The 61,075-nt window shown below is 48.2% G+C and overlaps 5 protein-coding genes across 5 annotated transcripts; 4 read left to right on the forward strand and 1 right to left on the reverse strand.

Annotated features, from left to right (window-relative positions):
• Nucleotides 1–164: 164 nt before the first annotated feature.
• LOC127033130 (histone H1-like) lies at nt 165–737 on the reverse strand. The gene has a single exon (XM_050920935.1). It carries the CDS (start codon nt 735–737, stop codon nt 165–167), a length of 573 nt encoding a protein of 190 aa, XP_050776892.1.
• Nucleotides 738–1,087: 350 nt separating this feature from the next.
• Nucleotides 1,088–3,619, forward strand: LOC127033131 (histone H1.11R-like). The gene is made up of 2 exons (XM_050920936.1): nt 1,088–1,106; nt 3,123–3,619. The coding sequence occupies exons 1-2, from the start codon at nt 1,088–1,090 to the stop codon at nt 3,617–3,619; spliced, it is 516 nt and encodes a 171-aa protein (XP_050776893.1).
• A 3,559-nt stretch (nt 3,620–7,178) lies between these two features.
• Nucleotides 7,179–7,715, forward strand: LOC127033356 (histone H1-like). Its single transcript, XM_050921393.1, has one exon. The coding sequence runs from the start codon at nt 7,179–7,181 to the stop codon at nt 7,713–7,715; it is 537 nt and encodes a 178-aa protein (XP_050777350.1).
• Nucleotides 7,716–13,476: 5,761 nt separating this feature from the next.
• On the forward strand, nt 13,477–40,707 carry LOC127033300 (zinc finger protein RFP-like). The gene is made up of 8 exons (XM_050921282.1): nt 13,477–13,943; nt 21,340–21,435; nt 22,757–22,987; nt 24,237–24,259; nt 25,919–26,034; nt 28,320–28,352; nt 29,203–29,232; nt 39,194–40,707. Exons 1-8 carry the CDS (start codon nt 13,524–13,526, stop codon nt 39,706–39,708), a joined length of 1,464 nt encoding a protein of 487 aa, XP_050777239.1. The 5' UTR covers nt 13,477–13,523; the 3' UTR covers nt 39,709–40,707.
• Nucleotides 40,708–47,401: 6,694 nt separating this feature from the next.
• On the forward strand, nt 47,402–55,538 carry LOC127033352 (butyrophilin subfamily 1 member A1-like). The gene is made up of 2 exons (XM_050921387.1): nt 47,402–47,485; nt 54,163–55,538. The coding sequence occupies exons 1-2, from the start codon at nt 47,410–47,412 to the stop codon at nt 54,678–54,680; spliced, it is 594 nt and encodes a 197-aa protein (XP_050777344.1). The 5' UTR covers nt 47,402–47,409; the 3' UTR covers nt 54,681–55,538.
• The last annotated feature ends 5,537 nt before the right edge of the window (nt 55,539–61,075 follow it).

Here is a 61,075-nt window from a genome sequence, read left to right on the forward strand (position 1 = left end):
CTGTTTTCAGTTGAAATCAAAGGGAGATTTGCCAGAGCGAGGGCTACAGTGTTTGGTACTAAAAAAGGAGGCATCAGGGCATTCGTGCTTAAAGCTCTCCTGGAAATGGTTTGGGGTGGCTCTTAAAAGAGCCGTTGTTTCGTTGCGGTGAATCAATAGATCTATTAAGATTTCCGCTGGGGAGCTATTGCCCTGCGAGCAGTGGAGGTCGCAAAAGTCTTGCCTGCTCCTTTGCCTTCGGCCACGTTCCTCATCTTCCCGGAGGTCTTTGTCCTCGTCCCCTTCTTGATCTTTTTAGCCTCTTTATTGGCAGGCGGCTTTTTATCTGCCTGCCTCTTCTGCTTTGCAGGCTTCTTGGCCTCCTTGGTCTTGGGCAGCTGCAAAACGAGCTGCGTTTTGCCGACCCCTGGTTCTTTGCAGAGCTTGTAGGAGCCGGGAGCCTCAGTCACTCCAGGGACCTTGTACAGGATGTTGTTGGTGACCAGCTTCTTGAGCGCCGCTTTGATGCGGCTTTTGTTCCTCTGGACGTCGACTCCCGTCGCCGCCAGCTCCTTCTCGATGGCCACCAGGGAGAAGCCCTTGCGGCTCTTGGAGAAATCCACACTCCACAGGATGAGCTGGGCAAAAGCTGGCCGCTGTCTTCGAGGCGGTTTCTTCTTCCTTCTCTTCTTTTTCCTTTGGCTGACTGGAGCTTCAGCTGCGGCTGGAGCTTCAGGGGCCGTTTGCGCTGTACTCATCTCGGCCTAGAGGGGACGCTGCTTCTGCGGCCACCAGCACCGCTCTGCTTCCTATTCCTTAGAAGCCTGTTGGCTCGTTGCTCCAGGAGCTTGCGGCGCTGTCTGTCTCACAGTCGCTGCTCTCGCAGCAGACTGGCAGCCAGGGCTGCTGTCCGCGGCTAATTATAGCCTGGATCCGGACGCAACCGAATCAACCTCCCGCTTCCGCAGCTCTAGGCTCTCCTCCAAAGCGTTTCTGTCCAGCACCGAGAACCTGAGTTTCTAAGAGCCACGAGGCCTCCTTTCATTCCACAGAGGACACCGTGTCCAGATCGGGAGGGTGTTTCATTCCCTGACTTTGGTGTTAAGGCATGAACTTCCTGGTGGGGGGTAAGGGGAGAGAGAAAGTAAAACTAAAACCTCAAAGCCTCGCACACATCTCCAGCTCTATACTCAGACTGGAGCAGTATCTGATATTTTTCTCTTAAGGAATGTTAAAATTCGCAGCCTTGCCTCTGACAAAGAGGAATAGAAAAGAATGAAATATCAACCTATAAAGGAATTCAACAGATGATTCTGTGGAGTGGGGGGGAATTGTTTTTAAATAGAGCAGGTGAATTTATCAGTCAAGATCATCAGGAATCCAATTCCACGCTCTGTGTGGACTGCTGGGACTGGAAGACGGGATAGATCACCAGGTAATTGCCTTGTTCTGTCCATTCCTTCTGAAGCATCTGGCATTGGCCACTTTAGAAGACAGGATATTGGGCTAGATGGACCTTTGGTCTGACCCAGTAAGACCATTTGTATTGATAGTAGAGTATGACAGTTTTAGGAGAGAAAAAGAGAGAGAGCGAGAGAGAAAGAAAAGGTCTCACTGGTTCATTTAGGATCCTCATTGTCATTAGCTCAGGGGAGCTAGACTCCTACTAGCCAATCAGGATGGAGGAACTGCTCAGCTCTAAGGTTATAAGAAAAGTTGCTCAACCATTCTCTTCCGTTGAGAGATGAAAAGGGTCATGTTGATAGGGTGTATAGGGCTGCCTGTGAAGAAAAGAAGTTGGCTAGGTGAAGTCTTGTTCAGTTGGGTGGGGCCACAGTTCCCTGTGGGTAGGCTGCGTGAGATGTAGTAGAAATGTTGCCTTTGGATAATTTGGTTGTTGTGCTGAAGTATCTGAGAATGAGCCCTGGGAACAGTGAGAAGAGCGAAACTGTTCTGCATCATCCATAGTTCGCTGTCTACAAAGATGGAAGAGCTGAACAAGCTCTTGTGGGGGTCTTGCCCAACACTTAAGGTTGTGTTTTTGTGTGAGACAACACCACCGAGCAACAGTAGTAACTAACACTGAATGTAGTATCAAGAACTAAGGCTGTTTTTTTACTTCTTATGATCTTTATAGGATCAGGCATAGCATATTCTCCCTGATACAGATAGGAAGAAACTTCTGGTAATACTTTAGTCCCACTCTTAATTTTAGCCAGCTATTGTTAGATATGGGGGTTTCCTTTAAATTTTACCCACATTCTATTTCCTTCATTGATCTATATGATCTTCATAATAGAAAACACTCAGAAGGGAGCACTGATTACAGGTAATGCATATCCCACCCGTTTACAATGCATATAATTCCGTGGTGTGTGCATACAACAAAATAAGGATTTTTCTCAGTATGTGGCCAGCTAAGTATACAGCTCCACTGGGTGTCTATGTATGTAGGATATGTTCATTTGCACATTTCTGAAAATTTGTTCCTTAAATGAGAAATGTTCAGATACATAAATGGGAGATTTTTAAAGGTATACATGGCAGTTAAACTCAATCAGAGCTGGGAGTCTTCATTAGAATTAGACTTCCCTAATTGTTATTTGTGACTTTGAAATTCTTTCTTTAAAAGTCTACAAGGACAAAAGGATGCAGAGTTACACGAGAATTAAGAGCACAAAGATAAAGGATCTCACTGCTAAAGGGCTTTTTGTAATGTTTTGGCAGGTGAATGTACTGCTTAATGTCAAATGTCAAACACATTTGTCATGCAGTTACACAGCCCAGTTTTGTGACCTATCCCAGACAGCAACTCATGAATACCTCGGACAACGCCAGCTGGGGAACCAGCTCCGTGTCCTGGAGCGGGGAGGGCGAAATGATGGTGCAAATCGGGGCTGGTGCTTTTTTGCGGGCAACTTGAGTGGGGCGGAAGAAACACAGGCTGGGGAGAGGCGCTGGGGCGGGAATAAAGCAGGGGATTGATTCGGTTGCGTCGGGCTCTGCTCTCTATCTGGCCTCCAGCGGCGGCCGCTGGGCTCAGTGTCAGGGCGGCGGCCCCACGTGCGGGTCTCGGTGCCAGCAGCTGGGATTGGTTCGCAGGGACATGCCCGGTTTGCTCCCTCTCCCCGCGGCTTTTGCAGCTTCCCGCGCGGCTCGGGAGAATCCCCGGCGCAAGAGAAGGAGGAAACCGACTCTCAGCCAGGTCATTCTCCGGGCTGCTGATGTCCCCGCCGCCGGCAGAGGCCTCTCTCTCGCCGCCATCAAGAAGATGCTGGAGGGCGAGGGATACGACGTGCGGAAGAACAAGGGCCGCATCAAGGCCGTGCTCCGTTCTCTCCTGAGACAAGGGGCTCTGCGTCTGGTCAGCGGCAGCGGCGCCTCGGGCTCTTTCAGGCTCCAGCGGGGAGGCGGCGCAGTGAAAGCGGAAAAGAGGGAAACAGCCGCGGCCAAGAGGCGCCAGAGCTCGGCGAAGACAGGAACAGCTGCTCCAGGGCCAAATGACCCCGGGTGGGAAATCAAAGCTGCTGCTGCACGGCTCAGGGTCAGCAGAAGCCTGGGCAAAATCAGGGGGACGGTGGCAACGCGCAGGAAGCAAATTTTAGAAGATATTATTAAGGGCGCCTTCCTTCTGGAGTGATGGCCTAGGCCAGGAGCGAGAAACAGAACCCCAACGGTTCTTTTCAGAACCATCCCCCAGGGTTCATCAAAAGAGCGACTGACTTTGCTCTCTGGTGCCGTATTTTGTAACGCGACTTTTTTAGAGATTAGGGAGGGCTGTGTGTGTTGTATGTATTCCTAGAATAGAAAGCAACGGGCTGCGCTATCATTGATGAATGCATTTTATGATAGGCAGGTCAGGAAAACCAACAACAGCAGGACAAGGCAGGGAGCTTTCAAGATTAGGTAGATCCTGCCATTGAAGTAACTGACTTTAAGGGGGGTTGACTTTATTTTGTTGGTTTGTTTTTTTTATTTGGTAAAGATGGTGACTGACTCACGTTTATATAGTTTTCACCTTCCCTAACGCCTAGGATCTGGTCCCATACAAATACAGAAAAAAAGTTGTTTTTTTAAGGAACATATGTGCTAACGCTCTTTTAGAGAAAGTTTTTGGGGTGGCTCTTAAAAGAGCCTTTGGATTTATTTATTTTTTTCGGTAGAATGAATCAGTAGAATTATGCCTTTCAAGACTTCCCCTCCAGAGATGTTTCCCACTGCATAAAGGATACAGAAGCGACAGTTTCTCCAGTTCCCTCTTCCTGACCCACAAGATCTTCTGCTTTCTTCTTGGCTTTTTTTTTCCACTTGATTTTCTCAGCCCCCTGCTTCTTTAGCGATTTGTCCTTCACCAGCTGCGGGGGTAGCTTCGCTTCTGCGATGAGTTTGTAGGAACCTGGACCTTTAAGCAAGATATTCGTGGAGACCAGCTTTCTGAGCCCCGCTTTGATGCGGGCTTTATTTTTCTTAACATCGATCCCCGCCGCCGCCAGCTCTTTCCTGATGACGCCCAGGGAGACCTCCCCGGAGTGCTGGGAGAAATCCACGGTCTGGAGAATGAAGTGGGCAAAACCTTCGCGGTCTTTTCGAGCTATCAGCACCGCCTTCCTCTTCTTCCGCTTCGTTCTCTTGCTGGCTGGCGCCTGGGAAGGGGCAACCGGCTGATCTGTGTTCATCTGGGTAGATGAAAGAGGCTCTGCGTTTTCTATTTTTGATAGTTGTTCTCTACTTGCTGCGGCGCAGCCTGAAAAATCCAGCCCGTCGCCTTCCTGCACCTCACGTTGCAGCAGACTGAAAGCTCGAGGGGTAGTTATACCCCAGTGTCCGACGCAACCGAATCAACCTGGTTCTATCCCCGCCTCTCTCTGGTCCTCAGCACCAACAACCTGCGTGTTATACTCGCGCGGTGAAGCTGTTTCAATTCATCAGAGTTTGGTGATCAGATAAACTAAACCAATAAAGAGCTAGCAGAGAAAACATACAAAAATCTCGAATCTGCTCCCTGACTAAGGAAGCCAATAAACAAAAATTGTGATTTTTCTTCAAATTATTGTTACAATTCCATCATTTTCTCAGGATATTCTCTAGAGTAAGGATAAGAGAAGAGTTTACACTATGGCACTTTAATTCCACGACAGATACTTTAGAGGCGGGGAAACATTGGTTCTCTTTTTGCTCGGTTTCCCGGAGGAGCTAATGAAAAGGAGAAATGTTTGGATTCTTAATTACATACCAAGAGAGCGAGGCGTGATGGGTTGATACAGAAGTGAAGGGCGAGACCTGTAGTAGCGAAACGTTGGGTGGTAGGCGGTCTCAATCTCCCTTCAGGTCTGCCACTACACACTACTTAATAAATGAAAACTCCGCGCTCCCATGTTTCGTTTTTTTGTAGGGAAAAGAATAGAGAGAGAGGCGGAGGTGTTTGTACAATGAAGAAATGTAGACAGATGCTGGTTGGTGATGTCGCATAGAAGGGTGCGTGAAAAGAGTAGGAAAGCGTTTTATTCCGCATACCTGTAAGAGATGCTGAAGTAGGTTCACATGGGCACCTGGGCATGTTCTCTAAGGTCCTGAGCATCTTGAATTCTAGGCAAATGATCTGTCTGAGCGCATTTCTACAGAATTTATCGTGCCTGTCCATGTACAGCAAGCTCTGAGAAGTCAGCTACAGAGATGTCGAGGCTGCATGGATCTTCGCCTGAAGTGTGAGTAGGTTTGTCCTCTTCCTTCTCCCTGTAATGCTAAGTGTAAAATGATCTTGTTATTTATATAACTATCCCATCCTAAAGTATTTCCCTCAATAATTTCGAGTCCTGTAGGGTATTAATTGTGTTAAATCATTCTTGTCCGTTTTAAAGTTATTCCTTTTCGATTATATGGTTATGCTGGATGACACCTTGGTCCTGTAATGTGAGACAGCAAATGTAGCACTGTGAATTATCAACTTCAATCAAACCACTACTTTTCCCTCCAGTAGGCTCCTGCTGAGGACTCGACATTTGAGGCACCCATAGCCTCTAGACACTTTTGCAGATTATAGGCTAATACCATTAAACCAGACGCATAAAACAATTGGGATCTAAATTCTTCACACATATATAGGTTTTAATAAAACGAAATAAAATAAAATGCCTCTGTTGTAAAACATACAGTATGATATCATAATTGGCTTCCCCTTTTACTAAAAATCTATACCTTAAAACAATATAATTATTTTCCAAACAAATGAAAATAGTTATTCTTCCTCCATGTTACATTTATTTCTGCATGTGTATCCTATAGTTTTCTGCAACTTTTGCTCTTTCTGCTGAAGTTAATGGATGTTTTGACATTAATTTCAGCCAGGTGAGTGAGAGTAGGATGCATCCCTATATAAATTAAAATAGCAGTAGGTTTAAAGTACATTGTAATGTTTTACTATGACAGAAAATGAGAGATATTGGCCAGCATTGTGCAGGAGGTCAGACTAGATGATCATAATGGTCCCTTTTGACCTTAAAGTCTATGACTCTATGAGTCTATATTTATTTCCCTTTGAAATTAGACAAATCCTCATAGGCGATGATGTGTTTCTTGTTTGTCTTTGGTAGGGCACTGCACAAAAAAACAAAGAAGGAAATCATTTAATTTCTTTGTGTGGGATACCTCACTCCGCTTTAATACTATTCCCTCGATATCTTGAGGGCAGTTACAGAATTGAAATTGTAATTTAAGATTAAACCCACATTTTGTTTACTTTTGGGGGACAGGGAGATGGATAAATCTAGGCTTTTGTCGATTTCTGGCGCGGGGAGCTCATTCAGTGGATCAAAAAAATGCAGCGAATAAAAACACCGAACAGTCCTAGTTTGGGGACGTCTACGTTAATTGAGCAAAAAGCCAGTGGGACTTTTAAAATTAGAGATCAGTGGAGTTTCAGAAACACAGATTTGTGAGACGCTGGGAGTCAAGGAGAGGCTGATTGATTCTGTTGCGTCCGCCATCGGGGCAGGCGGTGCGCGCGGCGACCTGGTTGAGTCGGTTGCGTCGGGTTCTGCTCTATAAAAAGCTCGGGTGGGGGCCCGAGCGATCAGTTTGGAGCGGGATACTCCTGGAAGCGTCGTGGCAGCTTATCGCTTTGCAGATCGCCGGCGGCGGCGGTAGCCGCCGTTGCAGTCGAGCGGCGGCGGTTCTTGTGGCTGTGAATGCACTGGGGAGAAATGCGAAATTTAAGCCCCGCCTCCCAAGCTTCTCCCTCAAAAGTGGCTTTAGCTGCTTTTCTACCCAAGAAGAGAGGGAGGCCGTCTCTCCCCGACCTCATTCTGCGGGCTGTTTGCGTCTCTACAGCCCGCAAGGGCGCCTCTCTGGCTGCCATCAAGAAGGCGCTCTTGGCTGAGGGGTACGACGTGCAGAAGAACAACGGTCGCCTGAAGGCGACGCTCAGCTCTCTCGTTAGCAAAGGGCTGCTGCAGCGGGTGACTGGCAGCGGCGTCTCGGGATCCTTCAGGGTCAACAAGCACCAGAAGAAAGGGGGCGCCTTGAAAGGAACGAAGAAAAAAACAGCCATCAAGAAACCCAAAACCCAAATAGCGGCCAGGAGGTCTCCGAAAAAAATTAACATCGCAGCAGCTAGGAAAGCAAAGGTGCCAGGCCGAGAAACCAAGCCAGCCGTTAAAAAACCCAAGGCTCCCAAAAACCCGGCCAGACCCAAGGGGAGGGCTGCTCCCCGCGGCAAAGTTGCCATCAAGAGGCATTAAAAGCACATTCCTCGTCAACTAATAAACATTAACTCAAAGGCTCTTTTAAGAGCCACCCTCGATATTCACTCGGGGAGCTGGTGTTTCGCCGGGAGAGCATGGCCGAGTTTTTACCAACAAAGATGCTTCTTGGAGGGAAATCTTTGATTTCGAATTTTACTCTGTACATTTTACTAATAAGATTGCATAGGACAGCGTAAAAAAATAGAAAAATTCCTATTGGAAAATATTTAAAGTAGATTTTTAAAGTAATAAAATTGTCCTCTGAAAAAAAGTTCCGTGAAAAAAAAATCTTCACGTAAACAAAGACTTTAAAAATGATCGTTTTACGCCGTAGTAATGATCAACATGGTAACCTCAATACTTTTATTAGGAACTTTAGATCCACGTTTGTCTCTTCCACAACGATTCTAGCAGAGAACTAGAGCCCGGGCGGTCGCTGGTGCCTGTTTCCTATCAGGTCCGGCAAAGTGGTAACGTACTGCCCAATGAACCTGCAGGCCTCCTTCCCCTGCCCCGCCCCTGTTCTCCCCCACAAACGCTCTGCCAGTTATTCGTCTTTTCATCCTATTAGCAGCTGACCTTGCGGCTATACATTACCTCAACTTTGTATCGTATTTCTCGTTGTAGTTATTTGTTTTTCTTTTGTTTTTGTGGTGTAGAGACGGTGAGACATTCACTGTCTGGTTGTGGTGAGAACAAGGCAGATTGCTCGGAAATCTACTTGTGGCGAGATGCCACAGAATCAGCAGCAGGCACCTAACACTTCGGAAGAATGATCTTGCTGCAAGGGGGATGAAAAAGATTAATCGGTATCGAGTTAGGACTTGTGGCGCTGCAGGAGGTTTGCTATTTGCAGCTGCTCCCTAAACTAATTTTCTAGCTAGTCCCTGGTCAGAAAAGTCGCTCGGGATTTCAAGAGCGACCTTCGTTTACAGAGCTCCGCTGTCCTGGTCCTGTAAAAACAACAACTATCTCGTGTTCTTATTAGAAGACAGTAGTGATTTGTGAGCTGTTCCACTAAGCGAGACACCTTCCTTCGCAATGGCAGATGTCCGAGCGATCTGCTTTGTCCTCCCTACAGTAGCGGGATATAGTTTGGCTCCTTTAGGAACATTCATGGAATTATGAACAAGGCGCTGTGTTCTTGCTACAACCTGGGACAGCAGTGTAGGAATGAAGCAAAGATCCTTTGCTGGGCCACAGCACTTTCCTTGTACAGTATTAAGAGAGGAACAAAAGAAAAGACACCCCCCCCTACACACACACACACTTACACTTTTTGGGTCCTTCCTTGGGTTCTGGTTTCTTTATTCATGAGCGACATGTTAAAAAAAAAAAGCATCTCCCCCCTCACTGGGGCATAGCACATGTGCTTTGTAATGGATAGAGGTAAAATTAAGCGATTATTTTAGCAAATATTTCACTGTATTGACACATCAAACTGAAACCCCGATCAGGAAGGAAGCCCAACTATGCTAGGTGCGGTCAAACCATACAGCCCCGGTCCCTGTGAGCAATAGTTTCTAAGGGTACGTCTACACTAGATGATAAATTCGAATTAGCTTAATCTGATTTTATAAAACAGATATTATAAAGTCGATTGTGTGCGTCCACACTAGGCACATTAATTCGGTGGTGTGCATCCGTGGTCCAAGGCTAGCGTCGATTTCTGGAGCGGTGCACTGTGGGTAGCTACTGTAAAATAATGAGGCCAATAACGTCGATTTGCGTCCACACTAACCCTAAATCGATATAGTAATATCGATTTTAGCGTTACGCCTCTCGTTTTGTAGGAGTACAGAAATTGATTTAAAGAGCCCTTTAAATCGATATAAAGAGCATTGTAGTGTGGACGGGTGCAGCGTTAAATTGATTTAATCGGTTTAACAGCGTAGTGTGGACCAGGCCTAAGTAAAAGTGGGAGGAAAGTCACCTTTCCATCCTCCTCCCTCAATGAAACAAGTCCATATTTTCCTTCAAAAGTCAGCGTCGTTTGATTGGTTTCCCAAACAAACCAATGAAAAGGCGAATGGGCGGAACGCTGCCGTTTATTTCCATATCCGCTAGAGAGGAGTGGCTGTTCACAGCTGGAACACACCAGGGGGCAGTGTTACCTGAGGGCCACAGGGTAAGAGGTCTCAGTCTTCCTTCAGGTCCTCCACATGCACTATAAAAGGAGTTTGGGCCTGCACAGTGTTTGGTTGTCTAAACAGAGAGGCAGGGGGTTGGAAGGAGAGAGAAGAGTAGAGTGGTAGGAAGAAAGCAGTCCAGGAAACTGTCTATTGGTTGTTTGTTGGTAATGAAGCTTGGAAAAGCTCTATTATTTAGCTGTCTGAGGGACTATAGGTAACTGGTTCTTCTAGACCTGGGTATATTTTCAAAGGTTACTGACTGTTATAAATTTATAGGTGGCTTGTTGGAGACTATGCCTGGCTTGGTACCATAAGTGCTTGACCATGAGTTTTAAGAAAGACGCTGACTGGTGTGCTTATGACTGTGTGTAGAGCTATCTAAGCATATCTCTATTTAAAGGTGCTAAGATTGATGCTAAATATACCATCTCTAAGCAACATGCCCTAGTTAGCCATTTGAAATAATTAGATTCTAAACACACTTTTATGGATCACCCCACATCCTACTCCTTTTTTTTAAAAAGTTTGTCTAATAGACTCTAATTGAAGTATTCAGTAAAATTCTAATTACAAATTTGTAAAGTGTAGAAAATGTTTATATAAATTAAGCCTATGAAATTTTGGCATTTATAGGTCCTATTCCTGAGAATCTGTCTCTTGCTGTGGGGGTGGGGGGAACCGTGGGGGAATGGTGGTGCTGCATTACAAAGCATAGCTTGGTCAAAGTCCCCTGAATGCAGGACAATTCCAGGGCCACTAGCCCCACCTTGGCATGATTCCCTTTGCAGCCCTGTGCCATGGGAAGTGGCAGAGAAGCCCCTTTTTCTTCTTGGGCAAGCCATGTCCCTGCCCTGTGCCTCAGCTTCCCCACCTGTACAATGAGTATAATCCTACGGCCCAGCTTTGTAAATAACTTGGGCTTTACTGATGCAAAGTACTAGGCAGGAGCAAGATTTATTATTATCTGTCAGGAGCAGCAGCAGCAGTGAACTCTCTCCCTTGGGGAGCAGCAGGAAGCACCTCTCCCCTGCAGAAAGGCAGTACGGGGGTACTGCTCCATATCCACACACATACGTACATATGTAGCTGAGATGTCTTTGCTTGATGGTGGGGGGAGTCTGTGCTATTCCCTTCTTACCACAGACAGAATCCCCTGCTGGTGTGGGGTTGGTAGCTGGCCCCTCCTCCCCAAGGACAGGGGCAGGGCATTAACACCTCATTGAGTTGCACAAGGTGGTTCCCTGCACTCAGAGCTATTCTCTCAGGTTTTCTGAAAATTTGGGCACAAGTTGCTCCATTGGTTAAACTGAGGGCAGATCTCCTCTCCCACACCCAGAGCTATTGTCTCAGGCTCTCTGCAAGCTCAGGCAGACATCACTACCAAAGTGACCACATTTTTGAGGTATCCTCTTCAACCACAAGGACTAGGTTTTTTTGCAGCCTCTAGTAGCTTATTCATTAATCACACCCTGCCCAAATACCATAACACTTCCCGCCCCCCCTTCCCCACCAGCCTCCCACCTTCATCAACCACTCTGTTTTGCACAGAAGATGAAGGTGAGGAACAATTTTAAGTGAAAGAAATTTACATAAGGCCAAAAATCAGACATCCTAAATTCTCCCCCCTCCTCCTTCCCAGTCCACTTCATGTCCAGAATTTTGCATATGGCATCTGGGGAATACAAAGCACATGGCTTTGGGTGTGTATCTGTTTGTCTGTAGTGGGGCCTGCACAACTCCGTGTAAATGAGGTGTGTAAGCTCTCTAATAGTGGCCTCTCTGGTTGGTCTTTCAGGGTACGGCTACACAGATTAAAAGACCTCTGGCATGGCATGGCTGCAGCTGACTGCGGTCAACTGACTCAGGATCATGGGGCTCAGGCTGCGGGGCTAAAAATTGCTGTGTAGACATTCGAGTTTGGGCTGGTGGTGCCCGAGCCGAACATTTATCCAGCAATTTTGCATCTCTGGAGCATGAGCCTTGTGATCGGGATTTAGTTGACCTGGGGGACCCATGGGTTTTTTTATTCCTGTGTAGACACACCGTTATAGGGCCGCTTTGAAAAAAAATAGTTTTTTGGGAAAAAAAACCACCAACCAACCAAAAGCTTTTGAATGAAAGGCTGGTCTAAGGACAGTTTTTTATACTCATTTTGCTATTTAAATCCGTATAAAAACTGTGTTGGACAAGCTTGAATTTTTGGTTCCATTTGAAATTTCTTTCAGGGGTTTGGACAAAACTCGTTTCAGTTTGTTTTGTTTCGTACTGAAAATGTTCACTTCAGTTTGTGTGTGAATGGTCATTTCGTTCATGAAGCTCTCTCTCCACCCCCGCCCTCGCTGGGATGACCAGATGTCCCGATTTCTGGGTCTTTTTCTTACATAGGCTCCTATTGCCCCCCACCCCCTGTCCTGAATTTTCACAATTGTTGTCTGGTCACCCTAGCCCCCGCCACCCCACAGCTCCAGGTAAAGGGCTCTGCACAGCCAACCCTGAGCTATCCTAGCAAGAGATCATCATAAGGAAACAGACCTGTGTTAGCTCAAGACACAAGGAGGGAGAAGTTTGCTGTTTCCCTGCTCTCTGGAAGGGGAGAACTTGCTCCCGCTGGGATGAGTTTAACCTGTTCTCTGCCTTCAATACAGCACCAGCTCAGGGGACAGAGAGGAGAGGTTGTACTGCAATATGCTGCTGGGACTGTCTGACTGCAGTGATCACTTCTGCGCTACCTCCCTTGGGTCCCTCAAATAAACCAGTTGTGCTACAGCTCCATTGCATCATGCTGTATCCCAGGGGTTCTCAACCAGGGGGTAGTGACACCTCAGGGGGTTGCAAGGTGGTTACACGGAGGTCGTGATCTGTCAACTCCCCCTGAACCCCTATTAAATTAAATTAACCCCCCATTTTTAATTGATATGGAGGCATCACACTTAGAGGCTTGCTATGTGAACCAATACAAAAAGTTTGAAAATCACTGCTAGTCGGTCCCTTCCTCAGCCCTGTTGTCTTGGCTGTGATACCACCTGTGCTCTGTCCCCTGACAGACTTACACCACTTTGGTCCTTTATCTTGCAGTCCCCCGGCAGAGACAAGTTGGGCGAGGTAATAACTTTGATTGGACCAACTTCGGTTGCATGAGCGAGACCAGGGCCGTCCCTAGCTATTCTGGGGCCCTACGCAGCCCCCCCATGGGGGAGGGTGTGGGGTCCCAGGCCTCTGCATGGAGAGGACACACTAGTCCCAGGCCTCTGTGGTGGGGGCTGGCTTGGGGGTTAGGGGGAAACCACCCCCCAGTACTCATGGGCAGCACAGCTGGGGCCGGTCGCTGCATTTCCCACCACCCGTGAGTGCTGGACCGGCCCTGCTGTGGTACTCAAGGGAGTGAGAGCGGTGCTGGGGCAGAGCAGGGGCAGGGGCTGGAGCCGCACATAGCTGCACAAGGCACCAGGAAATTGGGTTCCCTACACAGCTTTTTACTTTGCATATGGGTAGGGACGGTCCTGAGCAAGACACACCGTGGAGCTGTCACTAGGAAGCTGCGGTTCCAAACCATGACTCAACTCCATGTAAAGCCTGTTTACAGGAAGGGAAACTCCCCTTTCTCGTCCAAGGGTCAGCACATTTCAGGGAACAGGGAAGTGAAATTAAACTGCTCTCCTGCCTGGGATAAGCCATGGCTGCTGCTGCAAAGGCAAGGCAAAGCCTCCAGGATGAAGCTTCTTGTTCCATCTGCCTGGAGTATTTTAATGATCCCGTGACTATAGACTGTGGGCACAATTTCTGCCGAGCCTGCATCACCCAGTGCTGGGAGGGATCTGATAAAGACGTCTCCTGCCCTCAGTGCAGAGCGACCTTTCCCCAGAGGAACCTCAGGCCGAACTGGCAGCTGGCCAACGTGGTAGAAATAGCCAAGCAGCTACATTTGCAATTGACAAAAGATGCCGGAGCCGGGAGAGTGTGTGAGAAACACCAGGAGGCTCTGAAACTCTTCTGTCAAGAGGATCAGTCCCCCATCTGTGTGGTGTGCGACAGGTCCAAGGAGCACAGGGCTCACTCAGTGGTTCCTGCAGAGGAGGCCGCCCAGGAGTACAAGGTAGGAAGGAATCCTTGTCCAGCACAACTGTCTGAATTACTACCCCTCATTGTGTGAGCTGTTCTGTGCGTGGCCTCTCTGGTTGGTCTTTCAGGGCCAGACTGGGGGGGAGGGAGCAGTGCCAACTTTAAACAGCATTGTACCCTCGGGATTCTGGGCCGGACAGAGACCCTTGGTGTATTTTAGAGCAGTGCTTCTCCACTGGGGGTACATGTCCCCCTGGGGGGTACGCAGAGGTCTTCTAAGGGGTACATCAACTCCTCTAGAGATCAGCCTAGTTTTACAGCAGGCTACATAAAAAGCACCAGCGAAGTCAGTACAAACTAAAATTTCAGACAGACACTGACTTGTTTATACTGCTCTACAGACTATACACTGAAATGGAAGCACAGTATTTATATGCCAGTCGATTTATTTTATAATTCAGTGGTAAAAATGAGACAGTCAGCAATTGTTCAGTACTAGCGGCTGTGACACTTTTGTATTTTTATGTTTGAGTTTGTAAGCAAGTCGTTTGTAAATGAGGGGAAACTTGGGGGTAGGCCAGACAAATCAGCCTCCTGAAAGGGGGACAGTGGTCTGGAAAGGTTGGGAGCCACTGGGTTAGAGGATCCCTCTGGATTCCACATCAGTGCTCTAATGACAAGGGCATCCCTCACCTCCTGTAATGGCGTCCCAACATCTGCAGGACTGGCAATCTCCTTCCACGTGCCAGAGCCCCGTGTTGGCCTGAGTTTGAAAGTTATAGAGGAGTAACCACAACTTTTTCCTATTCCCCCTCGAGGCCCCTCTATGTTCCGGCAGCCCTACCCGGGCGACGTATGGGTGAGGCTGCGAGTCTGTGACAGAGGTCACAGAATTCTGTGACTTTTCATGACCTCCGTGGCTTTTGCAGTGGCTGGTGCTGGCTCAGGGCTGGAGCAGGGGCCAGCAGCAGTTGTTTCGGTGTGTGGGAGGGGACTAGGGGCAAGGGGTTGGGAGTGCGGGAGGCGCTTAGCTCGCGGTGGGGGGGCTCCCCGGCTCCCACTGGCATGGCCCTGCAGCTCCTAGGCAGCGGGTGGAGAAGGGGGAGAGGGCTCCATGCCACATGCTGCTGGTGCCCGCAGGCCCCACCCCTGTAGGCCCCATTGGCTGCAGTTCCTGACCAATGGGAGCTGCGGCAGCTAGCACTTGTGGCGGGAGCAGCATGCTGGAGCCCCCTGGTCTCTCCACTGCCTAGGAGCTGCAGGAATGCAGAGCCGGGCAGGGAGCCCCTGCCAGCTCCGCCAACCTTCCCCCCCCACTCCCACACCACCGCAGGGGTCCTGGGCTGCGCACCGCAGCCTCCAGCACCAGAGGGGCTCCCAGGTCACCTCCCCCAACATCCACAATACCCCCGGACCATGACCTGTCCATGACTTTTACTAAAAATACCCGTGACCAAAATGTAGGCTTCCATAGGGGCAGTTCCCTGAGCCAGCACTTCCCAAAAGTCCTCCAGCAGCAAGTCCCAAGGGTCGCCTCCTGAAAGGAACCAGGGCTTGGAGCCAGAGGCAGATTTGCCATGAAACAAACCGTGAGGTGGAAGAGGGCCCCCAGTGACAGGGAGTGCCCAAAATGCAGAGTCAGTCTCATCTGACAACCTGCCCCCAAGTCCCAGCCGGCGGCGCAGCAGGGCTCAGGCAGGCTGCCTGCATTCTGTGGCTGGTGGCTCCACGCCGCTCCCAGAAGCCAATGGCTGCTGGCAGGTTTCCGCGCACCCCTGGCGGGGAGGAGGCGACTCCACACACAGCCCCTACCCAGGCAGTGCACGGAGACCCGCTGACCCCTCCGCCAAGGGGCACGCAGAGACATGCCTGCAGCAAGGCTAAGGTGGGTCCCTGCCCACGCTGCCTCCCTCCCTCCGCACTGCGCCGCTCCCTGCGGCCTCTGGGGGAGGGTGTGTCCATGCGTTGCCCCTGCCCTGGGTGCCGATTCTGCAGCTCCCATTGGCTGGGAACTGCAGCCAATGGGACCTGCAGGAGCGGCACACAGAGGACCCCCCCCCCGCCCCACCCCCCGCTCAGGAGTTGCTGCCAAAGGGGTGTGCCGGTCGCTTTGGGAGCTGCGCCGCCCAAGGTAAGTGCTGCACCCCTGACACCTCCCACAGCCCAACCCTCTGCCCCAGCCCAGAGCCTGCACCCAGCGCCAAAATTTCCTCCCAGCGCCTGCAACCCACACCCCCTCCTACACCCCAACCTACTGCCCCAGCCCAGAGCCCGCACCCAGCACCCAAACTTCCTCCCAGTGCCCGCACCTCGCACCCCCTCCCACAGCCCAACCCTCTGCCCCAGCCCAGAGCCCGCACCCCACATCCCCTCCTACACCCCAACCTACTGTCCCAGCCCAGAGCCCGCACCCAGCACCCAAACTCCCTCCCAGAGCCTGACCCCCACACCCCTCTTGTACCCCAACCCCCTACTCCAGCCCAGAGCCCGCACCCAGCGCCCAAATTTCCTCCCAGCGCCTGACCCCCACACCCCTCCCACAGCCCAACCCTCTGCCCCAGCCCAGAGCCTGCACCCAGCACCTAAACTCCCTCCCAGAGCCTGACCCCCACACTCCTCCTGCACTCCAACCCCCTACCCCAATCAAGGTACCTCACTTTATTTTCATTTACTTTCTATTACTTATAATATAGGAGGAGGAGGAAGGAAAAAGAGAATGAAAAATGGGTGGGGGAGATAAGAGAGAATGTTCTTTCTTGGCTGGATCCTGGTGAGAGGGGGAAATGAAGCTGTGCATAGGGCCCCACTAACTCTAAATCCACCACTGCTTGGAGCACATGCTGGAGTCTTAGTGTCAGTGTCCTGTCCTGCCACAGATTTACTGTGTGACCTTAAGCAAGTTCCTTAGCCTCTCCGTAAACCAGGGAGAACAGCACTTTTCTGTGTCGGTGGTGCCAGGACTGTGAGGTGCTCAGACCCAATGGGTGTGGGGGCCGTGTAAGGACCTAAAGCCTTGTCTACATGGGGAAATAGTGTAATTATACTGCTATAATTACAGCAGGATAACTCCCTGTGTGGGCCCTCAGGGTGTGTTTACACATACACAGCAATCAGGAGGCGTGATGGGGGATGGCAGCATGTGTAGACATGCCTCAGCTAGCTTGCTGAACACAGCAGGATAGCCACTGAGGCCACCCGAGTTTGGTCCTGTGCAGTACATACTTAGAAAACGAGCTGGGGCTGGGGTGGCTAGGCTGTTATTTTTAGTGACCCGGGGTAACGCCAACCTACCCTGGCAGCTGGGATCAAACCTGGGACCTCTGGAACTTAATGCATGAGCCACTCCTGCATGAGCTAAAAAGACACATGTTTCTGAGCCAAGGCCATAGGAGGGTCAGCAATCTCTAGCTCAGTTGTCCCCAAACCTTGGGGCATGCCCCCTCAGGAAGGAGCATTTGGAGGGGGTGTGGAGTGGGACACCCAACTCCGCTTTGCTCCCAGCTCCGCTCCGGCCTGGTCCCCAATCACCCTCCCCCCCAGGGGGGCATGGACTGGGTAAGGAGGGTGTGATCAAAGAAGTTTGGGGACCACTGCTCTAGGTGGTCTAGCTGCCACTAGGGCGGGACAGAGCGCCACACCAAGCAGACCTGGATTACACCAGCTCAGTCAAAACTAACTCAGGCTATATGTGCTGTCCTGCCTGCGGTGAAGACATACCCTCTTATTCCGGAATAACAGCGTCCATACATGGAGTTATACTGGTGTAACTATGCAAGTATAATTGTAGCAGTGTAGTTAGGTCATCAAACTTCCCTGTGTAGACAAGCCCCCAAATAGGTAAATAGATAGATTAGATGGATACGCCCCCTTCACTGGAAAAATAAAAGGACGGATCTTAAGTTGAGGTGAAAGGCTGTTGTCATTTTAACACAAGTTAGCAGGTCAAGTGTAAACCCGGGGCTCCTTCTCTAGTCAGGAGCCTGTGTGAAAGCTACAGCTGCACTCGGTTTCCACTGGGAGGCTGGAGACTGACCCCTGCTGGCCACAGAGATGAATTCCAACCCTGTGTCCCGGCTATCCCTTAGCATAGCCCCTTTCCCAGCCCCTTTATAATCTCCCCTCAGGCCAGGTCCACACTACAGCGTTAAATCGATTTAAACAGCGTTAAATCGATTTAACGCTGTAACTGTCCACACTACAAGGCACTTAAAATCGATTTTAAGGGGTCTTAAAATCGATTTCTGTACTCCAGCTAAACGAAAGGAATAACCCTAAAATCGATATTACTAAATCGATTTAGGGTTAGTGTGGACGGAAATCAAAGTTATTGGTCCCGTTCTTTTACTGAGCTACCCAGAGTGCACCGCTCCGGAAATCGATGGTAGCCTGGAACCACGGACGCACACCACCAAAGTAATGTGCCCTAGTGTGGACGCGTAAAATCGATTTTATAAACCCTGTTTTATAAAATCGATTTTACTAATATCGATTTTAAGCTGTAGTGTGGACGTACCCTCAATGAGCCGAGAAAATTTGAAATAGATGGGAAGAGAGCAAGTCTCCCTCCGTCTCTTCCCAAAATCCTTATCGTCCCAACTGGGCTTCCACCCCCACATTGCTCCCTTATTCCTTTCTCTAGAAGGCTGGGGGATGGTACCTGCATGTGTATCAGGGTTAGGATGACCAGACAGCAAATGTGAAAAATCAGGGTGGGGGGTAATAGGAGCCTATATAAGAAAAAGACCTAAAAATCTGGACTGTCCCTATAAAGTCGGGACATCTGGTCACCCTAATCAGGGCAGAAGGTTGTCAAGGACCACTCCTCAATCCCTCTCAGCCTGGGGGCTGGAGAGAAGGGTGGAGGGACACAGCTGCCCGAAAGAGGCATCTAGCATCAACTTCCCACTTCCTTGAGGCTGGGGATAGGTAAAATGGCCTTCGCTATTGCTGGTGCCATCCACTAGGCCACTGGTCTCCAAACTGTGAGGTGCAACCCCTAGGGGAGGAACATTCGGGGAGGCCCAGCAGCGGGCAGGGAGGTAGCACTGACTCCGTCACCAACTCTGCTCCGGCTCCACCCTCAGCCATGGCCTTGGCTACCAGCCCCTTGCCCAGCCTTGGCCCCCAGCCAGGGCTCCATTCCCCGTCTGGCCCCAGACCCACCTCAGCTGCATCCCTAGCCTTGGCCCCCTTACCCTTGTCTGTGTTGTCTTCCCCCCCACCCCCCGCAGGAGCCCTGGCTCTGCTCTGGCCTAGGGTTGCCATATCTCATACAAAACCGAACACCCTTGCCCCTCCTCTGAGGCCCCGGCAATGCCATGCACCTTCTCCAAGGCCCTGCCCCACTTCCCCCCTCCCTCTGTCACTCACTTCCCACCCTCCCTCACTCACTCATTTTCACCGGGCTGGCTCAGGGGCCTGGGATGCAAGAGGGGGTGAGGGCTCTGGCTGGAGGTGCAGGCTCCAGGATGGGGCCAGAAATGAGGAGTTCAGCATGTGGGAGGGGGCTCCAGGCTGAGGCAGGTTGTTGGGGTGCAGGGGGTTGAGGTCTCCAGCTGGGGTGCAGCTCTGGTGTGGTGCAAGGGATAAGGGGTTCAGAGGGGGCTTTGGACTGGGGCTGAGGGGTTCAGAGTGCAGGAGCGGGTTCTGTGTTGGGGTGGAGGCTGGGGTTGGGGATGTGTGAGGGCTCTGGCTGGGGGCGTGGACTCTGGGGTGGGGCTGAGGATGAGAGGTTTGGGGTGTGGAAGGGTGCTCCAGGCTGAGATCAAGGGGTTTGGAGGGTGGGAGGGGGATCAGGGCTGGGGTGGGGGGTTGGGACCCAGGGGAGGCTCAAGGGTGCAGGCTCCAGGCAGCACTTACCTCAAACAGCTCCCGGAAGCAGCAGCATGTCCCTCCTCCAGCTCCTATGCTGAGACGTGGCCAGGCGGCTCTGCGCACTGCCCCCTCAGCTCCCATTGGCTGTGGTTCCCAGCCAATGGGAGCTGTAGGGGTGACACTTGGGGCCAGGACAGTGTGCGGAGCCCCCTGGCTGCCCCTACTTATAGGAACCAGAGGGGGGACATGCCAGTTGCTTCCTGGGAGCCATGCGGCACGGAGGCTAGCAGGAAGCCTGCCAGCTCCACTGCAGTCAACGCACAGTCCATGGCCTAGTCAGCTGTGCTGACTGGAGCTGCCAGGATCCCTTTCAACTGGGTGTTCCAGTCGGAAAGCAGACACCTGGTCACCCTACTCTGGCCCCAGCTGCCCTGGGGGTGGGGTGCAAACAGGGGTAAGAGAGGATGTGACCCCGAAAAGTTTGGGGACCACTGCACTAGGCCCTGCTCCCTAAACACCTTATATGCTGAGGGAGGAGAGTTTGACACCAGCTCAGGATTCCCTTATAAGGGCTGGTTAAGAGTCCTTTGTGCCGCTGCAATGATCTGGCCCCACTCGTAGCATCTGGAGCAGGTAACTTCCAAATGCTTGGCCTGGTTAATGCTTTTCTGTGGAGACTTTATTGTTGTTTGTTTTTGATAAAAAATTCAGTTTTCGACTGGATTAAAGTGTTCATGGAAAGCAGTTGCTTTGCGCAAGAATGCTGGGTTTTTTCCCCTTCGGGTGGGGAGGGGAGGTTTTGTTCAAAACTATTTCACCTCAGCAAAGTCTTTTGCCTGGGAGTTTGTTTAAGATAAGGCTGTGATCTGCTAAAGAAGACCTAGTATCGTTCTTAATATTGCTAGTTCTGCCCAGATAGGAGAGACCCTGATTTTACACCCTAAGACCTGATCTTGTAGTGATCCCTTGCTTAGCTCTGTATTCCCATCATAGTGCCACCCCTCCCTGGGCTGTAAGTTCTGTGCTATATCGCTAAGAAATACTGCTCAGAATCTCCCCAATAATTTTAAATTTTGATCAATCTTTTTTGTTGCTGTTTTTATTATCTTAAACTGGCAGGGAGGAGGAGGCGTTCTGACTGGGGATCATGTAGATGTTCGTAAAAATTCATTTTCAAATTCTTTTCTTGCGAAATGTCATTAAGTTTTGGGTACATACAGGATCAAGTGCAATATTTAGATTTATTCGAAACTGGGGATTTTAATACCCCATCCTATATTTACAATAATGTCTCTACAGCCTAATATTCTGGTCTATTTAACTTGATCAGAGCATGCAGTTTGACTGAACTTTCTGTCTGTCTAATGCATGTATATAACATTTGTTATTTTGCTACTGAGCTTATGGCTGACAGATGTGACATCTTCTTCTATCCAGGGTGACGTACGTACTTCGCGAGACAAAGCAGATTATCTTTATTCATATGTAATGTATGATGTGTGTATACATTTTGAAGGACAGGCTTTGTGAGTGTTTTATAACCGAGTTAATAATTGTCAACCTATAAATAACTCAAGAAAATACCCTCAAGTGCAAGTAACTTTTCTTTTCTCTAGGGACAAATTAGGAGTCGTTTGGAGATGTTGAAGAAGGAGATGGAAGGCATTGCTGCACTGAAATTGAATGGGGAAATAACAACCGAGGAGCTGCTGGTACTTACTCATTAGCAAATTAACCTATGTGATGAGTCTGAATACCATTGGAGTCGTACAGAGTAATGTGCGATGCTCTGCAATGGATAATCACTTATTTATGTGTAACCCTTCTGCCAGTCAGAGTTGGCAGCAACAAGGGCCAGGTTCAGTATCTAGTGGTTCCCTTTCAACAATACAACACAAAACTGGCTCGAGGCCCCCACCCAGTGACCTGGGACAATTACACATCACCCTCTGGGCGCCTCTAAGAGGCAATACTTCCCCTCTCGCAAGCACAGAGTCTGAGTGTAGCAAAAACTTTTAATAAAAGGAGGGAAATAATGCAGCATTAATTTTGGGAAAGACCACAAACAGGGTTTATAAACCTAAACTATGAGCAAAAGACCCACCACCAAGTAAGTTGGGCAAGTTCCCTCAGGTTCTTAAGTCTAGTAACCCAAAAATCCCTTCATCCATCTCTTCTCTGCACCTCACTCACAGTAGCCATCTGTGGACAGGGCAGACCCAGAATTCAGAGGTACATCTGCAGAGTTCATCTCCCATGCTGGGTGAGGGGAAAGAGGCATCTTACTTGCTCTTAGTGATGAAGCCTCACTGCTGGTGCATACTGTACAGTCTCTTGCATCATAGACACTGTACCAAAGCAGGGCTAATAATTAGACCTAGGTATCATTGATTTCAGCATGTAGCAACACTCTCAAATGAGTTGAAATTACCTCTGTTATTGCATACTGGAGGGAAGGAGGCACAGCCAAATAGTATTCAGGGCCCTTATGCAAGAAGCACATATACAGATTTGTCCCTCTCCACTCACTGGCCTGAGGAACCCTTGTCCCCTGCCTAGCGAGTGCTATTTAATTGAGGGTGAGTCCTTCAATTAGGAAACGCCAAGTACAGTTTTGCTGCCCTTGGTTTACACAGAAAGGATAACAATTCTTTATTACTCCTGCCCCAGTAACAAGAAGACTGTGGATCCCACACCAGCCAAATGTGACCATTTGGGCAAGCAATCCCTTCATGCTGAGCACCTAGACAGGGTGGGCGTGCCCATGCAAATGTGATCAGCTCCTGAAGTCTTTTTCCACAGCTCACCACTAGATGTCAGGGGAGAGCTCATTCAGACTGCTTACATATGTCTATAAAGTCAAGTCTGTCATGGTTCTAAGGTGACCAAAGCGGAGGATGCAGAGAGTGTTTCTCCCCTTCTTGGTCTGGGAGAACCCCTCAAAGCACCACAGACTCCTTTGGAAATGTTACTCTGTATGGGCCGTCACATGTTTCTCTCCACCCTTTCCCTGCTTGTGTTTGCTCATTGCAGCAACAGACGGAGAGCGAGAGGAAGAAGATTTTGTCAGAATTTGAGAAACTCCATATGTTTCTAGAGGAGAAAGAATTGCTCCTATTGGCCCAGCTGGAAGTGCTGGACAAGGAGATATTGAAGAGGCAGGATGAATTCACCACCAGGCTCACCCAGGAGATATCTCGTCTCGGGACCCTGATCAGTGAGATGGAAGAGAAGTGTAGGCAGCCAGCAAGTGAATTCCTGCAGGTGAGACTATGTGAGAGGTACCCCAGAGCCCCTAGTAGACATGTCCCTGGCTCTTTGCTATCGAAGTCCCAGTTCACAATACACCGCATTACAGAAACATACATTATTTTATTCATTGAGGTCCTGATAGTACAAGGTGCTCAGCACACTGGTTCTCTGATCTAACAAAGCACTTAAACACATGAGTTTCCCATAAATTTCATAGATTTTATGCCCAGGAGGGATCATTTGGATCAGCTTGTCTGATCTCCTTCATTACAGGCCAGAGAATTTTACCTAGAGATTCCTATGTGTAGGTCACCACTCTTGATTGACTTAGAGTGTATTTTTTAGAAAGATGTCCAATCTTGATTTAAAGTTCGCAAGTAATGGACAATCTGAGAATCAGTGAAGTGGCCTTCAGTTTTGGATTGTGAGACGTTGGAGAGCAACAAAAGTGATATAAGGTTTATCAAACCTGACCTGTGAGGAAAGGTTAAAAAAAAACAACAGATTTGCTCTTGAGAAAAGGAGACAGGGGTGGGGGAGGAATATGTTGAAATATATGGGCTGTTATAAAGAGGACGGCTATATCTGTGATTGTTCAGATTAATAGACTGCAGACAGGGCCAAGTCAATAGCTCAGGTCAGGCTTACCTGACGCATTGTGACATCAGAGGGAACTCAAACAATCATCTCCCTTCCTCTCCAACTAATTTGCATGCTATATTCTACTGGTTGGAATGAGTCCATGTCATGAGGGACACATTTGTCAAGAGTTCTCATTGGCAGATTAGCCCTCAACTAGGTGCTAACCCGTTGTGAGGCCGCATTTAAGTCACGCCAACATATGTTTTTCCCCTTCAGTAGCTGTATGGGTTTATACATATACAGATTTATGAGTCCTCCACTTTGTCCCAGCTAAGGGACCTAGGAGTAAAAATTTTAAAAGGGACCTAAGGAGTGGATCCTCAAAAGTATTTAAGCTTCTAAACTCCCCTTCATTTCAGTGGGAGTTAGGTGCCGAAAGTCCTTTGAGGATCTGGACCTAAGTCCCATTTTTCAAAAGACCCTCAGGCATTTTGGACCCTAAATCCCATAGACTTTCAATGAGGCTCAGAATCCTATGTGCCATGGGACTAGATTTTCAAAGGGGTTTAGGCACCCAAAGGGATTTTCAAATAAGCAAGTTAGATACCTCAGAGCAAGAGGGATCTCCAGTTTATGTTGTGTGGGACTGAACTTCCTTTTCTTTCTCTCTCCTCTCTAGGACATCAGAAGCACCTTGAGCAGGTACATAGGTCCTTCTCACTCCCCCTCATAGGTGCCAACTTTCGCCGGCGCCGGTGGGTGCTCATGCCCCCCCACCCTTGGCCGCGCTCCATCTCCACCCTTTCCCTACCCTGGCCCTGCCTCCAACCCCTTCCCCCCAAAGTCCCTGCCCCTATTGGACCCGCCGCATTCCTCCTCCCTCCCTGCCGCACGAAACAGTTGTTTTGCGGTGCAAGCACTGGGACCTGGAGGGGGAAAAGCAGGCATGCGGCGTGCTCACAGAGGAGGTGGAGGCAGAGCAGAGGTGAGCTGGAGCAGAGTGGGGCGGAGCGGGGAGCTGCCGGTGGGTGCAGAGCACCCACTAATTTTTCTCCGTGGATGCTCTGGAAGTTGGCGCCTATGCTCCCCCTCACACTTCAGGATGCTGGGAAGATGTTGGGGAAAGGACAAAGCTCCCTGCAGCTCCTAATCTCCCTCCAACTCCAGAATTCTGTGCCGGCTTATGTTTCCCCAGACTCCAGAATGCAGATTCAGCTGCAGATACACTATGAATTATCAACTCCTCTGGCAGTCTGGATGCCTCAAGAGATCAGAGATGGAATATGGGCCATTCACCTACTTGCCTTTACCAGTTAAGGTAGCACAGGCTACCTAGCTAGCAAATAATTAGCTGCCTAGTCACTAGCTACCTACCAATACCTACCTAGGGGTGTTGTCGGCCACCCATCACCAGAGTAACTTCTGAGTCAATGGTTGCAAAACTCCACTTAGGTCAGTAATGGTGTGAAGTTATTTCCATCTGAGGACTGTTCAGTGCCTGGTTTATCCTTTCTATTAAGCATAATCTGCATGCTCAGGGTTGTGCCTGTCGATTTGGTGCGTGTCCCAGTGAACTTAAAATGTGCCACGAGACAATGGTATCATATTTATCCACATAAATTCATGACTCCTCACTCCACCTCCTTCCGGGATGGGCAGTCCCCCCCATTACAAAAGCCCTTCTTGCCCCGATTGTCAACAATGTCAGCAAAGGGGCCAATGACTGAACGGAGCTGGAACGGTCCTGTCACCTTGGCAGATGTACCTCGCTATCGCCCGGGCACACGTGACCCTGTGGGGTGGTGGGTTGGGGAATGTCACTGAGACAGTTCTTTGGCTCATTAGGGAACTGAAAGACCAGGTCCCCCACTGGTGTAAATCAGCAAAACTCCATTAGTGTCATCAGAGCCAGATTCCCAGCTTGTATAATTAGCCGTAGTTCCATTTAAGTCATTTCAGCCAGACTCTCCACTACTGGGGTATGTTGACCATGACTCCATTGCAGTCAATGGGAGCAGATCCCCAGCTGGGTGCAAATCAAAGTCAATCCCCAGCTGGTAAAATGAGCATTACTTCAATGGAGTTAATGGAACAATGCCAATTAACATCACTTATGGATCTCAACCTAAGTCTCTACAGCCTGTCAGTTTATCACCTTCCATTAGAACTGAGAAAAAAGTAGAGCTGGGTGATGGTTTTTTGGTTTTTTTTTAAGAATTTCTTTGAAATTTTGAAATTTTGGATTAAAAAAAGGGATTTTTTAAATCAAAAAAAGTCTGATAATTCTTCCTACCCCACTACATTTTTATTGTTGTTAGTCATTGTCAACTGATTTCAACAATAGGCCATTTTTCTCCCTAGATATGAGACGGGGAAGTTTCAGAGTGCACCATCCCTTCCTCTGGAACTGAAAAGGAAAGTCAAGGACTTCTCTCAGAAGCACACATTTCTGGAGCACGCTCTGAATAAATTTAAAGGTAACAAACTCTGGGGCTGTTCTTGGCTATGATTAAAATAGTGATTTACTCGCATAGGGATCAAAGCCCCATTGCTGTAGATGTTGTACACACATGTAATGAAAAGATGTCTCCAGAGAGCTCAGAGTTTTGTCACTAGCTTACAGGTTATGCATGGTCTGCCTTATAGAAACCCATGGAAACCATGGCCATCGGTTTGGGTCACTTATCTTTCTTGCCATATTTACAAAGGGATAATAACTTTCTCATCTCACCAGGGCACAGGGGAGGAGGTGATGCTTAAGACAAATTTTCCAATGATTTTTTTTTTCCTATGGAGTTAGGTACCCAGTCCCAATGGGCGACGGGCACCCAGTTCCCCTACACCACTTTGAAAATTGAAGCCCAAGTAGCTAGTGGCTTGCAAAACACTGTACAGATACCAAAATTCATTAGATTGTGGAGTCTGGTAACCCCATGTACCCCAGCTTATCTGGATGTGTTCCCCTTGCAAAGCAATTATCTGTTGGCAATAATGCTCGGATCCATCCCAGCATAGGCAGCTAGGGAGCAGAGCGGGGCCAGATATAGTAGTTGTTTTTTTTCTACTCCTCCCTTCACGGAAATTTTCAACAAAACCAAAAATGTTTGCATTAACATTTTCCCTGAAGAAAAAAAAATTTTTTTTCATACCCTCCTACACCCTAAAATATAAAACAAAAAATATTTCAGTCAAATAACTAAATATTTAAATTTGGAAATATTGTTGCAATGTTTCATGGGAGCTGTAGTTTAGGTGCCACAGGCTCCCATTCTCCTCTATGGCCTGGGTTCCCTGATTGAACTACATTTCCCATGATCCACCATAGCCTTCTCTGAGGTAGGCACGCTAGGCATCATGGAGTCCCTGACTGTGGTGCATCCTGGGTGATGTAGTCCAGTTCAAGAGCGTGTCCCATAAAGGAGAACGGGAACATGAGCAAACCTAATTACAATTAAATGAGGCACCAGGGGAGCATTTTTGGCCAAAATCTTTTCAGTTTTCAGGTGTTCAGACTGTCAACAAATAAATTGAGCATTTCTGTGGAAAGTTGTCCCTTTTTGTGAAAAATGTCCATTTAGTTGAAAATCCAGTGTTTCCATTGAAAAATAGTTTTGGCAAGAAAATTTTTCACCAGCTTGGCAGGGGTGGTGGTGGAAAGGAGTGTGCTGCTAGTCGCTGCTAAAGGGAGAATATGTCTCTGACTCTGAGCGGAGATACTATTTCTGTGTGCTCAGTGTGTATCAGGCCCTATCTATTGAGATCAGCCTGGTAAAAGCTCATATAAAACAAGTCACTTCCCAAGGAGGGTGGATCCCTGTGTCTCGAGACCAGGAAGAATTTTCTGTATCCGTGCGGGAGCTCTGCAAAGCAAAGCAAACTCACTCTGGGTCCAGTTTCCAAAGCCCTGGGTCTGCTGCCATGGCTATAAAGGCTTTTTCCACTTTGTCCTCTTGTCACTGTGACCAAGCCAAACAATGGTGAAAGCTGATTCTTACAGCCTGCACCCACAGAGATCAATAATAATTACCCCAGTGACTCTGAGGATAGAATTGTGCCCTTCATCGGTACAGACCCACTTGCTCTCTGCCTACCTGCTCAGCCATGGGCAGCGGGTATCACAGGCCAGGGGAGGCTAAGCTGTGGTGCTGCCCATGCTCCCCCTTTCCCCTGAAGCTCTGCTCCAGCCGGCAGCCAGGGGCTGAGGTGGCCCGGGGCAGGTCAGGCCAGCAGCATTTCAGGGCATGGGGAGGGAGGCTCAGGGCTCTGGCCACGGGAGGAGGCCTCAGGAGGGAGGGGCAGGGCTGGGGGCTAGCCTCCCTGAAGGGGGAGTGGTTCAACCACCGCCCATATGCACGGGGCAAAGATTTCTGATAGCAGAGGGCTCGTTTATCTAGCAAAGGCAGGATGAGATTCAACGGATGCAAACTGAAGCTGGACCAAATCAGCCTGGAAATAATGCACACATTTTTAACAGTGATAATAATTGGCCACTGAGGCCACCTACCTATGGACATTGTGGATTCTCCGTCGCTTGGAAGTTTTTAAATCAAGACTGGGTGTCTCTTTCCAAAAGATTGTAGCCAGAAATTACTGACTTCATGCAGCGTCACTGGGTGAAATTCTCTGACCTGTGTTATGCAGGAGGCCCAACTGCCAATTTTGGTCCCTGCTCCAAAGAACTGACTAATCTACAGTAGGCATCTGTCCCCAGTCAGAACAACCGAGATTTCACCTCTTCCACTTTTTTTCCTCTCCCTTCTAGAGACTCTGTCATCTGAACCAAAGCTGGACAAAGGTAAATTTCTGGAGCTAATGGGGAATCTCGTTTCAGTTGAGCTGACTCAGGGCAAACTGATGAGGGGAACTTTCCTATAATGATGAACTTGTATACATGTATGGATCCATAGGCGCTGACTCTGTGGGTGCTCCGGAGCTGGAGCACCCATGGAAAAAATATAGTGGGTGCTCAGCAACCCCGTGATTGGCCACTTTCCCTCCCCCGCAGTCTCCCTCTCTCCTACCTCAGATCAACTGTTAGTGGCATGCAAGAGGTGCTGGGGGAGGAACAGGGGGTGGGGGACACTCGGGGGAGGGGAAGGAACAGAGTGGGAAGAGGCAGGGCGGAGGTGGAGTGTGGGCAGGAAGATGTGGAGTGGAGGCTTGGGGGAAGGGATGGAGTTGGGGCGCGGCTTGGGGCAAAGAAAGGGTCAAACACCCCCCGGCAAATCACAAAGTCGGTGCCTGTGTCTGGATCTCTGTTCACTGATCATCATTCTCCCACTCGACAAGAAATGGGAGATGGACACAGATTCCCTTTTACTAGTAGTATTATGGTAGCCCATATAGGCCCCACCCAGGAACAAAGGCCCCATTGTGCTAGGTGCTGTACACACCCCTCATGCCTTGTCCACACTGGCAGTGATGGTTGGGGCATGTGTAGCTGCATGCAACGGTGAAAGGCTCCAGCAGCGGGAAGGCCACAGGGAAAGGCTCTGGCAGTGGGAACGCTGCAGGACACTAGGTTGCATTTATGTCTGCCCTTTTTTATATGAAATGAATCTGCAGTTATGTTCGTTAACAACAGAAATATCTTCATAATGTTGACAGCAGCTACATTTAAAGTGTTTCACTTTTTCTCTCACTAGTGATTCTATCTGGAAAGCAGTTGGACAAAGGTAAATTTCAGGCACTGATGGTGTAATTGAGCACTGTATTATACCCAGGCAAAAAAAAAATCCCTTTAAGATGGGGTTAATTTGGGGTAAAAAAAACCCAACATTACAAGGATGTTGCAATAATCCCCAAACCAAATATTATAAACCCAGGAAATTCAGAGTTAATCCTAATCCTCCTTCTCTATTTAAAACTTTTTCCCAGACCAACCCCATTTCATTCTCCTCTGTCTAAATCAATGGGTGGGGATTTAGGAGACGGGGGAGTCTGAAATTCCACCTGAAAGGGGGACTCTGGTGTCAGGCATTTGAGAAGTGATATAAGATCCTAAAGAGCTAGTCAATACAGTCAGAGAATCACACCGTTTCTCAAACGCCATTCCGCTCTAAGCAAGAAAGCCCCATGGATTTCCTCCAGGAACTCATGAATTCTCTTAACTGATCAGAAAAATGGACCTCTAGTCCAGTATCCAATTGGACCAGTGGTCCATCTGGTCCTATATCCAGTCTCTGATTGAAGCAGCTGGCAGTGGTTACCGAGGAAGGCTACCAACCCTCCTCCATGGTAGAATTTTGGAATAAGATGCTGTAATAACCTTAGTCCCAGATTTGGACCTTAGCGTCCAAAATATGGGGGTTAGCATGAAAACCTCCAAGCTTAGTTACCTGCTTGGACCTGGTACCTGCTGCCACCACCCAAAAAATTAGAGTGTTTTGGGGCACTCTGGTCCCTCTGAAAAACCTTCCCTGGGGACCCCAAGACCCAAATCCCTTGAGTCTCACAACAAAGGGAAATAATCCTTTTTCCCTTCCCCCCTCCAGGTGCTCCTGGAGAGATACACAGACACCAGCTCTGTGAATCCAAACAGAGTGAATCTCCCTCTCTGTTCCCAATCCTGGAAACAAAAAGTACTTTCCTATTCCCCCAGAGGGAATGCAACATCAGGCTAGCAATCCAACCCACAGATCTCCCTTTGATTTCTTCCTCCCACCAATTCCCTGGTGAGTACAGACTCAATTTCCCTGAAGTAAAGAAAAACTCCAACAGGTCTTAAAAGAAAGCTTTATATAAAAAGAAAGAAAAATAAGTACAAATATTCTCTCTGTATTAAGATGATACAACACAGGGCAATTTCTTAAAAGAATATTGAATAAACAGCCTTATTCAAAAAGAATACAAATCAAAGCACTCCAGCACTTATATTCATGCAAATACCAAAGAAAAGAAACCATAGAACTTACTATTTGATCTCTTTGTCCTTACACTTAGAAACAGAAGACTAGAAAGTAGAACTACTTCTCCAAAGCTCAGAGAAAGCAGGCAGCCAGAAAACAAAGACCTTAGACACAAAATTCCCTCCACCCAAAGTTGAAAAAATCCGGTTTCCTGATTGGTCCTCTGGTCAGGTGCTTCAGGTGAAAGAGACATTAACCCTTAGCTATCTGTTTATGACATGCCCCCCAAATTGCAGACAGTGGGGAAGCTCACTGGCGGCGATTTCCTTCTAGAACTTGAAAATAAACAGATTAATACAACACATACACCTTTACATATACTGCTAAGTATATAACTAACAGACTTCTACATTTTAAGAACACTTTTTAACTACTGAATTCTGGGAAACTCTCACGGGAGAGTGCATCAGCTACTTTGTTAGAAGCTCCTGTGATGTGTTGAATTTCAAAATCAAAATTTTGGAGAGCTAAACTCCAACGAAGAAGTTTCTTGTTGTTCCCCTTGGCAGTATGAAGCCACTTTAGTGCAGCATGGTCAGTTTGTAGTTGGAACCGCCGTCCCCAAACATATGGGCGTAGCTTTTCCAGGGCGTACACAATGGCATAGCATTCCTTTTCACTGACTGACCAGTGACTTTCCCTCTCAGACAGTTTCTTGCTGAGAAACACGACAGGATGGAAGTTGTGATCGGTTGCTTCCTGCATGAGCACTGCTCCTATACCACGCTCAGATGCATCTGTGGTTACTAGGAATGGCTTGTCAAAGTCCGGGGCCCTGAGCACAGGGTCAGACATGAGCGTTGCCTTAAGTTGGGTAAAGGCCTTTTGACACTAATTAGTCCACTTAACTGCATTTGGCTGGGTCTTTTTGGTCAGGTCGGTCAGTGGGGCAGCGATTTGGCTGTAGTGGGGTACAAATCGCCTGTAGTATCCGGCCAAGCCTAAGAAGGATTGGACCTGCTTCTTTGACTTTGGGACAGGCCACTTTTGGATAGCATCCACCTTGGCCTGTAGGGGGTTTATGGTTCCTCGACCCACCTGGTGCCCCAGGTAAGTCACTCTGTTTTGGCCTATTTGACACTTTTTGGCCTTAACAGTTAGTCCGGCCTGCCTGATGCACTGAAAGACCTTTTCCAGGTGTAGTAGGTGTTCGGGCCAGGAGTCTGAAAAAATGGCCACATCATCGAGGTAGGCAACTGCAAATTCTCCCAGTCCAGCTAGTAGACCATCTACCAGCCTCTGGAAGGTGGCGGGTGCATTTCGAAGGCCGAAAGGAAGGACATTGAATTCATACACCCCCGCATGGGTGACGAATGCTGACCTCTCCTTGGCAGGTTCATCTAGCGGTACTTGCCAGTACCCCTTGGTTAAGTCTATTGTAGAGATGAACTGGGCACGTCCCAACTTTTCCAATAGCTCATCGGTACGTGGCATTGGATAGTTTGTCCGGACGAGTTACAGCATTTAGCTTACGGTAGTCCACGCAAAAGCGTATTTCCCCATCTGGTTTGGGTACCAGAACCACTGGAGATGCCCATGCACTGGTAGATGAGCGGATTATACCCATGTGTAGCATGTTCTGGATCTCCCGTTCTATAGCAGCTTGGGCATGAGGAGACACTCGGTAGGGTGGGGTTCTGATTGGGTGAGCATTACCTGTATCAATGGAGTGGTATGCCCGTTCAGTCCGTCCTGGGGTGGCTGAGAACAATGGGGCGAAGCTAGTGCACAGCTCCTTGATTTGTTGCCGCTGCAGACGTTCCAGGGTGGTTGAGAGGTTCACCTCTTCCACGCCACCGTCTTTTTTCCCGTCGTAGTAGACACCGTCAGGCCACTCAGCATCCTCTCCCTGGACTGTAAACTGACAAACCTGTAAGTCTCTGGAATAGAAAGGCTTGAGAGAATTAACATGGTACACTTTAGGCTTTAGTGAGGAATTGGGAAATGCTATGAGGTAGTTTACAGCTCCCAGGCGCTCTTGGACCGTGAATGGCCCTTCCCATGATGCTTCCATCTTATGGGCCTGTTGCGCCTTCAAGACCATAACCTGGTCTCCTACCTTGAAGGAACGTTCTCTGGCATGTCTGTCATACCAGGCCTTTTGCTCTTCTTGAGCATCCTTTAGGTTCTCTCTAGCAAGGGCTAAAGAGTGTCGGAGGGTGCTTTGTAGGTTGCTTACAAAGTCCAGAATGTTAGTTCCTGGAGAAGGCGTAAACCCCTCCCATTGCTGCTTCACCAACTGTAATGGCCCCTTAACCTCGTGACCATACACAAGTTCAAATGGTGAAAACCCTAAACTGGGATGTGGTACAGCCCTGTAGGCAAACAGCAACTGCTGCAACACTAGGTCCCAATTATTGGAGAATTCGTTGATGAATTTTCGTATCATGGCCCCCAAAGTTCCATTGAACCTTTCCACCAGGCCATTGGTTTGATGGTGGTACGGGGTGGCAACCAAGTGATTCACCCCATGAGTTTCCCACAGTTTTTCCATGGTCCCTGCCAGGAAATTAGACCCTGAATCTGTAAGGATGTCAGAGGGCCAACCTACCCTGGCAAAGATGTCTGTTAGGGCCAGGCACACAGTGTTAGCCCTGGTGTTGCCTAGAGCTACTGCTTCTGGCCATCGGGTAGCAAAGTCCACTAAAGTCAGTACGTACTGCTTTCCTCTGGGTGTCTTTTTTGGGAAAGGACCCAGAATATCCACAGCTACTTGCTGAAATGGGACCTCAATTATGGGGAGTGGCTGGAGAGGGGCCTTGACCTGGTCTTGAGGCTTTCCCACTCTTTGGCATACCTCACAAGACCAGACATACTTGGCAACGTCCTTGCCCATCCCCTCCCAGTGGAAGGACTTCCCCAACCGGTCCTTGGTTCTGTTCACCCCAGCATGGCCACTGGGATGATCATGGGCTAAGCTTAAGAGCTTCCCCCGGTACTTAGTTGGAACCACCAACTGTTTTTGCGGCTGCCATTCTTCCCGGTGTCCACCAGAAAGAATTTCCTTGTATAAAAGTCCTTGGTCTATAACAAACCGGGATCGATTAGAAGAGCTGAGAGGCGGTGGGGTGCTCCGTGCCGCCGCCCAAGCTTTCTGAAGGCTGTCATCTGCTTCCTGCTCAGTCTGGAACTGTTCCCTTGAGGCTGGGGTCACCAGTTCTTCCTCAGACTGTGGACTTGGGCTTGGTCCCTCTGGAAGCGCTGTAGGTGATGGGGTTGTTTCCGTTGCTGGTGAACCGCTTTCCGCTGGTGCACCTGAGGGTATTTCAGGCTCTGGCTGAGCCTTTTGGGTATGGCTGTCTGTTGCTTCTGCCAGTTTTGGCTCGCTGGCGCCCTCTGGCGTTGAGTTTGAAGATGGGGTTGCAATGGCTGGTGCTGGTTGCTGTTCCAGTTCCGGGCCTGGGACTGGAGGTGCTGTGGCTGTTTCAGTGGTTGGCATGGAATCCAGGTCCACTACCTCTGTCTGGGTCTCTGGTAACACAGACGGGGCCTCTGTGGACGGCTCAGGATCAGGAATGGGTCTGGAAGCTTGCCTGGTTTGGCTACGTGTAACCATTCCCACTCTCTTGGCCCGCCTCACCTGGTTGGCCAAGTCTTCCCCCAGTAGCATGGGGATAGGATAATTGTCATAGATTGCAAAAGTCCACATTCCTGACCAGCCTTTGTACTGGACAGGCAGTTGAGCTGTAGGCAAGTCTACAGCTTGTGACATGAAGGGGTAAATTGTAACTTTGGCCTTTGGGTTGATGAATTTGGGGTCAACGAAGGATTGGTGGATAGCTGACACTTGTGCCCCCGTGTCTCTCCACGCAGTAACCTTCTTTCCGCCCACTCTCAAATTTTCCCTTCGCTCCAAGGGTATTTGAGAGGCATCCGGGCCTGGGGATCTTTGGTGTGATGGTGGTGTAATGAATTGCACTCGCATGGTGTTCTTGGGACACTTGGCCTTGATATGTCCCAGTTCATTACACTTAAAGCATCTTCCATCTGATGGATCACTGGGCCGAGGTGAGTTACTGGAGACTGGTGAGGTTGAAGGGTAGGGTATCTGTGGCTTTACTTGGGTGGTATGTGGGGTCTTTGGCTGTCCTCGGTTGTAGGGTTTATGGTCTGTGTGCCCCCTGGGGTAATCGTTCCCCTTGACAGTAGCTTTCTTGCTTTCTGCCAGTTCCATCCATTTGGCTCCAATCTCCCCCGCCTCAGCGATATTCTTGGGGTTTCCATCTTGTATGTACCGTGTGATGTCTTCAGGAACACCATCCAAGAACTGCTCCATTTGTATGAGGAGGTTCAGTTCTTCCAAGGTTTGAATGTTGTTTCCTGTTAGCCAGGCCTCATAGTTTTTTGCAATGTAGTAGGCGTGTTTGGGAAATGACACCTCTGGTTTCCACTTTTGGGTTCTGAAGCGCCGACGGGCATGATCTGGGGTTATCCCCATCCTGTATCTGGCCTTGGTTTGAAAAAGTTTATAGTCATTCATTTGGTGCTTAGGCATTTCAGCTGCCACCTCTGCTAAAGGTCCACTGAGCTGTGACCTCAATTCTACCATGTACTGGTCTTCGGGAATGCTGTACCCAAGACAGGCTCTTTCAAAGTTTTCCAAGAAGGCCTCGGTGTCATCACCTGCCTTGTAGGTGGGAAATTTCCTGTGCTGTGGAGCAATATTTGGCGCCGGGTTGTTAGGGTTGGCTGGCACAGGCAGCCCAGCTTTTGCCATCTCCAGTTCATGTTTTCTCTGTTTTTCCTTCTCTTCATTTTCTTTTTGTTGTTTTTCCATTTCTTTTTGTTGTTTTTCCATTTCTTTTTGGTGTTTTTCCATGTCTCGGCGGTGGGCCGCCTCCTCTTCTTCTTGCTTCCTTCTGTGGGCCAACTCATCTTCTGCTTGTTTCCTTCGGTAGGCCATCTCTTCTTCTTCTAGTTTTCTTTTGTGTGCTGCCTCTTTGATCTGTTCTTTTTTTTTTTTATCTCCATCTCTTTTTGTTTTATTTTCAGTTGTCGCCTGTGTTCAGCTTCTTTGATTTGTTCTTCGGCGTCAATTTTTTCCTTAGAAGTTATGGTTCCTGTTTTCTTGTGTTGGGGTGCCCTCCGGTGTTTATCTTCTGAACTGCAGGTTCTCTGTTGCCTCCTGAAGTCTGCCTAGCAACAGTGCCTTTAGCTAATTTTCCTTTTCTCTCTCTAGCTAATGTTTAATGAAGGGAAACCAGAAAAACCACTTTTTTTGCATGCATATAAGTGCCGGTACTTGCCTCCTAATGGGAGGGCTATTGCATGACAAAGGACCCTTAACATGCAAGCCACAAACTGCGAGAGAGAGCAGAAAAAAAAATTCTCTCTGGTTCCCTTTTAAAACCAACTGTTTCTCTCTGCTAAAAAGCCCTTAGCAGAGAAAAGAAAAATATAATATTCCTACTGGCTTCTGGATTCTAGTCCCACCAGCTGCACACCATGTAATAACCTTAGTCCCAGATTTGGACCTTAGCGTCCAAAATATGGGGGTTAGCATGAAAACCTCCAAGCTTAGTTACCTGCTTGGACCTGGTACCTGCTGCCACCACCCAAAAAATTAGAGTGTTTTGGGGCACTCTGGTCCCTCTGAAAAACCTTCCCTGGGGACCCCAAGACCCAAATCCCTTGAGTCTCACAACAAAGGGAAATAATCCTTTTCCCTTCCCCCCTCCAGGTGCTCCTGGAGAGATACACAGACACCAGCTCTGTGAATCCAAACAGAGTGAATCTCCCTCTCTGTTCCCAATCCTGGAAACAAAAAGTACTTTCCTATTCCCCCAGAGGGAATGCAACATCAGGCTAGCAATCCAACCCACAGATCTCCCTTTGATTTCTTCCTCCCACCAATTCCCTGGTGAGTACAGACTCAATTTCCCTGAAGTAAAGAAAAACTCCAACAGGTCTTAAAAGAAAGCTTTATATAAAAAGAAAGAAAAATAAGTACAAATATTCTCTCTGTATTAAGATGATACAACACAGGGCAATTTCTTAAAAGAATATTGAATAAACAGCCTTATTCAAAAGAATACAAATCAAAGCACTCCAGCACTTATATTCATGCAAATACCAAAGAAAAGAAACCATAGAACTTACTATTTGATCTCTTTGTCCTTACACTTAGAAACAGAAGACTAGAAAGTAGAACTACTTCTCCAAAGCTCAGAGAAAGCAGGCAGCCAGAAAACAAAGACCTTAGACACAAAATTCCCTCCACCCAAAGTTGAAAAAATCCGGTTTCCTGATTGGTCCTCTGGTCAGGTGCTTCAGGTGAAAGAGACATTAACCCTTAGCTATCTGTTTATGACAGATGCCCACAGGGAAAATTACTTCCTGACCCCCCACCCAGTAGCAGCTCCAGGCACCAGCGCTCCAAGCACAAGCCACAGGGAGGGGGGCTGCCCGTCCCTACGAGGGCGGCAGTCAGGCAGCCTTCCATTGGGAAGGCAGCCTGCCTGCCGTGCTTGGGGCTGCAAAAAGCTAGTGCCGCCCCTGCCCCCACCCCATCAGTCAGTGGTTGGCTTATGCTTGAGACATCAGGATTTATATCACTCGTACATCTCATGGATCAGTAACTGGTTAAAAGATAGGAAACAAAGAGTAGGAATAAATGGTCAGTTTTCACAATGGAGAGAGGTAAATAGTGGGGTCCCCCAGGGGTCCGTACTGGGACCGGTGCTGTACAACATAGTCATAAATTATCTGGAAAAAAGGGGCAAACAGTGAGGCGACAAACTTTTCAGATGATACAAAACTACTCAAGATAGTTAAGTCCAAAGCTGACTGTGAAGAGTTACAAAGGGATCTCACGAAACTGGGTGACTGGGCAACAAAATGACCAATGAACTTTAATGGTGATAAATGCAAAATAATGCACATTGGAAAACATAATCCCAACTATACATACAAAATGATGGAGCCTGTATTAGCTGCTACTAGTCAAGAGAGAAAGCTTGGAGTCATTGTGGCTAGTTCTCTGGAAACATCTGCTCAAAGTGTGGCAACAGTCAAAAACACGAACAGAATGTTGGGAATCATTAGAAAGGGATAAATAATAAGACAGAAAATATCATAAGGCCACTATATAAATCCATGGTACGCCCACACCTTGAATACTGCATGTAGTTCTGATTGCCCCATCTCAAAAGAGATATATCAAAATTGGAAAAGGTTCAGAAAAGAGCAACAAAAATGATCAGGGGTATGGAACAGCTGCCATACGAGGAGACTGGTGTGGAGAAAAGTGAATAATGAAGTGTTATTTACCCCTTCACGTAACAGAAGAACTAGGGGTCACCCGATGACATTAATAACCAGCAGGTTTAAAACAAGCAAAAGGAAGTACTTCTTCAGACAATGCACAGTCAACCTGTGGGACTTATTGCCAGGGGATGCTGTGAAGGCCAAAAGTAAAACTGGGTTCAAAAAGAATTAGATAAATTCCTGGAGGACAGGTCCATCAATGGCTGTTAGCCAAGATGGTCAGGAATGCAAACTATATGCCCTGGGTGTCCCTAAGCCTTTGACTGCCAGAAGCTGGGACTGGACAACAGGGGATTGATCACTCAATCATTTTTCTGTTCTGTTCATTCCCTCTGAAGTACGTAGCATTGGCCACTGCTAGAAGACAGGATATTGGGCTAGATGGACCGTTGGTCTGACCCAGTATGGACATTCTTATGTTCTTATGAACATTTTTTAGTGAGAGAGGTGAGGCCTTGCACTCAATGGCATTTCTCTGTCTGTAATCTGATAAATTTTGAAGACCATGTCCAATCAATTTTAAAATTTCAGGGAACCTTCCAGGCATCGATGGGAAGAGCCCTATTGAGTTTGATGACAGTCAAAAAACCCAAACATGAGAAAATCCTGATTGCCACTCAGTGCCCATTTGGTACAGCATTGTGACATCAGAAGTATTTCAGCCAGTCATCTTTCACTTCCTCCAGTTCCTTTGCAATCCCATTGGTTGAAATGAGTCAGCAAATGATGTCACAATGATACAACTTGGGCTCCTCTGCCAGTAGCACAGGCGCGGACTCCGTGGGTGCTCCGGGGCTGGAGCCTCCTGCCTCACCTCCGCCTCTGCCTCCTCCCCTGAGTGTGCCGCGTCCCTGCTCCTCCACCTGCCTGCCAGCCAAACAGCTGTATCAAGTTCCAGGAGGGAGGGGGAAGGAGCAAGAATGTGGCGTGCTCAAGGGAGGAGGTGGGGAACAGGCAGGGCCGGGGTGGGGATTTGGTGAAGAAGTCGGAATAGGGACAGGGAGGGGGCGGAGTTGGGGCAGAGACTCTGGGGAAGGAGTTGGAATTGGGGTGGGGCAGGGTGAAGTCGGGGTGGGGCCGGGGACAGAGGAGGGTTGAGCACCCACCGGCGCCAGTAGAAGTCGGCACCTATGGCCAGCAGCATCCAGTGGGTGGTGGTAAGGGGAATTTGTTGAAATGAAGCGGATAAAACAGCAAAGAGAAGAAGGGGAGCAGTTTAGATGCCTTAATAAAATGTAGCTTGAGTGGCCGGACCTTGTTACGGATTCAGAAATAGACACTCCTGCCGCTCCCACCACCTGCTAGCTGAGCCTAAATCAGCAACAAAGTCGGTGACCTGCCAGTTACCCCATCTTGTGCAATTGAAGGTTTTCCTTATCCATTAAAGGCAGAAATTTTCAAAGAGATTTAAAGGAGTGCCCCTAACACTCTGATTCTCTCCTCCCTCTTCCCTCCACCCCAGCAAATGTGACCCTGGATCCAGACACGGCTCATCCTCATCTCATCCTGTCGGAGGATGGGAAAAGTGTGAGATGGGGACCTGCACGGCAGGACGTGCCCGACAACTTCAGAAGATTTGATCCCGTTCCCTGTGTGCTGGGCTGTGAGGGGTTCACCTCGGGGAGACATTGCTGGGAAGTGGAGGTGGATGGGAGCAGTTGGGCCGTGGGGGTGGCCAGAGAGTCTGTGAGGAGAAAGGGGGGAGTCGGCCTGGAGCCAGAGGAGGGGATCTGGGCTGTGGGGCAGCTGAACCCAATTCAGTATGTGGCTCTCACTTCTCCTTGGACAAGCCTGCCACCGGATAGGAGACCCAGGAAGATCAGGGTTGCCCTGGACTACAAAGGGGGGCAGGTGGCATTTTTCAACGCTGAGAACAACACTGAAATCTTCACTTTCCTAGCAGTCGCTTTTGCTGGGAGAATCTTCCCGTTCTGCTGGGTGGCAGACAAAAGCTCCCAGGTCAGAATGTGTCACTGAGCTGCGAGATCAAGTAGTCCTCTTCTTCCCCGGGGCCTGGATCTGGCATCTGCTCTGTAGAATCTCCTAGTGGAATTCTAGTCTGTCCGACTCAGCTTCTAACACTCGCCTCCCAGCAGTATCTGACTTCCCAAACCACCTCCTACTGGAGCCCAGAGAGAGCCCAGTTTCTCTAACACCTGCAGACAATTCATGGTGCAGACAGTTCATGACCCCCTATACGCTGCCCCTACTGCAGGATCCCTCTTTGGATGAGAGGGAGAGGAGCTTTTCGAAGAGGAGAGAGATCAGGGGGATTAGAGGTGGGAGAAACAAAGAGTAACTGGAGAGGATGTTTATAGAAGGAAATATGAGAGGAAAATGTATAGGAGGAAAAGAGATGAGGGAGTATATAAACTCTTTGGAGCGGGGATTGTCTCTCGCTGTGTGTCTGTGCAGCACCCGGCACAACAGGGCCCTGATCTCAGCTGGAGTTATCCTAATATATGTAATAGGTAATGATAGCTACACAAGAGACACCATGACTGTGAGAATCATTCAGAGGATTCATAAACCTTGGGGTAAAATTTTCAGAAGTGCCTAAATCCCATTTTCAAAGGAGAGGAGTGACTCTTGAGAACCCACGACTCAATGAAAGTTGACAGGAGTCTGGCTTTGAAGTCACTTCAGTGCTTTTGAAAATATGCCCCTCATTGAACGTTAAGTACCATTCTAAGCATCAATCCCTTTGCTACATCAGCAGCGACTTAAGTGAGGGTCTATGCAGGCCCAGGGCTCCACCCACATAGACGGGGGAGTCACAGGATGGGAGCCTTTCTTGGCTTCAGAAGGTGAAAGTTGCCAAAGGATTATCCCACGTTCCCTGGGTAAGTGAGATCAACCGGCAGCTTTCTCTGTTGTCCTTGCTGCTCATGCAAATGTTCAGCGTTCAAAGCCAACTCGTGTTTATTTTAGGATTTGCATTTACCTAAGTAAGAATAAAATCCATATTTTTAAATACCCATATTTTCTATTGTGCTTCCCCGCACGCTATCTATATTACTGAGCATTTGTGGGGAGGGAACATAAATATGGTTCACCGGAGGGGACTGTGACTCGAACACCAATGGGGAACACAGCAAACTCGGCAAGGATTAGTGGGTGGAATATGTGGCAGGAAGGTTCTGAGCAAAAGTTTGACTTTTCATCCAAAACCGGAAAAGTTTCAGCAGCTGAAAAGCCTCTCAGCGTTTGGGTTTCCACTGAACATTTTCAGCTTCAACTGATCTTATTTAGGGAGTTGGTTGCTCAATAAACAACTTCCGAGGAGAGCAAACCCTTCTTGTCAACAATTTTCTTTAGAAGAAAACCCAAATCTCCCACAGAGGGGAAAAATGTTTTGAGAGCAGATTTGTGCCCTGCCTTGTAAACAACATAGATTAGTAGATTTTAGAGGCTGAAGGAACCATTAGATCGTGTTGTCTCATCAGCTTTCTGCATTACACAGGCCAGAGAATCCACCCCATGGGTCCTGCATCCAGCTAAGTGTCACAAGGCCCTACAAATACAAGTGATCAGCTTTCACCCTTCCCTATTTCCAGCTCCCCTTTCTCCCTTGGGTCCTAGCTTCTCCCCCATTCCCAAACTCCACTCCCCCACCCAAGTCCCTTCTTCACACAGTCCCCTCACCACCATGTCCACACTCCATGGTACAGCCGGTCCCAGTTCGCTTCCCCAGGTCACACCCAGGTGGCACTCCTCACTCCTTCCCCTCACCACCTTCCCCTTGCCCCATGGTTCCCAGTTGCTGGCCAGAGAGTAGGGGTGATGGGCCCAGCTGGGGAAGGAGTAGGGTTGGCCAGAAGATGGGGTGTGGGATCCAGCTGTTGGGGTACCAGGCCAACATGGGGGTGAAGGGCCTGGCTGCCTGGGACTCCTGGCTGACTGACATGGGGGCAAAGGGCCTGGAAGGAAGGTGGCTGGCTTGAGGGGGGTGCTGTCTGGAGTTGGGGAGAGGGACGCTGCTGAGAGGCTGGCAGGAATGGGGAGGATGAGATGATCAAACTGGAATTTTCCAAGGCCTTTAAGGAGGCTAAGCCATGGGAGGCAGGTGCCCAACTCCCCTAAGCCACTCTGACAATTCCAGTCTGACCAGAGCTGGGGAGAGGGGAAAGTCCCAGCAGGCTGAAGTGAGGGTGTGATGGAGTGGGAATTTAAATAATATTTCATTGAACAATGGCCCAATCTCCCTTTGGACTGCCCAGCTATTGCCAATTCCCTCCACCTTTCCTGGCAGAGGGGAAGATTTGGGCCACCTTCTGACCTCATTTACATTGACAAAACACTGGAGTAATTCCACTGGAATCAGGAGTCACTCTGGATTTACACAGGTGTAAACGAGCAGGATTTGACCCATTGTTTTACAGTCCCCAGATAAGTGAATCTCTACAACCCTTGGACGGTAACAGGGAGGGAAACACCGATTTGTTCAAAGTTCAGCCTGTTCCTAGGAAAAGGAAAGTGAAAAAGACATTCCACTATGAGATCACATTCCTGATACAGGTTGTGGAAAGACCCAGGTACATGAATCAACCGCAGGGCTAGAAATCCAAGCAGCACTTTAACTAATATAAAAATAATAACAATAATTTTGAAAAATATTCTTCCCACGGAAAAATCCCTTTAGCTAACAGCGCCCGCACCTCAGAGAACAGCAGGGAAGGGGAATTTTTAAAAGAACCTCTCTCCATTTCTATTGGTCCCTGGGAGCAGAGGGTAGCAGGGAGTCATCTGCAAGTTAGTCTACACCAGAGAAAGTTAGCATTCACATTATACCAGCACAACTTATTCCCATACTGGAAGAGGACTAATCTATATGAAGGCCAGGTCTATACTACAGAACTATATCAGAATAACTATGTCAATCAGGGCCGTGAAAAATCCACACCCCTGAGCGACATGTTCATACCGACCCATGTAGACATCACTATGTCGTTGGGAGAGCATCTCCGGTCAACATACCTGCCACCTCTCACGGAGATGGATTAACTACGCCGACAGGAGCACTGTTACTAAAGCACTACAGCTGAGCAGCTGCACTGTTAGCGCTGTGCATGAAGACTAGCCCTCATATAAGGCACCTTTCTGTTGGGACAACAACATCAGCGCTAGGGGTTGTCTTGCTGTAGCAACCCCAGTAAAACAAATCACACCCCTAAGCAATGTAGTCAGGTCAGTAGAAAACCCACGCAGAACAGGCCTTCATTTTCAATGGTCAAAAAAATAGAAACATTTTGGGTTTTCAATTTTTAAACATCTCTCCCCCTCTCAGCCCCCTCCCACAAATATCAATGGAATCCAAATTTTTCTATTTCATCAGAAAGATATTTTGTTTTCTTTGGGAGGCACGGAATGGGCGGGAATCAGTGCCAAATGTCTGTGCTTCTCTAGGATGTGTCTACACTGGAGTTGGAGGTGTAATTTCCAGCTCATATAGGCAGAGGCGATGCATTGGGGGGCATGCAGGGTCAGGAGTCCCCACCTCCCCCGATTTGCTTGCCTTCTACTGAGCATGCCCACACAGACTGAGCATACTCAGTAACACTGCTGAAGCCGGCTGCCCTCACTCTATCCCCTGGGGTTGTCTCTGCATAGAGGAGTATCCACACTGGTGCTGACTGAGCTAGTGTCCTAAAAACAGACATGTGGGCAGCAGGATGGGCTCTCTGTCTCAAGTACAACCCCATCTGAAACCCTGGGTAAGTACCGTGGCTGGCTCCCGATCCTGCCACCTGGGCTACCATTGCTATTTTTAGCCTGCAAGCTTGGTCAGAGCTAGCGGGGGTATGTCTGCGCGAGCTGGAAATGAAACCTCCAGCTGCAGTGTAGACATACCCTTGGGATCAGATTCATAAATCAGAGACAACCTGTGCCTGCCAACAATGGAGGGGCAGGGGGGAGAGGAAGGGACAGTGTGAGGGCAGCTGGCTTCAGCAGTGTTACTAAGCATGCTCAGTACAAGCCAAGCAGCAAATCTGGAGGGGGGGCACGTGACCCCCCATTTCCCCCTCCATGCATTGCCTCTGTCCCTCGTGGATCTTCATTAATTTCAGAGGAGTTACAGCAGCGGCTCTCAACCTTTCCAGATGACTGTGCCCATTTTAGGCATCTGATTTGTCTTGTTTGTACCCCAAGTTTCACCTCACTTAAAAAACGACTTGCTTACAAAATCAGACATAAAAATACAAAAATGTCACAGCCCCTAGTACTGACCAATTGCTGCCTGTCTCATTTTTACCATATAATTATAAAATAAAGCAATTGGAATGTAAATATTATACTTCCATTTCAGTGTGTAGTCTGTAGAGCGGTATAAACATGTGACTGTCTGTCTGAAATGTTAGTTTGTACTGACTTTGCTAGTGCTTTTTATGTAGCCTGTTGTAAAACTAGGCAAATCTCTAGATGAGTTGATGTATCCCCTTGAAGACCCCTGTGTCCCTCCAGAGGTGCGTGTACCCCTGCTTGAGAGCACTGAGTTACAGCAAAGGAAGATTTGGCTCTTCAGATCCACTTTTCATTCATTTCTCTGCTGAGCCTCCCAGGCTCTGGCCCGTTGACAAAATTACACGTTGCAACCTAAAGAAAACACAGAAGCAAACACCAAAACAACACACACAAAACACTTCCAGGGAAGGAAACAGCCGGTTGCTGGGTAAGACTCAGGTCATGTCTGTGATGAGGAGATTGCAGCTGATCTTCTCTCTTTTACACAGTAGGAGCAGTGGCTTCTGAGAATCCAGCAAAAACTCTCCAATAGGAGGCTGCTTGCACTATCCTTGTGACTTGCTTATATGGTCCAGTGTTCATGGTCGGAGAGAGAACATTTGCTGTGCCTGCATTAGCCAGTGCTTGGAAGAATCACCTAGAAACATCTCTCCTCTGTGCAGAGAAACCCAGGGGAGTATTGTAGAACTGGGCAGACCATTCATTCTGCAACTGGCCAAAGATCCAAAATCAGAGTGGGTGTGTGAGAAACACCAGGAGGAATTTGCTTTGTTGTCTGAAGAGGGGCCACAGACTCACCTCTGCAATCTGCACGGCGCACCAAGAAACCATGTCACAGCTTCCACAGAGACAGCCGCTGAGCAGTGCAAGGTAGGAAATGACTAGTGAGTGAAACATATTAGAATAAAACCCACCAGATCAAATCAAGTAACGAAATGGGGGATCGGCTGCAAGACATTTTAAAACACGTCTCTCAATATTTGCTGCATCGTTTATCTTATCAGAGCTAGAATGATGGGATGGTAATTGCTAGGATCACTCTTTCACTGATTAAAAAAGCCCAGCTCCCGATGTCTCCCTAGCAGTCCAGAATTTAGAAACACTCTGCATTATGCAGTACGTTTGTTGTTCAGTTCCCTTCAAACTGATCCTTGTCTCTTTTGCAGTCAATAGCCAGTCTCCTCTTGACTACTATAGGAACGATGCCTTTTGGGCTTCTGTTTATCTGCCTTGGTTGTTTTTTATATCCTCATATTTCCCATATAGCCTTTTGGTTGTTCTTTATCCAGTGGTATTTTTACTTCCATGCTCACTGCTCCAACTGCTTCTGTTTCTTTGTTGGGGAAGGAACCCAACATCTCTGCTATTTTTGAGCCATCATTAACGTAGAGCAGGTTGAATTATTCAACATCTAGAAATATAACTCTATTTTTACCCACGAAAGCTTATGCCCAAATAAATCTGTTAGTCTGTAAGGTGCCACCGGACTCTTGTTTTTGTGGATACAGACGAACATGGCTACCCCCTGATACTTGTGATCATCAAGTCTGACCTCTGGTATAGAGGCCATAGAACTTCCCTGAAATAATTCCTGGTTGAGCTGGAGCATAGTTTTCAGAAGAAAAAAAAAATCCGGTCCTGATTTTAAAATTGCCAGTGACGGAGAATCCAGCACCACTCTTGGTAAATTGTTCCAATGACTAATTATCCTCATGTTTAAAAACTAACATCTTGTTTCTGATCTGAATTTGTCCAGCTTTAACTTCCAGTTATGTGGATCTTGTTTAATCTTTGTTTTCTAGATTAGTTGTCTGCTAGGTCTTTGACTAAAGATTTGTGTGAATTCATTTTAGCCTCTGCATCCGGAGGCAAGGCGTAGAGAGTGGGGGAATGTGGAGTCAAAAGCCCCATCCCAGATTTGCGGCTCGGATTATACTGATTGTGCACATGTGGACTGAGCATGCTCAGTAACACTGCTGAAGCTGGGTGCCCTCACTCTGCCCACCCCCTGCACACACACTATCAGCAGGCATGGGTGTCTCTGCCTGGATCCATGTATCACAACAGATCTCAGGGCAGTTCCAAGTGACTGGAGCCAGCTTCCTGGAGGAGGGCGTGGTTCCTATGCATTTATCTCTGTGAGACACATTTTGACCAAGGTCCCAGCCCAGCTTGTCAATTCCTGCACCTCTAGTTGCAGGCACAAATTTGTAAGTGTCTCTGAAACTCAGGTCTGAACGTGCACCTGGGCCTTTAGTTTGCAGGTGGGGTACGGATTGCTCAGACACAGGCTACTACTATGCACATACAATGTTCATTATTTGCTGCTGGTGCCTTGTGATTGGACACCAAAATCACATGGTTTTGTTTCTGTTCCCTGGGTGATTTGACTTCCTAAGGTTCATAAATAGGGAGTTTCTATTTTAGCAGTGGAGAAAAGGTTCTCCAAGCCCCAAACCCTAATCGCTGGAGTTCAGAGAGTTAATGATTGGAACTGAGAAACTAAAGCCATAGATCTGAATTGACCAGCTATTGGTAATTGTGAAAGTAAAGTAGTGACCAAAAAAATGAGCTGCTTTTGGAGCAGGAGGAGTCCCTAGTATGTGTCATGTGGAGCTGAACTCCCTTTTCTCTCCCTCTCACTTACAGGATGCCAGAGACATAACGAACAGGTAGGTGGCTCCTTCTCACTTCTCCTCATACTTCACAATGCAGGTAAGGGGCTTGGGCATTGGCTGAAAGACACATCTCCAATGTTACACATCTGGGTGGTGATATTTTATGGTGGGGTTTTTTTTTGGTTGTTTGTTTCCTTAAAGCCCCATTTCCTGGAGTCATGTGATTACATTAAAATCTCAGCCACTTCTTTTTTTTAAGGCAATTTCTCGCTCTCGTGGTTGCAGAGAAAAGTTTTAAAGTAGTCACCCAAAGGGCTGAAAAGCTGTAAGACAGGGAATAAGCAGCTGTCAGAAGGGACCAGAGCTGAACATTTTGCCTAGTCCCTGTGTGGCAATTGCCTTGAAAAGAGTCTCTAGCATTTGTATTACCAGGGTACCTGTACCCCCAGCTGAGATCAGGACCCCACCGCATACGCACAAAGAGATAGTCCCTGCCCTGGAGAATGTACGCTCCAGGCAAGCCAGACAGAAGGTGGGAGGGGAAGTCACTTGCTTTTAGTCACCCAGCCTGTGTGCTGCAGAACCCAGGGAGCTAAAGCCGGGTGTCCTGGTTCCCAGTCCTGTGCTCTTTCCACTGCTCCATACTGCCCTCCATTGTGGGTCTTTCGCCAACACTCCCCCAACCTCAAGAGCACTTGCAGACCCGTGCCAAGTCCAGGCACAAATGGACCCCTTGATGTTTTGCTGCCACTTGAACTGAGCAATCAGGTGAAGAGTAATAAATGTGTGGCTGATGTTTTAACTCCTCTAGGCTGCAATGGCTCTTTCTCCTGAACCGAGGCAGAGGACGCCGGAGTTCTCCCTGAACCCCCAGACTTTGAAGGAATTCAAAGGTAAGACACACAAACCCCTGCCCTGAAATTTCATCAGCATGCAATGCACTTTCCCCAGCCACTGGAGGTTCTGCTGAGCTTCCCAATGGGGTGTTGGGCCCATAGGTGCCAAGTACGTGGGTGCTCTGGGGCTGCAGCACCCAATCCCCATGGAAAAAAATAGTGGGTGCTCAGCACCCACTGGTGGCCCCCACTGATCAGCTCCCTCCCTCCCCCCAACAGACAAATCAGCACTTTGCAGGAACATTGGGATTTAAAAAACCAGCACTCATTAGCAACTAGGAAATTTCAGGATGAAGGATGCAAGAAACACAAAGATACAATATTGTTTAAATAAATACATTAAGGCAGAGACAAGTGGGGGAGGTGATATCTTTTATTGGACCAACTTCTGCTGGTGGGACAGACACGCTTTCAAGTTACACAGAGTTCTTCTGCAGGTAAAAGATAATCCCTCACCCACATTGTCTCTCTAATATCCCGAGACTGACACTGCTACAACAACGCTGCAGGCATTCGGGCAGGACATTTTAAGAATTACATTGCAAAAATACCCAGCATGTGAAAGCAAGGAATTTCTCAGGTAAGGTCACAGATGACAATCTTAACTCTGCCCCCACTGTCTGAAAGGCTCTGCAATAACTTTATCCATCCACACTAGGAAATATTTGGGTGTCTTGTAACTTTAAGATTCTTTTCAGAACTTTAGTTGGCTGACAATTATCAGTGATTTTGGTTTTTTGGGGGTGGAGGGAAGGTGAGAAAATGTCTTTTCAACTAAATGGAAATGTACATACACACATCTCTCTCATTGGTTTTGTTTTATTTTATTATTGGAAAATCAAACCCCAAGATATTTTCAGTTTTTGGCAACTGTCAGTTTTGTGCATAGATATAAACTCCCCCCACCCCACCCTCCAACAAAAACTTTACAGGGTAAAATTTTCATTTCCTGTCCAGCTCTACTCAACAGTTACCACAAAGAATTGCTTATAGACTCATAAAAATGTGGGGCTGGAAAGGACATTAAGATATCATCTAGTCCATCACCCGCCCTCGCTGAAGCAGGACTGAGACTAGTTAGACCATTCTTGAAAGGAATCATCTGACCTGTTCTTAAAAACCTATAAGGATGGGGGTGCTAAAATCTAAAATGGTTGGGTCACATTCAGGGCTGGCTCCAGGCACCAGCCAAGCAAGCTCATGCTTGGGGCGGCAGATTCTAAGGGGCGGCTTCCGTCTAATCCTAGGGCTGCACGGCCGCTCTTTTTTATTCTTTTTCTTTTTTTTTTTGTTCACCGCTCTGGCCGCCAGGGCCGACTTTAGGTCTAGTCCACCAATTCCCCTGAATCGGACCCACGCCTAAGAGGGCCCCGCACCTAGTGAGAATCCCTTCCCTGGCTAGAGGCGCCTTTTTAATTTTTACTCACCTGGCGGCGCTCCGGGTCTTCATCGGCACTTCAATGGTGGGTACTTTGCTCGCTCCGGGTCTTCGGCGACAGGTCCTTCAGTGCTGCCGAGAACCTGGAGTGAGCGAAGGACCCATCGCCGAAGACTCGGAGCACCGCCCGGTGAGTACAAGCCCGACATGTTTGGTTTTTTTTAAGTCATCCCTGCCGGGGCCCCATCAAAATTGTCGAATTGGGCCCCGCACTTCCTAAAGCCGGCCCTGCTGGCCGCCCTGTAGGGGGCAGTGGCGCGGAGGAGGGGAGCACTCTGCTGGGAGCCGGCTGCATGCTCCATCTGCCCCAGCAGGGACAAGATTATGGCGATCAACAGATGGCTCAGGGAGTGGTGTTATAAGGAGGGCTTTGGGATGTACGGTCACTGGGACGCATTTACGGATAGACAACTGTTTGCTCAGGATGGACTTCATCTCAGCAAGGAGGGAAATAGGATTCTAGGATGGAGGCTCGCCGACCTCATCAAGAGGGCTTTAAACTAGAAAGTTGGGGGAGATGGTTGGGAAATGTTCGGGAGATCTCCACGCCAGAACATAACCTGGAGAGGGAAGTAAACAAGTGAGCGGGGATACCCTTGCGGCCCCAAGATTTGATCCAAGGAGGAATAGTGGAGTTAGAAACCAGAGTAACGGGTGATGCTGGTGGCAGACAGTTTGTGCACGACGGGGGAAGAATGTCACTGACGCCAAACGCCGAAATTAAAAGGTTTGTACACTAATGCGAGGAGCCTAGGTAATAAGATGGAGGAACTGGAGTTACTCGTGCAGGAAGTGAAGCCGGATATTATAGGGATTACCGAAACCTGGTGGAATAGTACTCATGACTGGAGCACGGGTATTGAAGGCTATGTGCTGTTCAGAAAAGACAGGAAGAAAGGCAAAGGTGGGGGAGTAGCCTTGTACATCAATGATGAAATTAAATGTAGCGAAATAAGATGCGATGGAATGGATAAGACGGAGTCCGTCTGGGCAAAAATCACGCTGGGTAAAAAAGCAACTAGAGCTTCCCCTGAGATAGTGCTTGGGGTGTGCTACAGACCGCCGGGATCGGATTGGGATATGGATAGAGACCTCTTTAATGTCTTTAATGAAGTAAACACAAAGGGGAAATGTGTGATTATGGGGGACTTCAACTTCCCGGATATAGACTGGAGGACGAGTACTTGCACAAATAAAAGGGGTCAGATTTTTCTGGATGTGATAGCGGATGGATTTCTTCATCAAGTAGTTGAAGCACCTACGAGAGGGGATGCCATTTTAGACTTGGTGTTGGTGAGCAGTGAGGACCTCGTAGAAGAAATGGTGGTAGGGGACAACCTTGGTTCGAGTGATCATGAGCTGATTCAGTTCAAACTAGATGGAAGGATAAACAAATGTAGATCTGCGATTAGGGTTTTTGACTTCTCGAGGGCTAATTTTAAAGAGTTAAGGAAATTAGTTAGGGAAGTGGATTGGACGGAGGAATTAGTGGATTTAAATGTGGAGGAGGCCTGGAATTACTTTAAGTCACAGCTGCGGAGACTGTCGGAAGCCTGCATCCCGAGAAAGGGGAAAAGAACCATGGGCAGGAGTTGCAGGCCAAACTGGATGAGCAAGCAACTCAGAGAGGGGATTAGACAAAAGCAGAAAGCTTACAGGGAGTGGAAGGAAGGCAGGATCAGTAAAGAAAGCTACCTTGCTGAGGTCAGAACATGTAGGGATAAAGTGAGGAAGGCTAAAAGCCGCATTGAACTGGAACTTGCAAAGGGAATCAAAACCAATAGTAAAAGGTTCTACAGCCACATAAATAAGAAGAAAACAAAGAAAGAAGAAGTGGGGCCGCTATACAGTGAGGATGGAATGGAGGTTAAGGATAACCTAGGCATGGCCCAACATCTAAACAAGTACTTTGCCTCGGTTTTTAATAAGACTAGTGAGGAACCTTGCGATGATGGAGGGATGATAAACTGGAATGTGGATATGGAAGTGGATATTACTGCAACTGAGGTGGAGGCCGTACTTGAACAGCTCGATGGGTCGAAGTCGGAGGGCCCGGACAATCTCCACCCGAGGATATTAAAGGAACTGGCGCGTGAAATTGCGAGGCCCGTTAGCGAGAATTTTTAAAGCAATCGATAATCTCGGGTGTTGTGCCGTATGACTGGAGGATTGCTAATGTAGTTCCTATTTTTAAGAAAGGGAAAAAGAGTGATCCGGGTAATTATAGGCCTGTTAGCTTGACGTCTGTAGTATGTAAGGTCTTGGAAAAAATTTAAGGGAGAAAGTAGTTAAGGACATAGAGGTCAATGGTAATTGGGACGAATTGCAACACGGATTTACTAAAGGTAGATCGTGCCAAACCAATCTGATCTCCTTCTTTGAGAAGGTGACGGATTACTTAGATAAAGGAAATGCGGTAGATATAATTTACCTAGATTTCAGTAAGGCGTTCGACACGGTTCCGCACGGGGAGCTGTTAGTTAAATTGGAAAAGCTGGGAGTGAATATGAAAGTTGTAAGGTTGATAAGGAACTGGTTAAAGGGGAGACTCCAGAGGGTCGTATTGAAAGGTGAACTGTCGGACTGGAAGGAGGGTCACCAGTGGAGTCCCTCAAGGATCGGTTTTGGGACCGATCTTATTTAACCTTTTTATTACTGACCTTGGCACAAAGAGCGGGAATGTGCTAATAAAGTTCGCGGATGACACGAAGCTGGGGGGTATTGCCAACACGGAGAAGGACAGGGATACTATTCAAGAAGATCTGAACCACCTTGTAAACTGGAGTAATAGAAATAGGATGAAATACAATAGTGAAAAGTGCAAGGTCATGCATTTAGGAATTAATAATAAGAATTTTGGATATACGTTGGGGGCGCATCAGTTGGAAGCGACGGAGGAGAGAAGGACCTTGGGGTACTGGTTGATAGCAGGATGACTATGAGTCGCCAATGTGATACGGCTGTTAAAAAAGCAAATGCGATTTTGGGATGCATCAGGCGGGGTATTTCCTGCAAGGATAAGGAGGTGTTAGTACCATTGTATACGGCGTTGGTGAGACCCATCTGGAATACTGTGTGCAGTTCTGGTGTCCCATGTTCAAGAAGGATGAATTCAAACTGGAACAGGTTCAGAGACGGGCTACGAGGATGATCCGAGGAATGGAAAAACTGCCTTATGAAACGAGACTCAAAGAGCTTGGCTTGTTTAGCCTGGCCAAAAGAAGGCTGAGGGGGATATGCTCGCCCTATATAAATATATCAAGGGGGTTAACGTTAGGGAGGGAGAGGAATTATTTAAGTTTAGTACTAATGTAGCCACGAGGACGAATGGGTATAAACTGGATATTAGGAAGTTTAGACTTGAAATTAGACGAAGGTTTCTGACCATTAGGGGAGTGAAGTTCTGGAATAGCCTTCCGAGGGAAGTAGTAGGGGCAAAAGACTTTCCTGGCTTTAAGACAAAGCTTGATAAGTATATGGAGGGGATGTTATGATAGGATCGTTAATTTGGGCAATTGATCTTGAATTACCACCAGACAGGTCTGCTCAATGGTCTGCGGGGAGATGTTGCATGCGATGGGTACTGAGTTGCTGCGGAGAAACTCCTTCTTGGGTGCTGGCTGGTGACTCTTGCCCACATGCTCAGGGTTTAGCTGATCGCCATATTTGGGGTCGGGAAGGAATTTTCCTCCAGGGCGGATTGGCAGGTGCCCTGGAGGTTTTTCGCCTTCCCCTGCAGCGTGGGGCACGGGTCGCTTGCTGGTGGTGTCTCTGCAGCTTGAGGTCTTCAAACCATTTTTGAGGATTTCAATAACTCGGTCCTGGGATAGGGGTTGTATAAAATTGGATGGGTGGGGTTCTGTGGCCTGCCTTGTGCAGGAGGTCAGACTAGATGATCAGATTGGTCCCTTCTGACCTATGAGTCTATGAGTCTATGAGTCTATGAGCTGGTGCCAGGTCTGCATCAAGCCCGTCAACCCGCGTCCTTTCCTCCCCACCGACCGGAGCAGCACAGAGCCCTCCCAGCAGGCGGTGCGGCGGGAGGGGTCGAGTGGTGATCGCCCTGGCTGAAGGAAGCCCTGGCCGCCCCCCTTCTCTCTCCACCCCCCCACTCCGTCTCCCTCCCCACTGCTATCTGGGATGCGCACTCCATTGCCCGGAGCACATCTGCAATGCAGGGAGTCCCACTAGCCGAAAGTTTGCACCCTGGCTCTGGCCACCCTGCAGGTTTCTTTTTACTTTGCTGCTCCAGCCAGTTTTTTTTTTGCTTGGGGTGGTAAAAAAGCCAGAGCCAGCCCTGGTCACATTAATCCTTCTTTAGGACCATGTGGAGTGCACAGGAGATGAGCTGCTTTGTCCATTTCTGATTCGTCACAGTAAATGAGCATCAATTATCCCACTATGCCCCAAGAGTTGCACAAGGGTCCTCGTGCACAGAGCTAGTGTGTCTATGTAAACTCACCTCCTACGTCTAGATTACAAGTGTACAAAACTGGTGGGTGCTGTGAGGCAGCATATTTATTATGTGTGTTGACATTCAGAATTGTGTATGCATGAAAGCAATTTTTAAAATGATGGTTTATTGTTCCCATTTTCTTAACTCCACTCTCAGAGCAGTGTTCAGTTCTACCCTGTCCATGACTATAGACTAAGGACTTGTATCTTTGGTCCTAAAAGGACACATTTTACAGAACCGGGAGCGATGGAAGCAGAGGTGCTGGAACTAGGGGTGCTGGCTTGAAGTAGTTTCCATCATATACAGAGTTTACTGTTTGGTTCAGTGGCTTTCAGCTCCTCCACTGTACAAATTGTTCCAGCTCCCCTCAATAGAAGAAGGGAAAGATGGAAGAGTGGGTACCTAGACGGGCAGAGTGAAGGTTATTTGAATGACCATCACTTATAATGTCCTATCTTTTCAATGTTTCTTGCTTTTAAAACACACACATAAAATGTCCTTGTACCTTACTCGTATCCTCACCTTCGAATGTCCTAGTTTTTTCACATTGGTTGTTATTCGCTCCAGCATCCCTGGTAGGCTTTTAACAACCCAGAGTTTGGTGTGGACTTTCAGACTTACCTTTCACCTAGAAAAAGAAGTTGTTGTGGGGGACATTATGGGCTCCCGCTTGTAGATGATTATTTTGTACTAATGTCTAGCCTCTTGAATATTCTGTCCAACCTTCCCCTCAGTGCTGAGCTCAGCCCCTAATTCTCTGATTCTCTCTCCGTCATACAGTGAACCTGACTCTGGATCCGGACACAGCAGGTCCTGAACTCATCCTCTCTGAGGACCTGAAAGGTGCCAGATGGGGAAAACCAAGTCAGAAGATGCCTGACCATCCGGAGAGATTTGACACTGATCCCTGTGTGCTGGGCTGTGAGGGATTCACCTCGGGGAGACACTACTGGGAGGTGGAGGTGGATGGGATGTTCTGGACTGTGGGTGTGGCCAGAGAGTCTATGAGGAGGAAGGGACATATCGTCTTTCGACCCAACACGGGAGTCTTAGGTTTGCAGAAATATCATCACCTCTGCGTGGCGCTCACCAGCCCTTCCAACACTTATGTGCCCCTCAAAAATAACAACAATGAGATCGGCATCTATCTGGACTATGAACTGGGGCAAGTGTCATTTTATGACCTCTGCAACGAGGAGCTGCTCTTCGCTTTCCCACCGGACTCTTTCAATGGGGAGAGAGTTTTCCCTTACTTTTGCGTATTTTTGTCCCACATAAAACTGTCCCCCAGAGGGTGATGCATGGCTGTGATCCCCAGAAACTTCAGAGACTGCTATATTCAGATGGGCTGGACGACATGGGCCAATAGTATATTGACAGGCCTATGTATTAATATGTGTATTACAGGCAATTGTATGTTCCCGGCTCATTGGGTGGATTTTCTGGGGAATCTGGGAAGATCAATGCAAATTCCTATGGTTGATTACTCAGATTCTCAGCCTTTAAGGCTTCGACCCCTGGGGACAGGGGCACCAGTTGATTTTACCTGCTTCAGGAGCTTGGGAACAAATTTTGGGGTCTAAAGGGTAAGTTTAAACAGACTCTCATTTTGAGCCAACAAACTGACATGAACTTTTAATCGATAGGTCAAACCTTGTGAAGGAGTGGAAGGACTAGAACCTGCCAGGGTCTCCATAGGGCTGATGGGGGACCTCTGGGAAGCAGAAGTCTGCCTTTCCATTTGTTATTGTTTTATTGATCTTTTTTCTCTGTAAGGCTTTTGCCTTGAAATAAATGCTCTGTGCAAACTACCTAATCCCTGGTGCCCTGCTGTTAGCCCTTGGCAGAGAGAGCGCAAAACTGTGGTGCTGAGATAGGTCAGACGCCGATCTTTTCTCTGCCCTGCAATGGTGCGATGTAAAGGGAAAACACACACGAAACATTGGTGAGATGTGAAAGATCTGAATAAAATATGCCCAGCGTCCATCACATCACAAGCTTTTCCAGGTGGGGAATTGTTTGTTTGGGATTTGTTTGTTTGGGATTTGTTTTTTCAAAATATTTATTGCATTTCTTTGTGTAATTGACTTTTCCCTGTTACTCAGTATCTGGTAGGAAGAGCCTTGATTTCGCAATAAATATGTGTTCCAATTTTTTCACTTTATTCTTTCAGAATCCTTTCCCAGCACCACCCCTGTGACATACAAATCTACAGTAACTCCTCACTTAATGTAGTCCCAGTTAACGTTGTTACGTTGCTGATCAGTTAGAGAACATGCTCGTTTAAAGTTGTGCAATGCTCCCTTGTAACGGTGCTTGGCAGCCACCTACTTTGTCCACTGCTTGCAGGAAGAGCAGCCCATTGGAGCAAGCTGATGGGGGCTTGGAACCAGGGTGGACTGGTAGCCCTCCGTCAGCTCCCTACTCCCTAAGTTCCCTGTGCGGCAGCTGCCCAGCAGGCAATCAATTGCCAGACAGTTCAGCTGTCCCTCCCCCACTGCCATGTGCTGCTCCTGCCCTCTGCCTTGGAGCTGCTCCTGGGAGTCTCCTGCTTGCTGTGCAGAGGTGGGGGGAAAGAGGAGCTGATGTCAGGGTGTCTCCCTCCCCTGCTCCTATCCCCCACTCCTTTACCCCATTTCCACAGAGCAGGGTGGGCGGGGGAGAGCAGGATAGGACTCAGGACTGAGGGAGCTTGCTGGCAGCCGCTGCTGTCTCAACTTACTGATCTACTTAAAAAGGCAATGTACTTAGAGTGGGGTCAGCGTTCTTAAAGGGGCAATGTGCATCTCTCCCCCACACACACACACGGTGTGTGTCTCTGTCTCTCTCTGACCTACTGTCTCCCCTTCCTCCATTCGTGCTGCTTTGTAGGGTATGAGGCTACATTAACAACAATGTGTTAACCCTTGAGGGCTCAGCCGAGTGCTATTTTGTCATTTAGCAGCAAGGCATTCTCTGGGAAATATCCCACCCTCTGACTCCACCACCTCAGCTAAGCTGCACAATCATCATTGCTGTGTAAAGTATTAAATTGTTTGTTTAAAACTTATACTGTATATATATGTGTGTGTATAATCTTTTTTCTGGTGAAAAAAATTTCCCTGGAACTGAACAACCCCACCCCCACCCCCCAAATTTACATTAATTCTTATGGGAAAACTGGATTTGCTTGACATCATTTTGCTTGAAGTAGCATTTTTCAGGAACAGAACTACAACATTAAGCGAGGAGTTACTGTATTTTTCAATGTGGGATCATCACGGAAAATGTAATGACATGTTGGTGCAAATATAAAGATTGGTGTCTCCCTGAGAAGAAGATTTGCAGATCCATGCAATAAAGTGCAAACCATGGCCCCAAAACTAGGAGAATTATCCATGGGGAATATTAGCCATTCCCAATCACACACCATGTTAAACTAACAGGTCAGTTGTGAATCAGTCCTGATTTTCTGTCCATATTCTTACATAATTATCTGCTTGGAGTTTGGAACAATCATTTTCATACTCCGGGCTGTTTGTGTTAACTTGTTGCAGTTCATTTCTTCTGTTGTTAATTCAATAAGCAGCCTTTGGGCTTGTCTACATTTAAAATGCTATAGAGGCGCAGCGGTACCACTGCAGGTGCCCTGCTGGAGCACTTTGGTATAGACACTACCTACGCTGATGTGAGAATCCCTCCCGTCAGAGTAGTTAGCCCACCTCCACCAGACTGGGTAGCAGGGGTGTGCACAGGAATACAAATTTGGCTGCTTTAAGAGGGGCACTTTTTGTGCCCACCGCCAGGGCCGGCTCCAGCTTTTCTGCAGCCCCAAGCAGCAAAAAAAAAAAAAAAGACGACGAACAGCGGCACTTTGGCAGCAGCTAAATCGAGCCGCTTCTTCGGCGGCAGTTCAGCGGCGGGTCCTCCCTCTCTTCCTCTCCAGCAGCAATTCGGTGCCAGCTCAAAGAGGGAGAGAGGAAATGAAGGGCCCACTGCTGAATTGCTGCCGAAGACCAGGACATGCCGCCCCGATACCAGATGGAGTTCTGCCCCTTTGAATTGGCTGCCGCAAGCACCTACTTCTTATGCTGGTGCCTGCCCTGCCCACCGCAGCAGGTGTAGTGTGGTGAATTGCTCCTTGTAGGGATGTGCTACCTACAGCTATCCAGCATGCTCAGTAACAGCTGCTGAAGCCACTGCCCTTCACCCTGCCCTTATTAGCCATTGGATTCTGCTGACTGCTATTTACAGGGGTTAAAAAGGGGCAAAGAGGGTGAATCAGAACACGGGGGTGGAAATTTACTAGTCTAGGGGGAGTCAAGCAGCTGGAGGCAGGATTAGGAGAGGGGCTAAAGGGCAAAATCAGGGCGGGGGTAGGAGGCGGAGTTAAGACCAAGGGTGGGGGGCGTTGGCAGGGGGTGACAGGCAAACCAGGGGACAGCAGTTACCCCAGTGGGACTGAGACACCCGTGTTTGCAAAAATGGTGGGGGGCAGAGGGTCTTTTTTATTTCCCCCCTCCCGGCCAGGGCAGCTCGCTCTTCCCAGCAGCGGGAGGAGCTGGATCTCGCCCCGGAGGAGCTATCACCTCCCACCCGGGCCCCAGAGGAGCTCCGGGCCCCCACAAGCGGTGAGCAGCTGGCGGGCGGGCGGTGGGAGTCTCGGGGGAGGGGGTGGAGCGTGGGCTGGGCTTTGCGGGGAGGAAGCCAAGTGGGGGCTGGGCCCCAGTCCGCCTCCCCAAAAGATGTCACGTGCCGCCCATGACCTTAACTCCCTGTTAACAAAGTTTGGTTTTGCTGCTAGTTAATTTTCTAAACCCACAGGAAAGGCAAGAAGAGGGTCTTAAAAATCATCCCTCGATTCAGATCACCTGAATGGTGAATCTGCTGGTAGCAGCCCTTCTGCCTCAGCAGCAGGACTGTGGCTGTTTCTTTAATAAAAGACTCCAACTTCTCCCACGAGGCAAGGGAGATACAGCCCTGCATTGCTTTCGCTTTCAGCTTGGCAGATGCCATGAGAGGGAGAGCACAGTTATTAGTCTGGAACGCAAACACGGTTCTTTTCCAAAGTGCACGGAAGAGCGACGAGAAAACTCTCCTATAGCCAGAGTGAGCTGGCTGTAACTGTTCATAAAACCCTTTTAGAGCCAGAGTTAGCTGTTCAGTTTCATAGTTACTGAAATAGTCACTTTCAAGCTAGCACAAGCAGAATGAGAGCTGGTCAGGCCCTGAAGCCTGTGAAATGTCCCGGAAGGACAAATCAAGTAGGTTAACAACTTCAAAATGACTCTTTATAACAGTGGTTTTCTCTGGTTCATGGATCCCTGGTGGCCTGCAGACTATATCTAAGGGGTTCACAAAAGGTTGTCATTACCATAGAACAGTGGTTTTCAACCTGTGGTCTGTGGACCGCTCGGGTGTGTGTGCTGACTACATCTAGGATTTCCAAAGGGGTCCACAGTGAAAATGAAAACAAGATTGAAAACCGCTGCTTACGAAAGCTCATGCTGAAATAAATTTGTTAGTCTCTAAGGTGCCACAAGTACTCCTGTTCTTTTTGTGGATACAGACTAACACGGCTGCTCCTCTGAAAACTGCTTATTGTGTGAACAGATTAACATGAAGATTGAAGAATCATGGGTCATTGGTTTTGCTTATTGTGTGAACACTAACATTACACGTATCTTCAAAATGATTTCTATTCAAAATACATTTCAGATTATTTTCCTAGCTCAAGATTTGTACAGCAGGTTGAACTAGTCATTTATTTCTTTTGTGATTGTGTTTGATACAAAACAACAAAGAGTCCTGTGGCACCTTATAGACTAACAAATGTATTGGAGCATAAGCTTTCGTGGGTGAACACCCACTTCGTCAGATGCTGTTGCTTTTTACAGATCCAGACTAACCCGGCTACCCCTCTGATACTTCTTTTATACAAGAACACTAGGCCTGATCCTGTTCTCAGTCACATCAGAGGGAGATTTGTAACAAAAATGCTTCCTGTGTTTGTAATACAGGAAGAAACTTACTGCACCAAAATCCAACAGTCATCAGTCTAGTCTTCTGCCTGTTGTCATTACATGTTTCTAAATCTGGCTGCAGGGCTGAATTCTTTTCAATCTGATGCTTCAAGGGGAAAAAAGTAGTTTATTTCCATACTCAGTCAAAACAGAAAATTGCCTCCTTTTTCTCCTTCTGAAAACAGTGAGAATTAAGAATGTGCCTAAAGTGAATCATATGTTGTTTCTGAATAGGAATTTCATGATATAATTTAAAAAAGAGGCAAATGTATATGTTGTGTGACAGAGGATCTCCTGTGTGAAAAGCCATTGGAGGGGAGAGTTCATGAGCAAATCCATAGGAGTAAAGCCACTTAAAAAAATATTGAATTATAGTTGTGAAATTTTATTTGTAAATTTTTGTTTCGTTCAAAATATTGTATGGATTTTTCCATTTTTAAGCAAATATGATTGAAACAAATGAAAATTGGGGGGGAGGGAGAAAAACTGAAAACAAAATCTTTTTCCTTTCCTTGTGGGCCTTGGACCATCCGGGGGGGCCTATACAGGATATGGGGAGAAAGATGGTTGTGACAAATGGAGAGGTTGCAATTCATCCACTGCAGATTTGTGGGACAGCATTACAAAATTAAGGTGACCATAGGTGCCAACTATATCTGGGTGCTCCGGGGCAGGAGCAACCACGAAAAAGAAATTGGTGGGTGCTTGGCTGCTGGTGGGTGCTAATCTCCCCTCCATTCCTCCCCCCCCCCACCCCCAGTCAGCCCCTGCTGATCAACTCCTCCTCCTGCATCCCAGCACCTCCTGCCTGCCTTGGAACACTGTTCAGAGGCATGCAGGAGGCACTGGGAGGGAGGAGAGGGGAAGGGGCTTGCTCGGGGAAGGGGGTGGAAAGAGGAGGGGGAGAGGTGGGGTGGGACTTTGGGGAAAGGAGTGGAGTGGGGGCAGGGCCTGGGGCTGAGCGGGCTTTGAGCACCCCAAGGGAAAATTAGAAGCCAGCGCCTGTGCTTTGGATAGCTCTGAGCCATGGCAAAAAGAAAAGGAAAAAATCCTGTCATCGTCAAATACAAATGTATGGGTGACCATACATCCTGCTTTGGCGAGGACATTCCCTTTTTTGAGCCCCAGGATAGCCATCCTGACTTTTTTTTTTCAAAAGTGGGGTGCGGTGTGGAGGAACTTACGGGGGGCAAGCAGAGATGCCAGCCCCAAACAGTAGAGGAGACAGGGTGGGAGGGAGACAGCATTCTAGCATGTGTGGGGGCAGGCAAGGTTCCAGCAACCAGCAGCAGCCTCGCTTAGGGGGCTGGGGTGGACCCTGGTGAGTGACTGAGAGTGTTCCATTTTCCCTTTGGGAAATATGGTCACCCATATAACAAATCTGGTGTTTAAAACTGGAGGAATTCTTGGCGTAGATTTCATTAACATATTTGTCTCTAGATCTAGCCTACTCTTAATTTTTTTTTAAGCTAATCTTTTTGTGAGCATGCATTGATGGAAGCATAGGCGACAGCAGTGGATTGATAGAAGAAAGTGAATTTCAACTTTAATATGGGTATTGTCACTCCATAATATCAAAATTAATGTACTTAACTGTATATAACTGTAGCAGGGTGGTCCCCTGCTTCTGCCCTGAAGGGCTTAAAACAGCCTGGGAGAGGGCTGTGGCTGGGGCAAGAAGCCTGGGCTGA

Source organism: Gopherus flavomarginatus, chromosome 12 (assembly GCF_025201925.1).
Source record: "Gopherus flavomarginatus isolate rGopFla2 chromosome 12, rGopFla2.mat.asm, whole genome shotgun sequence".
Taxonomy (NCBI): Eukaryota; Metazoa; Chordata; order Testudines; family Testudinidae; genus Gopherus; species Gopherus flavomarginatus.

What these genes read in the sequence shown, in the direction of transcription:
- LOC127033356 (XM_050921393.1), top strand. Translation starts at nt 7,179, where the DNA reads ATGCGAAATTTAAGCCCCGCCTCCCAAGCTTCTCCCTCAAAAGTGGCT.
- LOC127033300 (XM_050921282.1), top strand. Translation starts at nt 13,524, where the DNA reads ATGGCTGCTGCTGCAAAGGCAAGGCAAAGCCTCCAGGATGAAGCTTCT. An exon ending in AGGCCGCCCAGGAGTACAAG is followed by an intron (nt 13,944 to 21,339) that starts GTAGGAAGGAAT and finishes TCTTTTCTCTAG; the next exon opens with GGACAAATTAGGAGTCGTTT. An exon ending in TGGAAAGCAGTTGGACAAAG is followed by an intron (nt 29,233 to 39,193) that starts GTAAATTTCAGG and finishes CCTCCACCCCAG; the next exon opens with CAAATGTGACCCTGGATCCA.
- LOC127033352 (XM_050921387.1), top strand. Translation starts at nt 47,410, where the DNA reads ATGGCTCTTTCTCCTGAACCGAGGCAGAGGACGCCGGAGTTCTCCCTG. An exon ending in GACTTTGAAGGAATTCAAAG is followed by an intron (nt 47,486 to 54,162) that starts GTAAGACACACA and finishes TCCGTCATACAG; the next exon opens with TGAACCTGACTCTGGATCCG.
- LOC127033130 (XM_050920935.1), bottom strand. Translation starts at nt 737, where the DNA reads ATGAGTACAGCGCAAACGGCCCCTGAAGCTCCAGCCGCAGCTGAAGCT.